The sequence below is a fragment of the Castanea sativa genome, chromosome 5 (genome assembly GCF_040712315.1).
Source record: "Castanea sativa cultivar Marrone di Chiusa Pesio chromosome 5, ASM4071231v1".
Classification (NCBI taxonomy): domain Eukaryota; kingdom Viridiplantae; phylum Streptophyta; class Magnoliopsida; order Fagales; family Fagaceae; genus Castanea; species Castanea sativa.
The window spans coordinates 80,515,567-80,587,655 of NC_134017.1; the positions used below are offsets into that span (position 1 = coordinate 80,515,567).

The following is a 72,089-nucleotide window of genomic DNA, read 5'->3' on the forward strand; positions in this document are numbered from 1 at the left end:
AGCCCAAAAAAATGTTCTTTCACAAAGCCTTCTGCATCAACATAGCTAAAAACCATAGCCATTTGCTCTTTCATGGACTCATCGCGAGCTTCATCAACCATTATGCAAAACTTTGCATCACTAATTTCTTCCCGAATTGCCTTCTTCACTTTGGCTGAGAAAACATGTAGAATTTCCTTTTGAATCTTGGGTGATGTGTAGGTTGCATTTTTGGGAGCTTTTTCTATTATTTCAGCAACCTCCTTATTCCAAAAAGTCACAATACCCAATGACTCAAAAAAGTTCCCACGATTTAATGAACTAAAACTTTCATCTCGACCTCTAAAAGCTATAGCTTGAAAGGCAAGATATCGAACAATAAAAATTGAGGCCTTCAATTGCAACCGATTATTTGCAATTTGTTCAATAGTGAAATGATTAACTACCCTTTGTAAATGCTGCGATTGGTTAGTCAAATCCTTACACATTTGCTCAGCAACTTTATAAGCTGAATTAGGATCTTTTCCTATATGACATTGAAAATAACAATCTTTGCCCCTAAATTTTTTCCAATTTCTAAATCCACCAACAATGAATGTATTTTGTCCCATAACCCCATTTAGACTATGAAAGACAAAACAAGGTAGACAATAAGCTGCATCTCTCATAGGAGAATATTCAAGCCATGATTTATTATGTTCAAACCAAGAAGCTTGAAAGCTACGATTATGCTTTCCACTTTTTTTGTTTTTCTTTAGAGGAGGTTGGTGCGGACCTTTTGTAATGTAAGCCTGTCGAATTTCATCACGTTGATTAATATGATATTCTCATATTTGTTTCCATGTTCCGGGATCATAATCCAAAGAATCAAGATCAACTCTTTGAAATTGTGTTTGAGAGAATGGAACATTGACATTTTTCAGAATTGGAGAATGCACATTTTCTAGAATTGGAACATCCACATTTTCTAGAATTGGAATAGCAACATTAGTTGTTGGCAATCCCACATCGACTTTAGAAGAACTTGAATCATTTCTTTTGAAAAAATCATGCATTGTAGTTGATGTTTTCATGATCTATAAATAAAATATATTAAATATGTGTGACAATTTTCTTAAATTTGTGTGACAATTTTCTTAAATTTGTGTGACAATTTTCTATATTATATGATTCATTTTTTTTTTTTGTCTTTAGTCTGCCTTTATTTATCTTTATCTTTGTGTTTTCTCCATTTTTCTGACATTGACCCACTAACCCAATCCCACTAAAGCACTACCGATACTCTTTATTTATTCTACATAGCACTACTAACAAAAATTTTCCTTAACTTTATTTTTTTTTGTTGGTCACTTGTCCCTATTATGCCCAACTACCAGTCAACAAAGCACAAAGTTTGTGCTTTGTTGACCGGTAGTTGTGCCACAAACAAACAAACAAACAGTCAATGAGCCACACAAAGAAATATTATCTCTCTTATCTGTATATAATACAAGAGACAAAGAGAGAGTCACAAACACAATCTACACAGAGTAACAGTCACAAAGCCAAAAATTCCCAAGAAAAAAAAAAACACAGGCCGCAGCAGTGCACAGATTCAATCCTTGAGACTTGAAGGAAACTAGGAAAGGATCATATATTTAAGTACCTGTGATTGTGAAGGCTTAAGCCTTAAGCAATCGGTGGCGGCGACAGCTAAGGAGGGCTCACGACTCACGTGATGATGGCGCGCCAGCGTCGGCGTGGGTGGGTACTCAGTGGCTCACTCAACCTCGTCACTTCGTGCCTCTCTATCTCTCTGTCTCATCGCGGCATCGTGCCTCTCTATCTCTTTATCTCGTCGCACCTCACTATCTCTCTCTCTTTTCTGTTTCCTTTCTTTTCTTTTCTTTTTCCTTTGGCTTTCAATTTCTCCATTAGGCGTTAGGTTTTCTGTTGAGTTTTTTTTTTTTTTTTTTTTCTTTTTGGGATTTACATGGGTCATGGCATGGGCAGATGGGCTCTTGCCTCTGGGCTGGACAGCCGGGCTTGGAAGTTGGAACTCTTGAATTTTGGGAGGGGGCTGGCCTGAGCGGGAGGGGGGCTGAGCAAAAAACTAAGGGGGGGCCAATTTTTTTTTTTTTTTTTTTTGAAAAATTTAAGCTGTTTAAAAAAAAATTTTGGCCCGTGGGGGGGGGGGGGGTGCCTAGGCCCCCACCTGGGTCCATCCCTGGGTATGGAGAGGAACAAATGGAGATTAATTTGTGGGTTTGCAAGGACTTAAACTAGAGAATAATTTTTGATCTTCAACAGGCTGAAACTCGCCTAATATAGAAAAATCTACACTAATTAAGTATTAGAGAGTGCCGTAGTGACAAAGGTTTATTACTCTAATTTCTTTTGGTTGGGTCAGCCGGATATATATTTGTTCAGTACTAGGATGTCCACCATCTAAGTAAGGCTATTGGGACAATATTAAAGGAACTGAAGTCAAGACTGTGACTTATAACCAATGCTTGAGTGAGCACTCGTCCTCTAGCCTTGATTCCTCTAGCACTCGTCCTAGAGAGTGCCCTAGGACTTTTTCTTAACCTCGGACTTAGGACACCAACAAAACAGCTCACACATATTCATAAATGTAGCCAAATTTGTACATAATCTCTATTATTATTATGCACGGGTGGTCCTAGGACCACCCTCACTTGTCAAAAAAAAAAATTATATATGAAAAAAAAAATTATATAAAAAATTATTTTAAATTAATATGTCCTGAGATCATCCTGACTTGAAAATATTGTATATATATACTTCAAAAATATATATTATTTACTAAATTAACCTATTTTGACCACCTTAATAACAATGTTGAAAACTTTTACTTGATACTCATAAAAATTTGAGTTCAATAAATATAAGAGTAATGCTATATCTACAACATTTTCACAATAAATTTTATATGGTAAACTATTACTAATTCTAATTCGAGTTCAATATTGACATGTTTTACCCACCAATAACAGGCTAACAACTTGTTGCATAAAATTTGTTATGAAATTGTTGTGGTCATTTATTATTCTCATATCAGCATTTTCAATTTGCCATATTTTTTTTTTCTTATTCTCTTTGTTAATATAAAAAATTGTAATATTTCATGTGTTTGCATTTTTTTTTTTTTTGGTGACATTGATATATTCAAATTGTCTTTTTACTAAATTTTGTATAATTTAAATTTCTTAGTGAGTAAGCTAAAACAAATTCTTAGACCAGCAGCTATAATTATGAACAAAAGTCGGCTAGAGATAAAAGAAAAGCCTGAAGAAATAAAAGGGGCACCATTTGGCCATTTGAGTAAAGTTACTATTAGGGGCCTAGCCAACTACATCATTTAATGAGGTCTTTTATCAAAGTGTGGGCTAGACACAATACATCATTTGTGTGAAAATCCATATAATTCAATTTCTTTACGCACCAATTGTCAACTGTAGGTGCCTTTTGCATTGATGGGCTAAGGCCCATTTTCCTATGGGTCGGAGAATTGGACTTGCCCCACTATTCTAGTAGAACCTTGCTAAAGGGCTAGTTTTTGCACAAACCCAACATCCAAAATAAAGACAACAAGCACTAACAAATACATGTGTATTAGTCCACAAATATCAGTACACATTTATAAATTTAAGAGCAAATATCTTATAGCAGGAAGGTTAGTTAGGGAAGCCATTAGCATAACCAATGCAGCAGAATGCAAAATGATATAGTAGAATATAAAATGATGAGTTTTTTCCGCAAGAAGTGAACTAAAGAGAACTTAAACCTCAACTTGGACAATCTTGTTATTGGGCTAAGCCTTATATCCTTATTTATCAAAGGTTAAAAGATTTACAAGTACAACCCTTGATAAGTAAGGTTATTTAAGGGTCTATTGTCCCACAAAATAAGATTAAAAAAAAATAAAAAAATAAAAACAACCACAATCATACACAAAAAGCACATACTACAACTAAATATATCAAAAATCCAATATATGCAGTCAAATACATCAAAAGTTCAATGTAACCAAATACAAATATAGAAGATAAATCCATTTAGCAAAAGAACTAAATTAAGGGTTTTCTAAGCCACAATTCACCATCCTTATTATAAACACATGATATTGCTCCAAGTGCTTCGGTTCGAACAGTCACATCAGCCTCTGAAGTAAAATTACAAAGGAGAGGTTCTAAACCATTTGCTTCCATTACTAGTTGTTGACTACGGGGATTGGTCTGGATAAATGGTTGTTACAACTTCTACAGCCTTTGCACGAATATTTGAGTGGGAGTTTTCCAGGTAACCAAGGAGAGGAACCAAACCACCAATTGAATGAAGATCCGTAGCATATCCATTAACAGCCAAAACATGAGGCGTACTCTTTACACAACAAGTATATACAAATAACTAGTTACACAAAAGACCAACCCTTCAAATTCTCTTTAACTCAACTAAATCAGTAGGAAGACTGTAAGACAAAGGAACGAGGGGACTTAAAAAAAAAATCTGGCTGATTTTTCAAGTGTATTCCCTGGGTTTTTTTTTTTTTTTAATTATTATTAGAAAAATAGCTAATTAACCTAGAACAGAAGAAAACCCAAAAAAAAACCTTTCTTACAGGGCATCAGTGACATACTTAGAGCCTGAGCAGCAGCTAATCTCTTACGATAATCCTTGTTCAACAGCCTCTTCACAAAGTCAATTGCATCAGGAGACAAAGATGGCCGAGGGGCTTCATCAAAGCTTGGAACTGCCTTGAGGACAGCTCGGAAGATGCCAGATTCTATGTAAGCAATAACACCAATCGGTCCCATATGATCTATGTAAAACTTCAGGAGCCACATAATGGGAACTTCCTACGATATCATTCAACCTCCCAACTATAGAAACTTCTCATTATTAGACCATAACTCTGCTTTTTTAAAGTAATCAGAGAGACAAATCTCAGGTAGTAGTCCTGACCTGGCTTTACATAGTCAGAGAGTCCAAAATCAATGGGCTTGAGCGGGGAATTTTTAAGTATACATTTCATTGGTAAAGCTAGCATCTCCATCATCATCATTCGAAGCATCATCGTCATCACCATCATCATCCTCAGACTCGGAAGCCACAAGAGGTGGTGGAGGAGAAACCTCAGGAGCAAAACCACCCATGGTCGCCTGTCGCCAAGTAATGCGACCAACACGAACATTCACCTGATACAACTCCGTAGAGAGCGTATCTAGGCGAGCATCCATGCACTAAAGCTGTGTCATGATGTCTCCTAGTGACACATCGCTCGTGGAAGAGGAGGGAGAGGATGAGGCTCGAGCAAATTGAGATGGAGCCGAATGGGAGGAAGGAGCTGCTGAAACTGTCTGTTGCGACCTAAACTGCGCCTCACTATGTTTTACGGTAGTGGCGTCTATGGCACACATGACATGAAAGGGGTCGAACACGGGAAAAGGGATGGAAAAATGGCATAAAATCCTCGTGACAGCGGAAGGAAAAATGAGCTTATCATGGGTAGCCGAATCCCTATACACATCTATGATAGAAATGATAAAATGTGAGGGAAAATCTATGGAAAGATCCTCAAGAAAAGACAACAGAAAAGGAGCCCGAGGCTTTGTGATAGAGTTGTAGTGAGAGAGAGGATATAACACAAAAGTCATCACCATGTTCAAGAAACGAGGACCTTTAGTAAAAGGTCAACATGATGTAAACTAACACTCACCCCAAACAGTTGGGCGCTCACAGCAGGTAGAGATCATATCGTCTTTGGACACAGTCTGTAGAAGCTCGCAACCAGGGTAGTTAGGATGCGCAACCCTCGGAATATGAAGCACATCAGATACTAACTCTGGTGTGACTACTATACGCATACCTCGAACGCGAGTGTGAAAGAGAGGTACTGAAGTATCAGTTCCATGCATGTTGGAGTAGAACTCCTAGATTAGCATGGAAGGACATGTGACCGGGACGTCACACAGTGGCTCCCATTCCCATTTGTGAATGACATTAAGAAGGTCAGCGTCGGCGAAGTCCGCCAAAATAACTTGGCGTTCCGAATGAACACCTCGTTTAGAAAAGTTCTCCGAGAAGTCATTTTGGGCATCCTCATCATGGAACCAAGGAGGGAGTAGGATTAGAAGACGAAAAGGCCCTAGAATGGAGAGGGTTCTAGGATGGAATAGACTTACGTTTTGGTGCCATAGACACTACTAACGTAAATAGAAAGAGAGGGGGAAAGAAAGAAACACTCAGAGAAGTCCCAAACCAATTCAAATATAATAGGAATATTGAAAAGAGAGAACATATGCATGGGAAATGCATGAAGATATGACATGCAATATGAAGAGCATCATGGGCTCAACCTAGTCCAAACCTACCATCACACAAACAGTTTGTACACATCTAAATGCATGAGAATACTATTAAAATGTGAATGCGATGCAATGCATGGAGTTTTTATGATCAAATCTACAAAACCCATCCCAAAAATTGCAACAATAACTAATCAATTTTGGAAAAACCCCAAAAATTTTCAAGAATCCCAAAAACTAGGTTTCAAAACATCATGTAAATGAAGAAGATTAGAAGCTTACCAAGTGAAGGAAAGCTTGAAAAAAAATGAAGAAACCTTGGGTAGAGATTTGGAGTGAGAGAGAGAGAGGTTTGGATGGTGAAGAGACAGAGCTATCGAGAGAGAGATCGAGAGAAAAAAGAAGCTAGATCACACAGAGCCTTTAAATAGAGGTTTAGTAAATCTCGACGTATACAAATATCGAGAGGAGTCGAGTCAGGTGTCAGGAAAAACAACTTCAAAAGATAGAGCTATCGAGAAGGTGTCGAGGAACAAATCAAAGACATAAAAAATAGATGCTCAATCGATCCACCAGGTGTCGAGAAATTGTCGAGATTGCGATAAAAAAAAAAGGCTAAGAAGCTCGACAAATAGCCAAGTATCGAGGAGGTGTCGAGGAGGTGTTGAGCCAGCTTTTAAAAGCAGTTTTTCGTGAAGGGAAAAACACAGACATAAATGCAATCACGCATGCAACTCAACCAATGATCCAATCAACATATTAGACTCTCAAAAACATCTCTCAACAACGAATTCAAGCACATGGATCCCAAAACACACACACACACAACAAGTCTAACCAATTTTATGTTTCAAAAATAAGTTAAGACAGTTTAGTGAGCATACATCAACACATGTAAACTTTGTGATGGCCAAATCACATTGTACCTGCACATGTATCAAAAGCAACAAAGAATATTGCGTGTTGTGTGTGAAATCATCGTAAGAATGCATAAGTGTCTCTAAGTTATGACGATTTGAGATATGAGAAAATCACTTTAACTCACACAGAATCATAACTATTTGCTGGGGACTATTACCTTTGAGGTACATCCTATAACCCACATATCTCTTAGAAAACATGCTTGCAATCATATTTAAAGAATTTTTGTTCTTTTTGCTTTTATTTTCTTTGCATATTTTCTTTTTATTAAGCAAATCATGCATGGGTATACAAAGGAGAGAAAAGAAATACCCAATTATGTTAAGCTTTTGACATTGCACTTTTGCTATGCTAAAGCATATATTTATCATTGACATTGCACTTTTGCTATGTCGAAGCATACAGATGTCATATCATGATTGGTAGGTTACAGTGGTGAGATGATTATTTATGCCTTTCTCTTAGGATTTTCTAGTCCTACCCGTCAAAAAGAGTGATACGAGTGTTAAGTACAAAAGATCACTTAACCTTACTCATCACAAACAAAGAGTCACAAAGTTCATTTGCTTAGTTTGTGCATAAGAATGCTCATCTAAGCTACAAGAGATACAAAGTTTAGAAAACTCTGTTTCAATGGCCATTTTAAGATTCACAAGAACCAATGTACACAAACACACACTATTTGTATTTTTCAATTTTTTTTATTTTTATCTGAAAAACAAAGTAAAACAAAAACTGAAAGTAAGCAAACAAACATGTTAAACAAAGCAAAACAATGCATAAGACTAGACTGACTCAAAAACGGTAAGGCAAAACACATAAGTGATGCAAAAACAAAATCAAGAAGGGGAGAGAGTGAAAAAGTGAAAAAATCACTTGGAACCCTTTTCCTTCCACACCTTGGAAGAACCTTTCCTTTTTGCAAACCCTTGAACCGGTGATGAGGGGGAAGAATTGAAACCGTTCAAGTTCGAAAGGAACATGAGAGCTTTGAGAAGATCTCCAAGAGGAGCAAGAGAGGTTTGAAGCTGATTCTAGTTCCCAGATGCTATCATGCTATTGCTCTGTTGAGTGGCTAACCACTTATAGCAATTTGGTCGAGTATGACCGGTAATACCACAATGATGACAGAGATGCTGCTTCTTCTGTTTAGGCTTTTGAGAGTTAGCCTTCTTAGTCCTAGGGTTTTTAGTTTCCTTCCTCTCAAGATTAGGGGGTGCTCCTAAGATGGATTTACCCTTGTCTAGGTTCTCATTTGCTAATTCAGTTTTAACATCATTGTTCTTAATTTTAATGTTATTAGCAGGAGGAACAAAAATAGTAGTACTAGCAGAAGCAATATTAGAAGAAGATAATTCATACCCTAAACCGGTTTGATCAGAAGCAGATTTCTGAATGCTGAGCATCTCATCCAGCTTCGTACTTGATGTCCTCTCCAATTGAGCTCTAACTTGAAACAGCTCCGCTTCAAGCTTCTTGGTCTTCTCAACCAAGAAATTGTTCTCAAATCTCAGTGCCCCAATAGTCTGATTAGTTTCATTAAACTTAGTGGAAAGCTCCTCACAGTCAAGTTCCACATCACTGAGGTTCTTGGTGGCTAGCCTATAGAGTTTCTCATGCTTCTCAGAAAGCTTGTACAGTTTCTCATAGGCTGTATGTATATCATCTTGATCATCCATCTTTTCAAACTTGGATTCCACCAATTCCTCTTCTTCATCCACATCTTCAAAAATCCCTTCAATAGGATTAACAGTGGTAGTGAAGGCATTTAAAATTCCGTCATCCTCATTGTCGGAATCATCCTCAGGCTCAATGTCGCTCAAAGTAGCAGCAAGTTCCTTGCTCTTCCCAATGCTCTTGAGATATGTGGGACACTCCTGTTTCATATGACCGAAGCCTTGACACTGGAAGCACTTAGGTCCTACGGGAATAGTGTACTAACCATCATCCCTAGCATCCTTCTTCCCTTTATCTTGGCTCTTGAATTGAGAAGAACTGGATTGCCTACGGTCCTTGTCGAAGCCTTTTACATTGGCATTTTTCATGAATTTCTTGAATTGCATGGTGATGTAGGACTTCATCTTAGAATCTTCATCAAACTTAGTGGAAAGCTCCTCACGGTCAAGTTCCACATCACTGAGGTTCTTGGTGGCTAGCCTATAGATTTTCTCATGCTTCTCAAAAAGCTTGTACAGTTTCTCATAGGCTGTATGGATATCATCTTGATCATCCATCTTTTCAAACTTGGATTCCACCAATTCCTCTTCTTCATCCACATCTTCAACAATTCCTTCAGTAGGATTGACAGTGGTAGTGAAGGTATTCAAAATTTTGTCATCCTCATTGTTAGAATCATCCTCAGGCTTAGTGTCGCTCAAAGTAGCAGCAAGTGCCTTGCTCTTCCCAATGCTCTTGAGATATGTGGGACACTCCTGTTTCATGTGACCGAAGCCTTGACACCCGAAGCACTTAGGTCCTACGGGAATAGTGTACTGACCGCCATCCCTAGCATCCTTCTTCCCTTTATCTTGGCTCTTGAACTGAGAAGAACTAGATTGCCTACGGTCCTTGTTAAAGCCTTTTACATTGGCATTTTTCATGAATTTCTTGAATTACATGGTGATGTAGGACTTCATCTTAGAATCTTCATCGTCTAAAAACTTATCTATCTCACTGCTCTTGGCCTTTAGTGCCATGCTCTTGCCTTTACCCGACTTGCCAATTCTTGTCAACCCTAGCTCGTAGGTTTGCAAATTACCAACCAATTTTGTTAGAGGAATCTTGTTAATATCCTTTGATTCCTCTATTGTCGTGATCTTGGCATGGAATCTCTCGGGTAGAGATCTAAGCACTTTCCTCACAATCTTGGGTTCAAATGGTTTCCCCAAGATTGAAGGCTCAGTTCAAATGTCCTTGAGCTTGGCATAAAGCTCATCGAATGACTCATCCTCCTCCATCTTAATTTCTTCGAAGCTTGTAGTGAGCCTCTGCAGCTTCAAATCTTTGATAGCCTTTGTTCCCTCATAGGTTGTCTGAAGGATGGTCCATGCTTCCTTAGTAGTTTCAATGAAGGATATCTTCTTGAACTCCTCATTAGTGACCACAATGAATAATGCATTCAATGCTCTGCTATTGAAGTTTGCTTCCTACCAATCGACCGGCGCTTCTTTAGGCTTGGTCCAGCCTATCTCCATAGCTTGCCATACCTTCTCATCTAGAGACTGCAAGAACGCTCTCATGCGTACTTTCCAGTATGCAGAGTTAGTAGCATCAAATAATGGAGGTATAATAAGAGACTGACCTCTATCCATGACAAACAGGGGTCAATGGATCACACACAAAGATTAACCCTAATTTGAGTGTGCTTGCTCTGATACCACTTGAAATGCCAAAAACGTATTGACTCCTTGTGATGGATTAATTTATTAATTAGCCAAGTTATTAATTAATCAAATTAACATGCAAATTTCGTGGTAGCACAAACAAATCACCAATTAACTAAGTATGCAACGGAAATTAAATGACACGGTGATTTGTTTACGAATGGGAAAAACATACACGGCAAAAACCCTACCAGGTGATTTTAAGGTCACCACTACCAAAATTCTACTATTATCACAACAAGCGGTTACAAGTAAAGGAATCTCAAGTACCTTACCAACCTACAATTGAACCGTTACCCCAATACCCAATTGGACTTGTTCTGTAGTGACAATTTCTCCTTTCAATGCACAGCTCCCAAGTACGTGACTAACCAATTGCGCGGATCCCAGTATTCGACTTCAATCACCAACTAGAGAAGATTATTGGCTGCAAAGTTTTTCAATTCATCCACATGATGAAGATCAAGAAGATGCTTGGTTACAAAACCCTACGGTGCACATTACACAACAACTTCTTCGCAAGAGAGATGAACTAGGGCAAGAACTTTTTCTCTAGTCACAATTTGCTTGAACAAGGATTTCTCAATGCTTGTGCAACTTGTGTTTTCTTTGACGGCCCTTAAAATAATCCTTTTATATGTCTAGGCTTAGGAGAAAAGAAAGCTCAAAGACACATCCACGGATTGGAATCAAAACAGAACTTAAAATCTATTTTTTTAAAAACGTCGAAAGATGGAGATGTCGAGATGCTATCTAGTAGTTGTCGAGCCACGGGGCTGCAACAGCTCTTTAAACTTTGACACATGCTAGCTGTCGAGCTTTAATGAACTTGCACTTTTCAGCTTGTTTCTTGGACAGACTTGATGACTTCAACATTTAATCTTGAAACACAGTTTCTTGAAGTAAAGTACATTTTGTCAAAGGATTAGCCAATTACATAAAAGAATGACATATGTTCTAAATAAGGGAAATATGTCCTTACAGATTTTTTTAATAGAAAGAATGAAACCAATACTAGCTTATCGTCAACCGTGCTTCCTACCAACTCTGCCAACCTCAGGACGGGGATATTTATTTAGCCACACCTGAACCTGCAACTGTTGCCTCTACTCCACCTACTTCTTGTGCCGACTTCGCCAGCCTCGCAAGGTACCTATTTCCTCCTGCTTCATGCGCTAGGATGGACCTATACCTCCCAGATTGTTTACTTCTCTTCTACAGATTTCCCATACTAATCTATTAGTCGGCCTGTATACCAACAAGAGCAACAACTTTTATTCAAAGAGCCACATGTACCACGTGCGTCGCAAGAGCCCCAACAACTGATTTATGATTGATATGCTGCATGTTCCCATTTTTGCCCATAACTCCTCAAACGAAACAACTTAACCAAGCTACAAATTGAGTGCCTAGTACAGGTTATTATTCTAAGGACCAACAAGCCAATGTACATACAAGGAAAAGACCAGACCAATGAACCGAAAGACCGCCTTTACATGCATGCTGTTGACCAGATGAGAGATCTAAAAAACAAAAGTGGAAAGCCTTTTTCTTGCTTCGCTTACATACTCATTCTATGAGTGGACTAGTCCATTAGGGAATACTCCTTAATGTCATATACTAAATGCTCGAGGCTCCCCTAATCGGAAGCTGCAGCAGTAGGGGAGTTTCAAGAAGATCGATGAGCACCCATTGATCGAGTTGGGGAGTTTACCTCTGCCTTTTCTTTCTGATTGATCAAGTAAAAACAATTCAGTTGATTACGAGACTTTCTGATAGAGGATAGTTTCTAGTAGAACTGGAAGGCTTAGTTAAAAGGAAAGAAAAAGCACTTTCAAGAGATCCTAGTCCAAAAGCCATTTCTCGATAGTTTAGTGAGCACCTAGTACCTTAATCAGAGAGCTTGAACATGCTTTTTGCTTAAAGAAAGATTGTCATAGAGACGGCTGATACAAATAGGGGACAACTCTTTTTAAAAGAAGAAGTTCGTCTCACACCTCCTAGTGTGCTGCTTCCTACCACTACTTTTTTAGTCTCCCACACCTCTATTGGTTGAATTTATATTAAAGAGAGAAATTCAAGTTTCTCTAGTGGTATTAGAGTTTCTCTCTTCCTAAATTGGAAATACACGTTTTCATTTATGGTTATTTCCCTCGAGTACCCACCCCTCTGTGTAACCCCCTCGTTTAGGCTCATTGATAGCGTGTATAATCAAACCAGGTTGAACTTAACATGAAAGCTCTTGCGCGGTATCCGTTTTCTTGTTTATTGACCGGATAAGTCTATTTACATGAAGGAATTACATTGAATAAAATAAAGGAATAAAAACCTACGGGTGCCCTCCTATGTTGGGACTCCTGCCAAGTGTTCACTGCTCCTACACCTGCTCATGGTTGACTTTATGGCATATTTACTATCTTCGTATATTTGCTATTTCATATGTGATATTCTTCTTCTCTAGAATAGTGGAATTCAACTTGAATCTCTATTCCTTCAAATCCAGCATGACATGTGTCAAGAAGCATAGTACCTCGAGCCATCAATCAAATAAAAGCTATACACTCTTGTTTTGGCTAATTCAATGTAACCATATAAACGAAATCCCATATAGACCTAATAGATGGCCTTCATTCTGGGCAGAAAATGATCTATTGAATAAAGGGAACTCCACCTTTGGAAATGATACAACATATTGTAATAAAGGAATTGGTGGATCTCTCCCATCAAACGGATCAACGGCATAAAGCATTGGATACACAGGCAGGAGAGCCGGTTTGACCAGGCAAACTAGATGAGCAAGATTGATTTAAAGTGAAAGCACTGTGCCAACTTGTGTACAAGATTTATATATGGATTTTAAACAATAGTGAAATCCTCTTCAAAAGTCTTTTTGTACAGGGTGGCTATTCAAGGTCTATTGGCTTTCTTGCTTATGTAGTACTTTGACTGCTAAGCCTCGCTTATGCACGGAAAAAGATCGTCGATAGGAAAGCTCTATTACGCACCAACGACCACCCCTTCTCTTTCCTTTTCTCGTCTCCTACCTTAGTCCTTTGCTAGCTTGAATGAATTCCATCTCTTTTTTTTCTTTGTTTGCAAGACTTACTCATAGGATGACCCACAGGTAGACCTATACTTGAATGGATAGACTAATACTACAGCTACCGATGTTGTGCCTTCACACCCGAGATGCTCACTTATAGGGTCAGTGCTTCTGCCGCTGCCAAAAGAAATGCTACCAAGACTAATACTATGAATACTCACCTGAGATGCGGTTTTTTCCGTCACGGAGATTGTTAGGACATATGTGATTTATGTTAGGAACATATGTCAACATTTTATGTATTGGCTAATCCTTTGACAAAATGCACTTTACTTGTAATTTGGTAGATCTAGAATATGTTTAAAGCTTCAAGAAATAAGGTTTCAAGTTCAAGTGTTAAAGCCATGCAAATCTATCCAAGAATCAAGTGAAGAAGTGTTATTCATTAAAGCTCGACAGCTAGTATCTATCAAGATTTGAAAGAGTTGTTTCAGCCCGAGGCTCGATAGCTAGGGTATCTATCGAGATTTATGAAGTTTAGTTTTTCAGAACTGATTTTCATCCAATCCGTGAATGTATGTTTGAGTTTTCTTTTCTCTCAACCCTAAATATATATATAAGGATTATTTCAAGGGCCGTCATAGGTAGCACAGTTGCATAAGAGTGAAGAAAAGTGTGACCGAAAACCTAGTTTGCCCTAGTTCTTCTTTCTTTTGAAGAGGTTGCTGTGTTTGTATACCGTAGGGTTTTGTGACCAAGCAACTTCATTATCTTCATCGTGTGATGAACTGAAGAATTTTGCAACCAACATCCTTCTCAAGTTGGTGACCAAGTAGTGTTGGTTGGTATAAGGTACTGAGATTCCTTTACTTGTAACCACTTGTTTTGATAATAGTGGATTCTCGGGAGTGGTGATCTTAAAATCACCCGGTGGGATTTTTGTCTCGAAGGTTTCTCCATTCGTAAACAAATCACTGTGTCATTTAATTTCCACTGCATATTTAGTTATTTGGTGATTTTTTGTGCTACTACGTTCATTGCATGTAGTTGAACCTAATTAATTCACTTGGCTGATTAATTGGTTAATTCATCACAAGAAGTCAATAAAATTCTTAGCCTATCAAGTGGTATTAGAGTAGGCACACTCTGATTAGGGTTTAATCTTTGCTGTGAGATCCATTGACCCCTGTTTGTCATGGATTGAGGACAGTCATTCATTGTACCTCCTTCACTTGATGGTACTATGCATACTGGAAAGTACGTATGAGAGTTTTCTTGCAATCTCTAGATGAGAAAGTGTGGCAAGCTATGGAGATAGGCTGGACGAAGCCGAAGGAAGCGCCGGCCGACTAGGATGATGCAAAGATCAAGGCAGCAAACTTTAACAATAGGACATTGAATGCTTTATTCAGTGCAGTCATAAACAAGGAGTTCAAGAAGATATCCTCCACTAAAACTGAAGAGGAGGCATGGACCATTCTCCAGAAAACCTATGAAGGAACCAAGGCTGTTAAAGATTTGAAGAGGCTGTTAAAGATTTGAAGCTTTAGAGGCTCACTACTAGCTTCAAAGAAATCAAGATGGAGGAGGATGAGTCATTTGATGAGTTCTATGCCAGGCTCAAGGACATAGTAAACTCAGTTTTCAATCTTGGGAAAACCATTCTCAAACCCAAGATTGTGATAAAGGTGCTCAGATCTCTGTTCAAGAAATTTCATGCCAAGATCACTACTATTGAGAAATCAAAGGATATTGACAAGATTCCTTTGACAAAGCTCGTTGGTAATCTGTAGACCTATAAGTTAGGTTTGACAAGGATTAACAAGTAAGGTAAGGGTAAGAGTGTGGCATTGAAGGCCAAGAACAGTGATACGAATGAGTCTTCAAATGATGAAGATTCTAAGATGAAGTCCTATATCACCTGAAAATTCAAGAAGTTCATGAAAAATGCCAATGCAAAAGGCTTCGATAAGGACCGTAGGCAATCAAGTTCTTCTCAGTCAAAGAGCCAAGACAAAGGGAAGAAGGATGCTAGGGATGGCGGTCAACACTCTGCTCCCTCAGAACCCAAGTCTTTCGGGTGTCAAGGCTTCGGTCACATGAAATAAGAGTACCCTACTTACCTCAAGTCCATAGGGAAAAATAAGGCACTTGCTACAACTTTAAGCAACACTGAACCTAAGAATGATTCTGAAAATGAGGATGATAGAATCCTAAATGACTTCATCGCCACTATCAATCCTACTGAGGGGATTTTGGAAGATGTGGATGAAGAAGAAAACTTGGTGGAATTAAATTTTGAGAAGATGGATGAGCAAGATGATATCCACACAGCCTATGCAAAGTTATACGAGGTCTCGAAAAAGCATGAGAAGCTGTATAGGTTGGCCACCAAGAAGCTCAGTGATGTGGAGCTTGAACGAGAATAACTCTCTACAAAATTTGATGAAGCCAATCAGACCATTAAAGCACTAAGGTTTGAAAACAATTTCTTGGCTAAGAATACCAAGAAGCTTAAGGCGGAACTATTCCAAGTTAAAGCTCAGTTAAAGAGGACCTCAAGTACAAGACTTGATGAGATGCTCAGTATGTAGAAATCGACCTCCGATCAAACTGGTTAGGGTATGATTTCTCTTCTTCTAATATTTCTTCTTCTAGTACTACTGTTTTTGTTTCTCCTGCTAATAATATTGAATTTGAGAATAATGATATTAAAACTATGATAGCTAGTGAGAACATAGACAAAGGTAAATCTATCTTAGGAGCACCCCCTAAGTTTGTTAGGAAAGAAACCAAAAACCCTAAGGCTAAGAAGAGTAATGTTCAAAAGTCTAAAGAGAAGAAGCAGCATCTCTGTTATCACTGTGGCACAGCTGGACACACTTGACCAAATTTCTATAAGTGGCAAGCCACTCAACAGAGCAACAACATGGTCTCAATAGGAAACCTGAGTCAATTTCTATCCTCTCTTGCTCCTCTTGGAGATCTCCTCAAGGCCCTCATGTTCCTTTCGAACTTAAATGGTTGCAATTCTTCCCCCTCTCCGCCGATTCAAGGGTTTGCGAAAAGGAAAGGTTCTTTCAAAGTGTGAAAGGAAGAGGGCTCTAAATGATTTAATCACTTTTTCTCTCTCTCCCTCTTTTTGTTGTGTTTGCATTACTTGTGTGTTTTTCTTTCTTATTTTAAGATAATCTAGTTTTTATGCATTGCTTTATTTGATATGTTTTTGTTTGGTTGTTTTCTGTTTTGTTTTGTTTTGTTTTGTTTTTCATTCATAAAAATAAAATAAAAAAAAATTGAAAAGCCAAAAAATATATATATAAACAGTATGTGTTTGTGTACATTGGTACTTGTGTATCTTGAATGGCCAATGAAACAAAGTTTTCTAAATTTTGTATATCTTGTAGCTTAAATGAGCATATCTATACACAACTAAGCAAGTGAGCTTTGTGGCTCTTTGTTTGTGATGAGTAAGATTAAGTTATCTCTTGTACTTAACACTTGTATAACTCTTTTTGATGGGAAGAACTAGAAAATCCTAAGAAAAAGGCATAAATAAACATCTCACCACTGTTGCCCGCCAATCATGAAATGACATCGATATGCTTTGACATAGCAAAAGTGCAATATCAAAAAGCTTAACATAATTGGGTATTTCTTTTTTCTCTTTTATATGCCAATGCATGATATGTTTAATAAAAGAAAAATAAACAAAGAAAAATGAAAGCAAAAAGATCAAAATGCTTTAAAACATGATTGCAAGTGTGTATTCTAGGAGACGTGGGAGTTATAGGATGTACCTCGAAGGTAATAGTCCCCATCAAGCAGCTATGATCGTGTGTGAGTTAAAGTTGTTTACTCATATCTCAGATCGTCATAACATAGAGACACTCATGCAATTTTACGATGTTTTTCACACACAACACGCAATATTCTTTGCTACTTTTGATACATGTGTAGGTACAATGTGATTTGGCCATCACGAGGTTTACTTGTGTTGATGTATGCTTACTAAACTATCTTAACTTATTTTTGAAATATAAAATTGGTTAGACGTGTTTAGTGTGTTTGTGTGTGTGTGTGTGTGTTTTTGGATCTATGTGATTACATTTTTCTTGATCGAGAGATGATTCTGAGAGCTTAAAATGTTGTTTGGATCCTTGGTTGAGTTGCATGCTTGATTGCATTCATGTCTGTGTTTCTCTCTTCTTGAGAAACTATTTTTAAAGCAATCTCGACAGCTTCTCGACACCTCTCGACAACTAAACTATTTATCGAGCTCTTCAGCTTTTCTTTATCGCAATCTTGATAGCTCCTCAATAGCTCCTTAATCCATTGAGAAAGTCTCTGTCTTCTCGATAGATGCTCGATAGCTCCTTGATCCATCGAGCTCATTCTTGTTGTAGACACCTCTAGATAGCTACTCGATAGCTGTATCTCTCCAAGCTTTTAAAGCTCGACACCTCTTGATCTGTCGAGATTTAAGTGATTCTATAAATAGATTCCTCGCGATACCAGACTCACTTTTCTCGATCTCTCTCAATTTTTTTTGTCCCTTCACCTCCCAAACACCTCTCTCTCACTCTAAACTTCATTCCCAAGAGTTTTCTAGCCTTAGATTGATCTTTCTTTTTTTGGTAAGATCTTTTTTCTCTCGTTCTCTCATGCATGTCATGTTTTTTGACCTAGCTTTTGGGATTTTGAGAAATTTTTGGGGTTTTTCAAAATTGATGAAGTTTTGTGAAATTTTTGGGATGTGCTTTGTGTAAATGATTTTAAATCATCATGCATTGCATAACATTTTCATTATAACAATGTTTCATGCATCTTAGATGTGTGTTTACCTTGTTGCAATGATTGTGTGCTAGTAGGTTTGGATTGGGCTGAGCGCATAATGTATTTAAATTTGCATGCCACATGTTCATGCATACGTACTTTCAAGTTTCTATATTTGTTATATTGTATCTTGTTGGTGCTTTTCTGATTCTCTCTCTCTCTCTCTCTCTCTCTCTCTCCATCTTATGATCAATTGCGTCATGGCACCTAAACATAAATCTACTCCGTCCTGGAATCCTCTTCATTTCGGGGCATCTACCTCTTCTAATCCTACCCCCTCTCATATTCGGTTCCATGATGATAAAGCCCGCAAGGACCTTTCAGAGAACTTTTCTAGAGAAGGCATTCATTCGGACTTCTCTAACACTAACCTACCCATTATCATTCACAGTAGGGGTTGGGAGTCATTGTGTGACATCCCAATCACTTGTCCATCGGTGTTAATACAGGAGTTCTACTCCAACATGCATGGATTTAATTATTCAGTACCTCATTTTTCTACTCGCGTTTGAGGTATGCGCATCGTAGTCACTTTGGATATTGTATCCGACATGCTCTATGTCCCTAGGGTAGCTCATCCTAACTACCCTGGTTGTGATCGTCTTAAGACTGTCTCTAAGACGAGCTTATATAAGGTTCATTAACATGGTTATGACCGTTGTTTTGCATCCTCTCTCTCATTATAACTCCATTACAGAGCCTCGTGCTCAATTTTTGTTATCCCTCATTAAGGATCTTTCCGTAGACTTCCCTTCTCATTTCATTTTTTCACTCATAAATGTGTATAGTGATATAGCGACCCGTGATACGCTCATCTTTCCTTCTGCTATCATAAGGATTCTACGCCATTTTTTTTCCCTTTCCCATTTCCGACCAATTCCATGTTATGTGTACTATAGACGCCGCTACCATTAAACGGAGCGAGGTGCAACTACGTTCGAGGCGGTCCAAAACGGCAGTTCCTCCAGCTTTTAGAGCTTCATCCACATCCGCTCCTTCTTCTTCTACGTTTGGTGTGACTCTTAAGGACATCATGGCACAACTTGTACGCATGGATGCTCGCCTCGACACTCTCAGTGATGAGTTGTGTCAGGTGAAGACCCGTGTTGGTCATATTGCACGATGATAGGCTGTCATGGGTGGCTTTGTTGCTTCTTCTCCTCTGACTCTAGAGCATTCTGAGGATGAGGACGATCATGAAGATGCTAATGCTGAGGATGATGGTGCTAGCTTTTCTAGTACTGATGAGATGTCTACTTGATATACTTACCCTTTGTCACTTGTGACAAAAAGGGGGAGTAGTTTTGGATATGAGAGTAGTCATACTCATAGGGGGAGGGTTTGTATAGGATCCTTTTGATAGGGGGAGTGTTTATATTTTGAGGGATATAGTGAGGATTTTTATGTATCTTTTTCTTTTCTTTCTATTTTAGATACATTGTTCATGTAGCTTAGATCTTGTGATCATATTGTGATAGCAAACCTTGTACTTGTTGATATATATATATTTTGAGGTTGTTATTGCGGTTTTTTCACCTATCCTTACCTGTGTTGTTTCTTTTTTCTCTTTATACACATGTTTCTTACTTATTGTATGCAATCTTTTATTTATGTCTCACACTAAGATGCCTTGAAGAGTTTTGTTTAAGTGTTTCAAACACATAGGTTGTCAAAGTCTTCTTGCCATAAACTCTCTTCCTGCAAAGTTTTTCAAGAGTTTGTGTTAGGATAGATTTTACTGTACTTAACACGTGAATATGAGTTGAGTGATTTATGACTTCTTTCATATGTTCATTTGTTTGTTGTAGTTTTGTCACGAATTTCCAAAGGGGGTGATTGTTAGAACATATGTAATTCATGTTAGGAACATATATCAACATTTTATGTATTCGCTAATCCTTTGACAAAACGCACTCTACTTGTAATTAGGTAGATCTATGATGTGTTTAATACTTCAAGAAACAAGGTTTCAAGTTCAAGTGTTAAAGCCATGCAAATCTGTCCAAGAATCAAGTGAAGAAGTGCTGTTCATTAAAGCTCAACAATTAGTTCGACAGCTTGTATCTATCGAGATTTAAAAGAGCTGTTTCAGCCCGAGGACTAGCTAAGAAGAGAACTAGCTAATGAAGCCTAGCTCATTTAGGTCCTGCCATTCCTACCTATCTATTATCTATCATTGGTCAACTCAACAATTAGCTAGACCTAACTTTCTCTTTCAAATGAATTGATTCGCCAATTTTTTAGCACACTGAGTCGGAAGCCAATGCTATATCTCTTGCTATGGCTCTTAGCTCATTATTGGTGGGGTATCTAGTCAACACACTAAGAATGAAGTAGTACGATTGGTAGGCGTTGGAAAGAGAGCTTCAATACAATTATCGCTGCTTAGCGAAGTGAGGTACAAAGCACCTTTCCGCTATTTTCTTTACATATGCTGGTTCAAAATCCACTTCTTTAGCTATCTTCTTTGTACTTTTTTCGAATATTTCTCTTGGTATGAGGTTTGAAACCTCGCTTTTCCCCTTGTGCTTGAGCTTGCATGCTACTGGCTCATCCATTGCTGATGATTTTCCAAAAGTAGGTTCGAATGACTTAATTGCAATTGGTTTGGCAAATGTTGTAATAGATGTCATGAGATCCCCTCCTTCCCTCACTTCTCTTGAGGCTAGAATCGGGAGTTGGCACCGAGGAGGGGGGCAGTCGGAAGTAGCGACGGGTTAATTGAAGGTCACGAGTCTTGAGTCTTTATCACCAGTCTTTCTTCCCCGGGTTAAGTCTAAGTCTTTTTCTTCCTTTGGTCTTGCGAGTTAAGGGTCTTTGTACAAGAAGGTTCCAATTCAAATGCTCTAAATGGGATTTTGAGATCCTATATTGTCCAACAAGTGTGTCTTGCCTGCTTCTTCCTTTGGTGCCTAGTCTATAGTTCCAATCTTATTTTCTAGCACTTATTTGTTGCTTGGTCTAGACACATTCATCGATTCCAATCCAATCTTTTCTTTTTTTAGGTATGCTACTCCGCGAGCAAAGCAAATGAACATAAATCCAACCTAAAACCTAATACAATAGGCTTTCTTGCTTATTTCAGTTTGGTCCTTTCGAAAGAGGGGTTAATCCTTGGGGGAGGGGGGTGCCCAATCTTATTTATTTATAAAAATGGGCTACTCTGAGGGTCTAACCTTGGCAATTCTTTAGGGTCCTCCTCAGTACCGGAGTCGCGCCCTCTCTCAGTAATATGATGCTCCTTGTAAGGACAAAATCGGGCCCGTCTACCACATTTCCCAAACTCAAGTGGGAAGTGGCTCTGGATCTCCCCAGCCAATCAGGCGGTGCCTGAACCCCTTCGTACCCATGTAGAAGGGGAATTGCGAGTTCTGTTTAATATTGGGACGAAGCGCACCTTTCCTAACAACACTTTTTACCAATACATCGAACCATTAGCACTGCATAAGACTTCAGTTGGATTTTGTAAAGCTCTACTCGGGAAAGTAGAGTCACTTCAACTGGAGCAATACAATAATAGCAAGCATCTTCCCTTTCATTCTCAAGTAAATGGGAGAGGGATCGATTGTATTCCCTAATGTAGGAGAATGTTGCCGAGAAATAGAGAGGGAAGACCAGGTGATAAAGCAAGTTGGGTTAGGGTATAGAGCCGAAAGTGTAATGGGGGGTGACAAAGGACGTGCTCGTATGGTTTAAAGAAGGGTATGATCAACTCGTTGATTTTAGGAACTTTCACTCCTCTATATTCAAAATATGCCTTTCTAGAAGCATTACGATATGCAGCTCAAATGGCTCTTATGAAGTCTTTATTGGTCTTATTATTGTGCGCCTTGTAAGCACGTTTGGATTCGTAAAGGCAATCACTCGGATGTTTCCCTAACCCAGCCCGGGAACGGATTAGAGGGAACCACAACATGGGGAATGTTTACGTCTCGTTGCAAGGCTTATTTTGAGTTGTGGGTCATAGGGCTGCCTTCGGGTGAGCAGCTTTATCTAATCAAGGGTAGGGCACAAGGGTCCTAGTACTATCTAGGTCCAAAGAACCCCAAAGGTGATTGCAATGAGCAAAAGTCTCACTCACTAGCCTAAACGACGAGCAAACACTCGAACATGAGAGCAAGGGATCACCCAACGAATGCACGAGCTCCAAGAAGGGATGAGAGAGGAAGGCAAGAACCATACTTTTAGAAAAGTTGCAGTCCAAATCTTATCTAAACTACAAGAATAACTTACTAAGCTATGCCATAAGACTCATTCTCCAAACGGGACAGGCCAAGCCTTTAGGTTGTTTAAGTAGGTTGGGTGACAGATCAACTATAAGACTACTCCTGGATATAAACCAGGACAACAAATGTCGAGCATACGACGATGTCATCGGTAGAGGATACGGCTATAGGCGATGGAGCATTCTGCTTCTTATCTAGAGAGAAGCACAGAAATTGTTCCTATTGGGTCTTGCGTGGCAACTAGTATAGATGAATAAGGGCGGGCCACTTGAATGGGACCTATTCTCTTAATAGGCAGCAAAGCTGAACAGTAAAGGGGTTGAGCTAACTAATGAGTGCCTTTTTAGCCTTTAGAAAAAGGCTCTCATGTGAAGCTAACAGGGTTGGCTACATACAAGTATAGCCAAATCAAGATGAGACAGAATGTGAGGTTCTTTATTTTTTATTTATTTTAAAGTAGATAGGTGTTGAAATTTTAAAGGGGAACCTAAGGAACACGAGAATCTAAGTTTTTCCCTTTAGTCAATTAACATGATAAAACCTTCAACTCCTCATAAATTTTTTATGAATATTCGGTAAATGGATTTTATAAAGACCCATAGACTTCATAAATAATATAATTATGGTGTCAATTATGGTAAATATTCATTCACTCATATTTTTTGGGAATTTAAAGTACTTTTTTTTGTTAATTTTTAATTTTAATGTACTATCATTTAGTAAGCTTTTTCAATTGATGTTGTTGATGATGTGGCGCTTATGATGAGTAAGGGGTAAATACAAACAACAACAATTCAAGCCACAAAATTAATCTTATGGGTAAGTTTTACAACAAATATTGCATTTAGTAGCGAATAGTGCATTCTCTAAACTGTAACTTATAGTAACATCTCAAACTACAAAAAAGAAAAGAATATATATATATATATATATATATATATATATATATATATATATATATAATCACATATATCACAAAGTTGAATTACAATTTTAGAATTCAAATCAAATCAAATTCACAATTGCAGTCTAATTTTATTCTATTTGTCCAATTAATTTTTAAATTTTTTGTGCTAAGTGACTTCCATTCATAATGCTTAGTGTGGAAACTGAGATGAATATTTCATCATCACAATTATTGAATGCTTATGTGTATAAGTGCGGGTTACATGCTAGTAAAATATGATATTGTAGGCCTTACTCCCATTTTATTTAGGTGGCCATTAAAAACTTCTATGTAGACACTAATAGTGGCTAAAGAAAGATAAAGTACTGGTGGGTAAGACAAACAACTATATGATGCATAATGGTAAAATAATTAAGAACTCGCTACGACACTCTTAGTTATAAAGTTTTGGATGGCAATGGAACATGCTTGCGGTATTCTCCAAGAGCCCACATTGGGAAAACATTTCTATATAATGCATAATGCAACATGCAGTTCTTCAAGTAGACTCCTGTGGTTTCCTGCCACAAAAAAGTAATTAATGATTAATTAGAATTATTGGAAGTAAAATTTAAGCAAAGTATAATACGTCATATTTTTTTACATTCTTTTCTGCCTTTTTTTAAAAATAAGAATAGGAAGTGATAGCTTTATTAGTTGTGTTGCAACTTGCAAACTACTATAAAGTTTATTAGTCAAGGGAAAAAACTATGTTCCATAATGGAAGAATGATATCTATGCTATTGTCAGTTTTCATATTTCTAGTTAGCATCATTTTCCTTCTATTTTTTATTGAAGTTATGTTAAACAAATATACCTGTTGAGGAAAATCTCCATTTTCCAATTGGTTATTGATTATCAACTTCGCTGCGCGATGAAGAGGTGTCGGGTCTCTTTCAGCCTATTACAAGTAAAATTTTATTTTTAGAATTATTCAAGAAAAGCATAAGATAACACGATATATATATTTATATATATGTAATGATAATTTTTTAAACCATAAACTAACCTGTTTAGCATGAATAAGACCCATCATTGCCCATGAAGTTTGTACCAAATTTGATCGATTTCCTTCAACAGGTATATATATCTATAACCAAGCATAGAGAATTTGTTATTTTAATTTTGATCAAAGAATCTCATTTAAACAAGAATAGATATAAATTTCTTTAAATTGACTCATTGATCTACAAAAACTTAATTGAACCAAATTGATGTAATTAAAGATATTAAATATGAAAAGATAAAGAATTTAGAGACTTAAAGCAAAATCCATGGTTAAAAACTACCTTTTCTGGGCATGAAAGATGGCTCTCCGACCAGCCACCGTCATCTTTTTGTGTTTTAAGTAAAAAATTTACAGCTCTACGTATAGCAGAACAATTGTCGTAAGTCTTGCCCACTGCTACTAGTGCTCCAAGGGCAAACCATGTACCATACATAAAACAAATTCCCCAATTTCCATACCTACCACAAAGAGTCATCATGTAATTAATTTGTGATTAATTTCCATACATACGTGGCAAACGAAGCAAACTGTTGGCTTGATAGATGCTGATGTGACTAAGAAAATAACAATAAAAAAAATGTATTTGATTTTTTTAAAATGCAATATCAGCATTTAAATAAATAAAAAATAACAAAAAAAATTAATTCTCAATTTTAATTCAAACCGAAAAAATTAAAAAAAAAATTAAAAACAAGAACTAAAAAAACTTTTTCTACTTTAAAGATTGAGAATGACACTACTTCCAAAGACCCTACCACATAATAGATACAAAGAACTATCATTATATTCATATCCCCCACTGCAAATAGCCTAGTAGTAATTTTTTTTTTCTTTTGCTGAGGTTGTCAATTTTCTTTTAAAGATCTAACACTTAGTGAAAGCATGTCTCAGTATGGCTAGTGAAACCAAACAAATTTGCACCGTGGAACTTTAGATTTTATTTTCGAATGGCATTCCTAGGGCCCAAAATGATAATCGGCCTTAAATGTAGGGACCAAAAGTGCGTTTACACGTAATAATATCTAGTAAATTAGTACATGAACGTACCAAGAACCATCAGGCATTTGTATGTCTAAAATGTATTGGACTGCTTTTTCAATGGAATTCTCAATCTCCTTTTTCCTATGCTCGGGGTGCAACTTCTTAAACAAAAGTAAAGCTTGGATTGATGATGCAGTGCACTCAACATACTCGTGCTCAACAACAATACCCTCGAAGAATTCTGTGGGATTAAGCCACTAGAAGGGGAAAAAAGGTAATAAATCTTCCATTGATATATGATAATTAAGAGTGAATATATTCACATAAATTTTCAAACGAACATTTCAACGACAGTTCAAAATGTTAAGGTACTAACTTCTAACCACTCTTGAGCTCCTGCGGGCTCCCAAGCTGATAAACCTCCATTCTTACTCTGCATTATTGACACGAGAGTAATGATTAAATATGTAAAGAAACAAGCCACCAAAAAAAAAAAAAAAGAGCAAAACAAAGAAACATTAACAAAGATGCTTCAGAGTTAGTTCAAAAGATGATGAGGGTGTGTGTGTGTGTGTCTATATATATATATATATATATATATATATATATATGGTTGGGTCAAATTATACCTAGTGTAATTTTAAATAATATTATACCACTCAGTATTTTTTAATTAGATAGTAATTTTAACAAATCTACCGTTAGATTATTTTATCTTTGTATATTCTACATACTTGCAAAATTTTAAAGTGATAAAAGATTAAAAGTTATTTAATCAATCAATTATTTAAATTTAAGTTTTTATAGTTTAAAATAATCTATAAAGGATGAGTTTATAGAAAGAATGATAAATAATATCCAATTGACATGAAAATTAATATGAGTGTTAAGAACATATAGAATACGTAACTCAGTGGTGAGATTTTTAAAATTTGAATTCTATAACAAGTTATTAGGTGGTGTAACATTACTTAGAGTTATACTAGGTGTAACTTGAACTCAACTCATATACATATATAGTAAATATTGGAAATGGTAAACAATTTTTGTTTTTTAAGAAGAACATTCTTAGATCAAGTCTCTCTAGATTTGAACAAGTAATTTTCAGCATTTTTAGATCCACCTATAATAATGGTAGCTTTTATTTACGCCTACGCATGCAAAATAAGCAAATAGAAATATACGACGCTATGTTAGACTAATGGTTAGATGATTAGTTAACCAATTCATGATTGTTTGAACTTTTAGGAAGAGTGATAGTTTATAATGATATCATAGCAATTAGACTATAACTCTCATTAATTTAACAAGTTAAAGGTCTTGGTTGATACTTATTAAATCTTGGTCCATTTATGAGGGAAATGCGTTAGCACTAATGGTAAAATCAATTAAATTCGTCTCTTCCCAAGGGCATATGTTTTTGCTACAAGTGGTATTTATCATTATTGGAAAAGTTAATCCTCACCTGTAAATAAAGTAAGATATTAACAGCATCAAACAGCTGTTCAGGTTCCATTTTCTCACCGACAATTTCAGGTGGCATCATTGAAAAAAGTAAGCAGCACTGTGAAGTAAAGGAGAATTTGGTCACACAATGATTATAGACAAGTAGCAACAATAGAGTCTGAAGAAGAATTAAACAGAGTTATTTACCTTCAAACATTCTGCAGTGCAATCAGAAACTTGTAACCCTTGATCTTGATCAGAGAAAGTCCATGATCCTTTAGAAATGTGACGATGCATTTTTCTAAAGTCTCCAGCAGGATTGTTCCTAACCTTTACATTGTTTAAGGGGAACACAATAACTCCAAATGATATATTGAAAATGACTTTCCTAAGCAAAAACGTAGACTTTTATGATTTAAGAATTGAAAATCAAACCTGGGATCTTTTTATGAACTCGTGCCCTTTCGCCAATACCGGACCAGTTTCATCAATGAGATCACTAGCTAAAAGAGCTTGAATACTAAAACCCGCATCCCACGATTGACTACCAAAACTCTACACACAAATTGCATATATCAAAGTCAGCAATTCATGCAAATGGGTAGGTAAAAAGTTCTGCAATTGTTTTGCATAAAATGTGTACTAACATGTGCCTTGATTCCATCTTCAGCAACCCATATGTATTCTTTCACCCTAGCAAGATGCTTCTTATAAGCATCCCCATCTGGATCTTCAACCCAACAAGCAAGCATACACATCGACTGTTCAATGCAAACGGTATTAGGAGGAATATTATATAGCCCAAATTAACCATGTCTATAGCTTTTCTAGAGCACTATAGAATCACATTACCTTTTCCACAACCCCAATGGTAATGTATCTAGTGATTTCATCTTCATAGTGAATGAGCTTCATTGCTGCTTTAAGAGCTTTTTCTCTAACCAATTTATTTAAAGGCCAACGAGTGAGAATAGGCTCAGTTAATATGTATAGGCTATCCCAAAGTAGATCTTGTATCAAAGGATGCGGATAGTAGATATCCTCCTGTAGTAATTGATTTCCAAAATCAATGCATCAGCACACACACACACACACACACACACACAAAAAAAAAAAAAAAAAAAAAAAAAAACTTAATGAATGCATTGAAAGATATATTTAAAAGACTATATGGTAAATGTCATTTCACAATTATCAACCATGAAAATTGTTGGAATATTGATGAGTGAGTGACGTGATTATCTAAGTATTAAATTTCTAGATTGGATACTAATGACAAGATTGAGTGATAAATATAATATAACTGGGTCCAAACCTAATGGCTTAACTTTTGGGCCATGTTATGTCCTTATACATCATATTAACTCTTCAATTGAAGTCTTCTCATGGTGCTATCTCCTCATCAAATGTAAACTCACCTTTGCACATTGGTGACGTGCTTTGGCCCAATTAACTTCACTGTAAGGTTGAGTATAAAGTTCCTCCCTTAATTGAAGAATAAGAGGTGTGATTGGCCCAACAAACCTTCTCCCATATAAGTATGAAAAAGGCAAGTACACCAACCGACAATAGATCCACATTTTGGCTGCATTTTGGGCACCACAAAATTGATATGTTATTAATAGAATTTGGTGCATTAAAAAGAATGTTAAACCTTTGTAGTGACAAAGGCATCAAAGAAATGAACTAACTCTGTTAAACATTGACTTAATTGATTTTAGACAGGTTCCACATGCAATAATGATTTAAAATACTTAATGAAGAAGTAATCATATATTGTATAAACCTGGATACATGGGAACATATGGAGGAAGAAGCCAAAATTCCGGAGGCATTGGGTTGGCCCCAGCCCATTCAAACACACCAAGTATCTACAATTTACAGGACATCACATATTAGTGTTAAATATCAGTAAAAAGTCATCATGCATGGTGAGTACTTGAAACCAAATATGTTCATTTCTCAAATTGTGAAATAAATATGATTATATATTAATTAAAAATATAAAATATTTTGAGTATTTAACTCTAATTTTATGTGAATCTTCACAAATAAATAGTCATACCGAAAGCCAGGACTTTCCCCAAAAAGATATGTGTGTTGCACCACCACGATCAAGGACCCATTTTCTTGCTCTTGCACAAGCATTGTCCTGACCACCATCAGGTCCTTCCCCAAGTATTCGCATACAAATGTAGCTGAGGATTGTGCAAAACATGATGCTGTGCCCTCCTATGTAAAATCCCCATCCACCATCTTCATTCTAAAAACAAAAAACAGAAAGTGAAAATTTTCGCAAAATCTCTATTCTTATTGATTCAATAAACATTTTAAACTTTCAAGAATATATACCTGATGATTGTATATGTAACGAAGAATTTCTTTTTTATACTCAGTTGGGAATACAGTATTAAGATGTCCCGTAATGTAAAAACATAATACCTACATTTTTGGGATCAAATACAAGAAAAATAGCAGTTATATCAAGTTGAAAGCCAAAATAGTTCACTAGCAAGGATGTTATTTGGAACAATTTCATTGTTCACAGTCAACTCAAACTTAGAAGGTATTCTAGAGATGTATATTTACTTGGCAAATTATAATGATAATAAATTAATAACAATATTGAAAGCTTAGTAATGATAATGATGCAACTCACAAAAGGAGGAAGGAAAAACAACGGGCCAGCATTTTCAGCAGGCCAATGGCCATCACAAGACTGCAAGGCCGCATAGAAATGGACAGCCCTCCTCAATGTAATTGTGGCCTTTTCATATGTGATTTCCTCTCCGTCCTCAATCTTAATTGGGGAAATTGTATTTTTGAAGTTTTTCTCCCTCAAAAACTGCAATCATTTCAATAATTCCTAAGTCATTAGCAAACAAAATTTTAAAAATTAAACAAATCAACGAAATGCCCATGTACAAACTATACATTTATATGCCCACTCAATTCAAAGATAATATCGATTATATGGTTATTGATGAAAGAGTAATTCTAGTGATACTATATATTTTTACGAACTAATGTGTCTATTTTTTAAGTTTTAAAAAATAAAATAATTAAAAATGGTATTTTTTATATTGTTGAGAAGTGATATCAATCATGCATTTTCATTCATTATAATATCATCAGTTAGTAAATATTTTTTAAATAAAATTGGTAATAGCACTTGATGTAACACACGCGAAGCTTACAAAATCAAGTCAACTACATAAGTTACTAAGGATCTATTTGGATACTGCTTATTACTGAAAACTAAAAATATTGTAGTAAATTTTTTTTAAAATGTGTGAATAGTGCACATGACCCACTATTTAAAACACAAACGCGCTGAAAAACATTTTTAGCGCAATCCAAACTAACACTAACTAACTAACAACAAAAGTATGAATAATAATTTATTTAAAAAATATATATATATATATATATATATATATATATATATATTTTACTAATAACCTATATATGATTATAGATTGGATGGGTTTGATTTGACCCAATCAGATATTAGCAAGAAACTTATCATAATAAAAGCAAGCAGTTATATCAATATCCCTGCCCTGATTTTTGAACGATAATAAGTAAAGGTAAATAAAGAGATTATTATTGAAAGTATAATTCGATTTTTCTTGGGTGTGTGGGGGCGCTAAAAGAGATTTTCATTTTATGCTTTCTGTGTATTATATTTTGAATTTACACCATTTCTTTTTCTTTTTTTCTCTTTTTTTTTTTTTTTTTTGAGAATCATTATTACACCATTTCGGATACTCCAATCCTATAAAAGTTCTAGTGTTAAACTATTGGATTCTATTCAATACCAAAAAAAACTATTGGATGGCATTATTTATTTATTGCATAAATGGGATCCTTGAAAAGTAGAATGAGTCAACAATCAACACCCATAAAATATTGTTCCCTCAAAAAAAAGGAACGCCAATAAAATATTAAAGGTTAGGTAAGACTTTCTTCATTGGCTTTTGAAACAAAAATTCAGTTTCGCTTGTTCCAAATAAACAAAAAAATAAAAATAAAAAGACAACCAATTTCACAGTTTTTTTTTTTTACCGAGCAGCAGTTTATGTGAAAATAATGTTGCATTAATTATGATTTGTCATTTTAGATAATGTAAAAAAAAACACGAAACTATAGTATAGATCTTCTAAAATTTACCCCTGAGCGCAATTGGTTCCTCAAAATTTTAGTGAGCACTATTAGTCCTTTAAATTTTAAAAAATAAACTATATAAGTTCTTTTATTAACTGATGTTAGTGGTATTGTTTACGTGGCTAAAGAGATAGTGATCTGATATATATTTTCTAATGATATGGCTTTTATCTATGAAAAAATTACAAAAATTATTTTTCACTTCAGAAACCCATTAATATCAAAATACTTGATCAAGTAACAAATAATACCAAATCAAACATGATTAGAACTATTTTTTCCAATTAATTACATGACAATTTATAAAATTATCTATATCTAGCTGTATTATTTAAACAAGTCACATGACTCAATAAAAATGTTACATGACTAAAACTATTATGGATGAACTTTTGTAATTACTATATCATGGGTTGAAGCAAGATACTTAAAGAATTTGCTAAAATTCTTGTGACATGTAAGATTGTTATTGAATGAAATAAAGACAAGTCATATCATTGTTCAAAAGGTCATGTTAATAGATGTCCTTAGAGCAGGAATAAAGTCATTCTTTGTCTTCGGCTTTGGATTTTGGGAGGCAATGACCCCTCCTAAAATTTGAAAAAAAAAAAAAAGAGTATAAACATATAGGTACGTACTAATTTAGCAATTTGTTCGTTCAATAAAATTACATTTAGCCCCTTTAAAAATAACAAACTCCAAAAAAAAAAAAAAAAAGTCTAACAACAAAGTTCCAAAATTTAGCCCAATCTACCAATTAGGGAGAAATAAAAATGATTAATCACATGGATGTAGAAAAAGTGGAGAAAAAGTAAATAAAAAAAGAAAGGTCTGGAAGATAAGGAATGGGTGTATAATCAATTTTATATTACCACTGCGCATCCTTGGTGTGGTGGTCACTCGACAAATATAAATGCTTGTGGGGTGTGACAACAAGGGCTGGGGTTCAAGTCTCTAGGAGGGTATTTCACACACAGTATACTTAAATTAGGCTTGACTAAAAATTCTATCATGTATAAAAAAAAATTATATTACTTAAGATACGTTAATATATTGGGAATATAATGTGTGTGTATATATACACCCATTAATTGCATGAATGTAGAAAAAGAAAGGTCTGGAAGATTAGGAATGAGTGTATAATGTAATTTTATATTACTTGAGATACGTCAATATATTGGGATTATCTATATATATAGGACAAAATTTAAGTAGGAAACGTAAGAAATAATACCTAAATAAAGGGAGTAAACTACAACTAGTATGGTATTGAATTCCTTAATTTTTTTCATACTAATTGGAGTTTCATAATAATTTTCTTTTTATACTAAAGCCACCTTAGCTCGAAGTATTGACTTTGTCATTGCCTTAGGGCAATTATTAACAAACTATAATAGAAAAAGATGACAAAAAATTAGTTTTTTTTTCTACAAAACCTTTCCTAAATGGCTCACTAAAATATGTCAAAGATATCAATTAAAATTTCTCTCATTTAGTGATAGTTTGGATACAAACACGTTTGATTTTGCGGCTGTCTTTTTGTGTGGGTTCCATGCACTGTTCACGGGATCCAACTGGGTCTCCTGGCACTATTTATATATTTAAAAATTATTTTGTTATAACGTTTTCAGTTTTTAATTATCAATTTTTAGCAATAAACAGTATCTAAATAGACCCTTAAAAGTACCAAAGAAATTCTTATAAACACGTGAAATTAATGTTTTGACCGTGCATGACAGAAAAATCATTAGTTTAAGGTACCTGCATTCGCCAGAGAAGATCACCGCAAGCCGGAAATTGACGTCGATTTTTGTGGAAATTTTGTCGAGCCTCTTCAACCTCAGCTCGCTCTTCTGGTGTACCAGCCTCCGGGTCAAACTCCCATGTTTGTCTCCCCGCAAAGTTATTTGTACTAAAAAGATAAGGGTCATTTTTGCCCTCTCCTATCTTCAGCTTCCACATTCTCTTTCAACTTCAACGATATCAATATCTATTTTCTTTTTCGTTTGCATATAACAATGTGTCAGTGATAGTAAATCATGTATGTATATAGTTATGGCTTATGACCAATATTATATATGCAGCCCTATTTTAATATCAAAGTTGTGTTAGAGGGTTAATTTTACAAAATAATAGTAACTCTTATGCCAAAAATGATAATGAAAAGAACCATTTACATGACTTGAAACATGTGTTTGTTTTGTCTCCCCCAAAGGATACATGTTATAAAAATTTGAGAGTTAGAGATATCAAAATATAGTTGCAATCTTGAATGCTTTCTTAACAAAAGTTAGATTTATTTTTCTAAATTAATAGTTAAATATAACAAAAAGACCTTACCTAAAGTTGTTCCCTTAAGCTCCTCAATGCTTTGACATGAGGCTGAGTGTGAGATTTTTTGGTCATGCACTTCTTATTGATGAAATCGAAGAACCCTTTGTGACATATTTGCAGTACTCAAAACAGTTGTTCTGTGTCTAGCTAGAACTTCAGGACAATGCAGAACTGGCCTGGAAGACAAAAAAAAAAAGAAAAAAAAAAGAAAGAGTGCTGGGTCCTTTTGTTTTATGACCTGTGTAGCTTTGTGGTCTTGGACATGTTGAAACTCCTCCTTATATAGAAAAAATGTTGCACCGGGCTCTCTCTCTCTCTCTCTCTCTCTCTCTCTCTCTCTCTCTGCGTTTAAAAATCTAGATATTAATTAGATCTCTCTCTTTCACTTTCTAAGCAAGTAAAATTAAAATATTAAGAGTACGTTTGGTACACTGAATGGGAATTACGATAGAAATTGTAATTTTTATTACTAAGAATAAAATGTGTTGTAATATAATAACTAAACTTATTCATTAGTTTGGTTGTGAGTTATAGGATCAGTTTGGATAAGTTGTTTTAAAAAGTGCGTTTTTAAAAATGGGCATTTTTAAAATGTGTATTTTTAAAACACAATTTTTAAAATCAGTTATAAGTGTTTGGCAAAACTTATGAGAACATTGAGAAAGAAGTTTATTATTGTCAACTAAGCATTCGATCTATATTTGTCTAAAATTATTGTTTGAGCGTAAATTACCAAAATATGACACAACTCTAACACCAAAGTACACTCATAAAATAATTTTAGTCAGATTATAGTCACCCCACCTCTATAGTTGTTCACCAATACAGTCACCTCACCACTATAGCTGTTCACCACTCAATAATAAAATAACTTTCCCAAATCAAACCTACCATCTATTCTAAACTACAAAAACAAAATAGAGTTGAAAAGTTGAAACCCAAATCACAAATAACGTAGTGAAAAATTGACAAAAGAGGGAGAAAGAAAGAACTTGCAGCAGTGGTGTTCTCTATTTGTGGTGATTGAGCTTGCAGATGGTGCAATTGAAGCTTTACCAGTGCGTCTTCTTTCTACTTCTAATATATAATGCAACATGCAATTTGGGTACACTAGGTCTAGAAGCCTCTACCCAATGTGTCTTAGCTACCATTGGAGTTTTGCTGTGATGTTGTTCTGCAACTTGCATAGAGAAAAAACAACAAGTAGCAAGTACAAGTTTTCATTAAACAATAATTTCATCATCAAGCAAAATTTTGAGGATATTTTAGGTATTGACACCCTTTAAATTTGGATTGTGATGAGTTTTTAAAATTGAGGTTTCGAAAAAGTTCAACTGTATTTCATTTCCAAAACGCCAAATTTGGCATTTTTGAAAACGCAATCGCTAAAAAATTGTAATGCCAAACGATGGAAATTTTGCGTTTTGATTCAAAAACGTGCATTTGCGTGGTGCAAGCACTTATCCAAACGGGCTCATAACATTAGAATGAAAGTTAACATTTATTTTAGGAAATTTCTTACTCATACAATTATATTTCCTCAAAAATTGTTATTTTTAAATTTAAGAGATATGTGTTATTTTTTATGATTTTTTACTTTTATAATTGTTAGATGTATAAAGAAAGTTTGTTTACTTGGAAATATATTAAGTTTTAAAATTGTTGCACTTGCTAAGGAATAACTAATACAACCTTTTAAAGAGGAATAGTTATTCCTCATTTTGAAGAATAGCTATTCATAAGAAATGATTATTCACTATAATAAAAACATAACCAAACTAAAGAATAACTAAAATAAGTGAATAACTATTAGATTACAACACTTATTACCGTCTATCAAACATGCCCTAATTAGGTAGCGTGAACCAAAGAGCCCGAATTTGTATTTATTGCAAAGTCAAATGTGTGAAAATACAAATTTATAGCCCATTGGACTTTGATAAATAATAGAAATTCACTAAACAACTCTTAGCTTTGTTACAGCCAGTAGATAGTGAGCTGAGAAAAGGGATAATCGAATCCTCACCGTCTAATTCTTATCACTGTAGTCTTACTTTTTTTTCATACTTTCAGGTTTCGTATGAACTACTTTTTTTCTTACTTGCAGGTTTCGTATAAACTCACTGTAGTCTTACTTTTTTTTCATACTTTCAGGTTTCGTATAAACTCACTGTAGTCTTACTTTTTTTTCATACTTTCAGGTTTCGTATGAACTACTTTTTTTCTTACTTTCAGGTTTCGTATAAACTCTTGAATTATAGATATGAGTGAGTCCATCATTGTGCAATGGTGGTTGGGCATGGCTTTGAATTTGTCAAAGTCATGATGGATTAGATAATAATCAATCCCATTAAATCAAGAGTAATTCTTAGGTACTTCTGAAATTCGAAAAATTATGTTCATTCTTCTCACATCTATAGTAGAGTTCACTTAGCGATTGACCAAGCCAAGATTTCAGTCTACGAGGGCAAGATTCAAATTCAATATTAAAAACGAAATTAATCTAAAAAATATTAATTGATAATAATTACAAAATTGACATGGTAAGAATGTGATTAGAGCATCCACATTAGTGGAGCAATAAATTTAGTATTATGACTTCACAAAAATTACTTTATCTATCCTACTTTTTCACTTTACAAAACATCTAACATCAGTGATCTTATTTTAGCTTTTAACATAATGAAATGTTATAAACAACATAATAAAATAATACATCCACTACAATAAAATAATATATTCACTACAACAATGTGAACACATGAATAAAACAATATATTTAATATAAAGTAGTATGAACACACAATTAAAGTTTTTTTTTTTTACCTGTGAGCTACAATGCACAGCCACTTTTGGCTGTGCACTATAGCTATGGAGCCAAATTATTGGCTTTGGCTCTACCAATGTGACTATAAATTTGTATTTAGTAGTGCTAAAAATAGCAATATAACTTTTTAGCACCACCAATACTAATGTTCTTAGTGCTACTAAACAAAATAATAGAAAATTATATGAATTTTCTTTTTTGGTGATGACTTACATCATTTTATAAAACTAATGTGGTAAAATTTGTAATATTTGTAGCATTATACAACAAGAAAAGTGATAAAAAAAAATTTTTTTTCTTAAAAAGAGAAACAAAACACAAGTGAAAACTAAAACTGAAAGTACTGTAGCAAAATAATTTTTAAAATGTGTGAATAGTGCTGTGGGACCAAACTTTATATTGAAATTTGTGTTTTGATGACTTTTGTAGGTCCATATACAGTGCCAGCAAAATAATTTTTAAAATGTGTGAATAGTGCTGTGGGACCAAACTTTATATTGAAATTTGTGTTTTGATGACTTTTGTAGGTCCATATACAGTGCCATGGGACCCACATTTTTTAAGCAAAATGCACAAACGCACAAACGCAACGCTTCCCAAATGCTCACGAAATGGGTTAAAACATGGAACAAGATGTTAGGTACTTTAAAGCTATCTTTTTCACCTAAGTAGATTGGGTTAGATGAGAGATATGCTTTGGATTTGCCCACTTTGGATGAGAAGGAGGATGTGCATGCGGTAGCAAACTAGTGAAAACACTTCCGGGTTGGACTTTCTTGGACTTAAAGGGATGTGTGTGAGTGTCGGTAACTAACTAGTGATTAGTGAAACCATTTACTTAGTGTTACTGTAAAATTTACCATTCATAAATAGAACTATTCCGCCACATTTTTCAAGTGTTGTGTAGCACTAAAACAGCAACTTTCTTTTTAGGCACGTTCAGTAGCATTACTGTATTCCACCAAAACATTACTTGCAATATAAAAGAATAACAGTACAGGGTAGCAAAAACAGAGAGACAGAGAATAAAAGTAGAGTTGCAAAAACAGAGAGAGAGAGAGAGAGAGAGAGAGAGAGAGAGAGAGACTAGTGCTTTTTTTAACTAACCTCTTTGGGATGAATAAGACCCATCATTGCCCATGCAGTTTGTACCAAGTTTGATTGATTTCCTTCGAGAGGTATATATATCTATGACCATGCATAGAGAATTTGTTATATTAATTTTGATCAAAGAATCTATACAACATCTACAAATCTCATTTAAAACAAGAATAGATATAAATTTCTTTAAATTAAATCGTTGATCTACAAAAACTTCATTGAACAAAATTGATGTAACGAAAGATATTAAGTATGAAAAGACACAGAATTTAGAGGCCTAAAGCAAAATCCACGGTTAAACACTACCTTTTTAGGGACTGAAAGATGACTCTCCGACCAGCCACCATCATCTTTTTGTGTTCTGACTAAAAACTCAACAGCTTTACTTATAGCAAAACAAATGTTGTAAGCCTTACCACCGCAGCTAATGCTCCAAGGGCAAACCATGTACCATACATCAAACAAATTCCCCAATTTCCATACCTACGGCAAAGTCTCATCTTGTAATTGATTTGTGTTACATCTATATATAAAACTATGATAACAATAATAGTAAACAAATGTTTCAAATTCATCATGTAATTAATCTAACCATATTAACAATAACTATGATATCTAGTATACTAGTACATGAACATACCAAGAACCATCAGGCAGTTGTATGTCTAAAATGTATCCAACTGCTTTTTGAATGGAATTCTCAATCTCTTCTTTCCTATGTTCAGGGTGCAACTTCTTAAACAAAAGTAAAGCTTGGATTGTTGATGCAGTGCACTCAACATACTCATGCTCAACAACAATACCCTCAAAGAATTCTGTGGTATTAAGCAACTAGAAGGGGAAAAAAGGTAATAAATTTTCCACTGATATATGATAATTAAGAGTGAATATATTTGCATAAATATTCAAATGAACATTTCAACGACACTTCAATATATTAAGGTACTAACTTCCAACCAATCTTGAGCTCCTGCGGGCTCCCAAGCTGATAAACCTCCATTCTTACTCTGCATTATTGACATGAAAATAATGATTAAATATGGAAAGAAACAAGCCAACCAAAAAAGGAAAGAAAATATTAATAAAGTTGTGTCGGAGTTAGTTCAAAAGATGATGAGGGGTTATATATATATAGCAATAGTAAATACTAAAGTTGTGAACAATTTTGGTTTTTTGAGAAGAATATTCTTAGAAAGACCATGTTGAGATGAGCATTTTTTTATTTTAAAATTTTTCTTTAAGTAGAGATAAGCTTATCCCACTTGACTTCTCAATAGCTACATCGGCTAGCCTACTCGACTTCTCACTGCCAATTAATGGCATTGTAGATTTAATCTAATTGGAAGCGAGAGAGGAGTCAACTTGATCAATCAGATGTGGGGAAAAGCTGGATTGGGATGGTAATGAACTGTGATGCGCCTGGGGAGGACAGCAGGTGAAGCTGCTCCCTAGGCGTGGCTTGAGGGCCTTTTTTTTTTTTTTTTTGCTAGAGATGGAGCGTAATAAAAGCATTGGCCCAAAATTCATTTGTTTCAATGCTAGGCAACGTGAATGGTTACCTTTCTTCTTCGCTTCTTTTCGCGCTTGCCCATCACTTTGTGGTGTGGTATTGCACTGAAAAGGTTTCTCTAGGTAAAGTGTTTCAATCTCCTCAGTGATGATATCCTTATCAGGGATCCGAAAGTCTTGAAGGTCTATCATTGTTGACATCCCATTTTGCAACCCGCATTTAACCTCACATGGAGGGTAAAAGGGTAATTTTGCCTTGGAAATATGCATCTTGATTCTAGTCATTAGATCCTTAATCTCATTTCACCAAAATGATCTTGATGTTGTAACGATCAAATTGACTGGTCATAAGCTCTAATCAGACCACCAGATTCAAAGTTATCATCAAATCAAGTTTTAATGACTGAGATGCACTATCACAAATTGAGTCCGACCATATGTGATTATGAACAATTAATTTCAATTGGTTATATGTATAATCAATTTGAGATCAATGATGCGTCATAATTGATTGGTTAGGACGACATTTTATGGTAGGGTTGCACACACCTAATTAACTAAATAATTAAACATTTATTATTCAATGAGTAATTTGTTTAATTATCTTTTAATTAGAGTAAATTTGAAATCAATTAAGTCTGAAATGGGAGTGATTGGAGCCATTTAATGTTAATTGGGAGCTGATTTGGGACCTATTGAAGTTAATTGTGCTGAAACCATTTTTTAACAAATGACATCTGCTCACCATTTTATCGATATCTCTCAGACTATTTTGAATCTGTGAATGAGGTTAATGTTCCCAGAAACTAGACATCTGGGGCTTCAATTTGAGCATAAGAACGAGGCAATTTCGATCAGAATTGAGTCAGATATGATTTTTTGAAGTTGGCTCTACAGGCTGTTACAGCAGCTACGGAAAAACTGAATTTTGGCTTGCTCCTTACTCCCACCAATTTTTACATTTAATGCTTCAAATTTTCCCCAAGGCTAAAATGAGGTCTAGGTTAATGATTCTTTGTCAACCCTCATTAATAGCTTTCCATTCATATTTCCTCCACCACTACTATATAAACATCCCCCCTTTTCTTCATTCCAAGACAAAAAAAAAAAAAAAAACCCCTCTCTTCTCCTCTCTTGAGTTTTAGGAAGTTGAGTAGTCTTGTCATATCTTGGTCTTCTTGAGACTCAAGATATTAAGTGAGACTCACTCTTCCTCTCCTAACTCTTCTTTTCCTCCACCCTTAGGACTTCCCTAAAGAGTCTCATCATCCACCATATGGATCTTGCATAAAGGTATAATCTCTTTCCCTAATGAGAATTTAGGATTAAAGCATGATAGTAATTATTTAAATTATCTTCAATATGTTTGAATGTTCTTAAATGTTCTTATGTGTTCTTCACATATTCTTGGTTGTTCATCATATGTTCATGCATAAACACTAGTTTTGATCTTAAATCCACATAAAAATATGAAAAACATGTTTATTTCATAATTCTTTTAAATTCTTGAATCTAGGATATCACCATCCACACACATTCAATATACTTTATTTTTCAATCCAAGCGAAATGCTTAATAAATTAAATTAGGATTTATCACATGCACATACTTTAAATTCAACATGCAAATTGATTGATAACATATTGGATGATATGATATGAATGTTGACCACCATAGTCTAAAAGACCGGTTTCACCAGGCAAGGTGAGTGCTTAACACCTTCCCACCTTGTAACATAGCATCCGAACGTAGATCAAGGGTTAGTGGATCAAATGTTTATCCATGTAATTTTCAATTTTTAGACTGTAACTAGGAAACAAAGCCATGTACTTTATCTTAGATTATATCTAGGACCAAAGCCATATAATTTTCCTATGATCAATGTAAATTCAATTGAAAATTAATAAAATGAGGAATTTTTCAATTTTGGTTTTCTTATTTTTTCAATAATTAAATAAGTGGTGACTCCATTGTAAAACCCTTAATCTAAAAGGGAAAATATAACTATTCGAACCTCCATTTTGAGAGGCAATAACACGACTCCACCCATTCACATGGGTTTGGCCCGAAACTATATAAAACAGGTTGGGGGCGCGGTCTCTCACAATCATGACATCATGAATCATCTCGAGTTTAAAATCTCTTTGGCAAAAACATTGACGTTAGATTGTGGACTTGAGTTTGTGAAGAAATTTTGCATTCACGACAGAGAGTTATCTCCTTTGTCATTGAAAATGATTTGGTCAACTCGATTTAGCATGGCTTTTATGCCTATGTTGAAATCAATTGGATCTTCTTCCCTTCTAGTCTCTTTGAGGCTTAAAGGGGCTAGCTATAAGCGGTATTCATCTTCAGCTAAGGAATACCTCAATATAACCGACACTGGTATAGGCACATTTTGGTGGCCTTCTCGCTTGGTGGAATCATACCACTACCGTTTTCTATCTGGTTAGGTTTTTTAGATGGGATAGTAGTTAATTGTTATCACCTAGGTATGGTGCAGTATTTTGGAGTCGTTTCATCCAGATGATAAGTATTTGTTGTCTATGCAGGATGATTTGGAGCGTAAGCTCATTGAAGAAGGGGACTTCTACGTGGAGAGAGTCAATAGTCAATTCCAGATCCGCCTCTGGCACTTTGAAGGCTGCTTCCAATGGGTCAAGGTCTTAGAGAAGATTTAAACAAAGGCTAGGCCCACTTGATTTCCTTGAAAGGCTAGGCAGACAGGAAGAAGAATGAGATCAGTCAGACCCGAGAAGAGAAATAACATAGATCGGTGCCTATCACTTACTTAGGGAAAGGAACGAAATGCTTTTAAGGGTGAGTTTGGTTCAGCTTTTTTAAACTAGGCTTTTTGAAAAAGTGGGGTTTTAAAAAAGTGCGGTATGAAACTGGGCTTTTTGTAAAAGCTAAGTGTTTGGCAAAAACTGTTAAAAAGTGCTTTTTAAAAAAGCTGAATGTTTGGCTAGCACTTATAAAAGTGGTGATTTGAGTGATAAATTACCAAAAATGACAAAGTATATATAAAAAAGTTTATTTCATACTTAAATCAATATTGTGAAATTATTTTTTTCTCATAAATATTAGCTAATAATAACCTACCACTTAATATTTATTGTGAAAATATTGTAATAATTGATACTGATTTTTATTTGAATGTACTATTACAATTATTTTTTTCTCACCAATATTAGCTAATAATAACCAACCACTTAAGATTTATTTTGAAAGTATTGTGAAAAATATTGTGATAAAAATTGATACTGATTTTAATTTGAATGTACTATTAAAATTATTTTTTTCTTTCTAAATTTTTTTTTTTCTCACCAATAGTAGCTAATAATAACTTACCACTTAAAATTTATTGTGAAAGTATTGTGAAAATATTATGATAACATTTCCTTCTTCTTCTTTTTTTCCTTTTTTCCCCTCTTTTTTTATCCTCCACACATGTACCGCATTTCTCTCTCTCTCTCTCTCTCTCCTTTTTTCCCCTCTTTTTTTTTCCTCCACACACTTACCCTTACTCTTTTATTTTTTTTCCTTCTTTCCTCTTTTTTCCCTACCACTTCCTCCAAACTCCAAGACGCTCCACAGAGCTCTCCTTCTTCCTTTTTTTTTTCTTTTTTTTTTTTTTTCATTCTTCCTTTTCTCTTAGCACTTTGTTTGTAACACCCATGCACTTCTTCACCCTGATCTTCTTGATTCTTTCCTTTTTCTCTAAATTCAACCACTCACAAACGGGATGATTCAGATTGGGAAGATTGGATCAAAGCAGAGCAAACGTAGAGCAAATGGGATCAGATCAGATTCAGAAGTGCTTGCAAGAACTAATCCGTTCTCTTGGAGAGACTCTTCAACTTCTTCTCCAAACCTCCATAATCCATCCACTGCAAGATCGGTACAAACTCCATTTGAAAATTTTTTCTATATTCTAATGTTTTTTTGTTTTGCATTTTGAGGAATCCTAATTTGCAAGGGATTGATTTTTTTTTTTTTCCTTGGCTGATTTGGGAATTTGTTATAGATTTTTTTTTGTGTTTAGATTTGGAAATTTGTTATTGAGGGGGTAGAGGGCAGAGCAGAGAGATTAGAGGAATGAAGAATGGTGTGAAGCTTATCTTTTGATTTATCAAAGGGTAATTTGGTAACTTTACCCAAAGTCCAACAGTAGGATTTCTCAACGCCCACGGGCTTTTGGAAAAGGCTCCTCACAGCTCCATTAAGAGAATGCACATTCTCTTCATATGAGCTAAACGCAACATTTTCTGAAAAGTTTCTTTTTAGCTTTCCCCAAACGCATATATTACATTTATGGTTTCGAAACGTGCTTTTTAGGTTGGGAAAGTTGAAACAAACAGGCACTAATCTTGCCTGGGGACGGAGGGAGAAGGTTGACTGGGGCATTGTTCGAGAGAAATGGAAGTATTGATAGAGAATGGGAGAGGAATTAGAGGCATGCTTAGCCACGGATGAAGCCACTGATGGGCTGGTTTGGATGGATAGGCTGAGGGTGGTGGAGAACAGCTTGATTGAGATGGTCTCACTTCCTTTCTTTTTCACTTGATGGGTGGCTGATAGGCCAAAACGTATTGACCCCTTGTGATGGATTAATTGATTAATTAACCAAGTTTAATTAATTAACCAATTTAATTTGCAAACACGTGGTATCACAAAAAAAACACCAATAAACTAACGTGCAGCAGAAAATAAATTTGACACGGTGATTTGTTTACGAATGGGGAAAACCTTCAAGACAAAAACCCCACCAGGCGATTTTAAGGTCACCACTCCCGAGAATCTGCTACTATCACAACAAGCGGTTACAAGTAGAGGAATCCTAGTACCTTATACCAACCTACAATTGAACCCTTACCCTAATACCCAATTGGACTTGTTCTGTAGTGACAATCTCTTCTTTTCGATGCATGGCTCCCAGTACTTGACTAACCAATTGCGTGGATCCCAGTACGTGACTTCAATCACCAAATTGAGAAAGATGTTGGCTACAAAGTTCTTAAATTCATCCTCGCAAAGACACAGCACCTTCTTCACAAAGAGATGAACTAGGGTAAACTTTTTCTCTGGTCACAAATTGCTTGAACAGACTTTGCTCAATGCTTGTGCAACTTGTGTCTACTTTGACGGCCCTTAAAATAATCCTTTTATATGTCTAGGGTTATGAAAAAAGAAGTCCCAAAGACATATCCACGGATTGGAATCAAAACAAATCTAAAAATCTGTTTTCCTTAAACCTTGATAGATAGAGGTGTCGAGGTGCTGTCGAGCAACTGTCGAGCCACAGGGCTGGAACAGCTTCTTAAACCTCGATAGATGCATCTGTCAAGCCAGCTATCGAGCTTTAATGATGAGCACTTCTCAACTTGTTTCTTGGACAGACTTGCATGGTTTTAACACTTGATCTTGAAACCTTGTTTATTGAAGTATTAAAAATATCTTAGATCTACCCAATTACAAGTAAAGTGCATTTTATGTAATTAGCCAATTACATAAAAAGAAAGACATATGTTCTTAACAAGTGAACCACATTTGTTCTTAACAAGTGAACCACATTTGTTCTAACAGTGGCAAACAAAGGAACTTGGCAGAACACTAGTTTTAATTTATGGCTTTCATCTGGAAATAGTTATTATGGTGCCCTGAAAGCTACAGATCGAGAGAACTAGATTTTGATGCCCCTATTCCTAATACAGGGCAAGGGAGTGATTTGTGTTTGGCATTTCTCCACTGTTAGCCCGCAGCGGATTCTAAAAGAGAAAGAATTGGATTGGTGGGTATGTACCGATGAGAGGCAGGGGGGAGCAGAAGAAAAAGAATGCGAATCGAGTACTTACCTTGTCATATGGATTTTCAAGTAGATGGACACCTCCTCTCTAACCTCTCCATGCAAGTCATTGATAGAGCCTACCAACAATCCCAAGCCCTACTCATGATCCAAGGCCCCAGATGATACGTATTTCGATCTGCTAAAGATCACGAGGTCCACCATCTCCTGAGTGGCTTGCTCACCCCTTTCCCTCATTCCTCGGATCATCACATGCTCCTGTCGATCAATAGTGGCCCGCCAGGGATGGAATTGCAAATGGAAAGGTCTAGTGATATGAGAGACTCCTGCCTTTAAGAACATGCATTTATTTCAATGGAGTGAGAGAGGGAATGAGAGAAAGGGATGCATGAAAGGGAAAGGGAGAGGAATCGCTTGTCTTACTTCCTTCAGTTGGCCGTGAATGAATCAAAGCCACCACTTGGCCCAGGGCCAACTTCGATCCGGAGAAATAATGATTGAAATAGATGGCTCAGTGGCTTAGCTAGGCTTCAGAAAAAATGAAGTGAGAAGAAAGGAAGTTGGATTGCCTAGACTTACGCTTTCTCCAACCACCAATAAGGCCCTTTCTGATCCCATGTCCCGACATCTTAACTTAATGGCCCAGCTTGGGGTTGATTTGTTCATCGGGTGCATACATCGTGGGTAAAGGGATGAGTGCTTCGTATTGCCGCTGCTAAATCGACCCTCCAATGTGGATATTTGGAAAGGGGAAGCGAGAGGTTAAGATCTCGATAAGTTCAATTTGTTCTACTGCCAATGGATCCGAGAAGGAGTGAGGGAATGATCTCTTCAATCAATCTCACACCTTCAATCTCCAACTATCAATACCATTCGATGGCATCTAGGGGAAAAGCTTATTTCATCAATTATTCAATCAAGGGTGGCCTTTACTCAACAGATTCCTCTATCAACTTCATTCCATTCCTTCTTCTATCTTTCCCAAGCCAAGGGAGAGGTAAGGGAGAGGGAGCCATTTGTTAATGAAAGGAAAGCAAGAAGGGAGAACCGATAAGTAGGGAAGAGAACCTGGGGGGAAGTTCCTAATCGAAGATTGGGGGAGAGTTTACATCCTCTGTATCCGATTAGTAGCCGATTCACCGATAAGAGGATTAGTTGCTTGGTACCTTACCCTCCTCTTTACCTTTCGAGGGGTATTCAGAGAGGTAGGGCCCTTATCCCATTCTAAGTGGCTTGAAAAGCAGAATTGTGCTCCAAGGAGTCTAGCTTTCCTCCTTGATTCCGCCTTTAGAGGGTTAAGTTAAAGAAACCAAGATTACCTTGATTGCGTTATAGAAGAGAAGGTATTCTCTAACTCGGAACTCGAGCGTGAAACAACTTACAAAAATAGCTATTGCGATGACATATACTCAATGAGTCACATAGTTGCTTCGTTCCTACCTCCTCCCTTAAGGTGCTCGCTACCTATCTAAAGTTGGGTCTCTCACCAAGGAGAGTACATTTGCTTCACTTTTGGAAACATCCCTGCAATAACTCCTCAAAACCCTGTGCTTGGTCTGAAGGAGGCAGGGGATAACAACTCTTTTCTACAACTTAGGGGCAAGAAAGCTTAATTAAAAAAATGGATGATTTTTTTTTAAAGCATAAATAAAGAAGTGGGCGGAGACCTCTTTCGCCATCACGGAAAGTCCTTTCTCCTTTTTGAAAGATGGAAGGTGATTAATGAATGAAAATACGACGTTTACAATGCTTAACACTTAGGCACTTTCCTCTTGCTGTAATCCTCCTACGACATGTTGCGCTAGCCCTTCCATCTTTACCTTAACCTTAAGAGAGTTAATCCTAAATCATTTATCCTTTGAATTACTCCTTTATTGATAAAAACAAAGTACGTACCCATGAGCCTTATCTATCCTCCAGAACTCTTTCTATCTGTGTCTAGTGCGATTTCATTCTTCCTTATTTTTTTGATGGATCACAATGGTAGGCACTTGAAGTGTAAATGCCTATAAAACCACCCTAGCACTAATTCCAGTGCTGAGGATCCGAATGACCAAGAAAATAAATGATAAGAAGCTTTATGAGGAAATAAGGTGAGCTCTAATAAAATAGATAATGGAGCCCGCGAAGGAATTACCTCCTAAAGCCCCTTGACACTGAACCTGGGCAATCCGAGAAGTATCCCAAAATGATGGGATGGATTGGAAGTAGCTGCTGGACTTACATCACGAAGTCTTTACTTAGGGGCAAAACAGCCCCGTTCTTCAAGAAACTTCAAGAAATCACCCACTTTCTTGAAGAATGGACTTTTTCTTCTTAATTTTTTTTTTCCAATATGTCACTCCGTGAGCAAGGAGCAAGAGAACCAAGTGGGCTGTGGTGATGTCAGAATTTGCACCTATTTGTATCTATTTAGTGATTAGTATGCTAGTTTCTTTAATCCTACTCGGTTTTCCTTTTCCATTTGCTTCTAATAGTTCGACCTACCTAGAAAAATGTTCAACCTACAAATGCGGTTTCAATCCTTCAGGTGCTACCAGAAGTCATTTGGATATACGATTTTATCTTGGCTCAATTTTATTTATTATTTCTGATTCGGAAGTAATCTTTTCCTTTCCTTGGGCATTACCTCTCAATAAGATTGATCCATTTGGATTTTGGTCCATGATGGCCTTTTTATTGATTTTGACGATTAGATCTCTCTATGAATGGAAAACGAGTGCTTTGGATTGGGAGTAATCACTAGTGATAAGGCGAAAATTTGGGGGGAAGGACAAAGGAAAGAGCAATGCCTACATTATATCATTTAATTCGTCATGGTAGACAAGAAAAATGGCACACGAACTATACTCGAGCTTCGGATCAGTGTGCAGGGAGTATGCTCACGTGTTTCAATGAGAACATTAAAAAAACCTAATTCAGCTCCATGTAAGATAGCCAAAGTACAATTAGCAATCAACATAATATATTTGCTCAAATTGCAGGCGAAGGTCATAATTTGCAAGAACATTCTATGGTCTTAATAAAAGGAAGTAGAGTGAAAGATTTTCCAGGTGTGAAATTCCATTTTATTTGAGGAGTCAAGGATTTGCAGGAAATTCTAGATTGAAAAAAAGGCAGATAAAAATATGGTGTGGAAAAACCCAAATCGATATGAATGGAAGATGCCTATGGAACTTTTTTTTCTTGGTCAGTTGAGGGAACAACCACAATGTTACGCCCCAAAATAGAACTATATGGAGCTCTTTTGAATGACCTATACCTATAATGGAGTCTACTACACTCTTTCTTCACTAGTGTAGTAGACATAATTTGCCCGTGGAGGTGATTAATCAAAAAATAAAAAGGTATTGCTTATAATAGTTGCTCATTCATAAATTCACTTGACCACTTGTAAGTCTTGCTACATACACTACACGACACGAGTCTAGGGTGAAGTTGAAGCAGACACGGTAAAGTGAAGTCGACTTCATAAGTGATTCAACATACCAAATGGAAATAATAAAGGAGAAAAGGGTCTCGCCCAAATGGCTCCCACAAGGTAACGACTTCAAACTCAAACAAAGAACGTTCTTCTCCAAGGCATGAGTAAAAGAAAGTGTTGTATGTATCTAATGTAAGACCTGTTGATAAACTAAGGCTACATCATGAAGGAAGGCCAGAAGAACTACAGAACCACACCCACCAGAGCTAAAGGAGACAGAAGAAACTTGCAAGAGAAAATCGAAAGACAGGTCATCCATATGGTGAAACATGAGAAAGACGGATTGCAACAACTCGACTTAATGAGACATCTCTTACTTACAAAATTGTGCCAACATGTGCCTAAATTGTAAGTATATTTTATTTACCAGTTCTGGGAAGAGAGATTTTTTGAATAGAAAGAATGAAACCAATACTATCTTATCGTCAACCGTTACCAACTTTGCCAACTCCAGACGGGGATATTTATTTAGCCGCACCTAAACCCACAACTGCTGCCTCTACTCTACCTACTTCTTGTGCCAACTTCGCCAGCCTCGGAGGTACCTATTTCCTCTTGCTTCATGCATCGGGCCGGACCTGTACCTCCCAGATTGTCTACTCCTCTTTTACAAATTTCCTATACTAATCTATTAGCCAGTTGGTATACCAACAAGAGCAACAGCTTTTATTCAAAGAGCCATATGCACCACATGCGTCGCAAGAGCCCCAATAGCTGATTTGTGATTGACATGCTGCATGTTCCCATGTTTGCCTATAACTCCTCATGAACCTAACGAAACAACTTAACCAAGCTACAAATAGAGCGCCTAGCGCAAGTTATTATTCCAAGCACCAACAAGCCGATGTACATACAAGCGAAAGACCAGACCAATGAATGGAAAGACCGCTTTTCCTGTGTGTGCATGCCATTGACCAGATGAGAGATCTGAAAAACAAAAGTTGAAAGCCTTTTTCTTGCTTAGCTTACATGCTCATTCTATGAGTGGATTAGTCCATTGGGGAATACTCCTTAATGTCATATACTGAATGCTTGAGGCTCCCCCAATCAAAAGCTGCAGCAGTAAGGGAGTTTCAAGAAGATCAATAAGCACCCATTGATCGAGTTAAGGAGTTTACCTCTGCCTTCTTCTTTCCGATTGAAAAAGTAAAAATAATTCAGTTGATTACAAGACTTTCTAATAGAGGATAGTTTCTAGTAAAACGGGAAGGCTTAGTTAAAAGGAAAGCAAAAGCACTTTCAAGAGATCCTACGCCGAAAGTCATTTCTCGATAGTTTAGTGAGCCCCTAGTACCTTAATCAGAGAGCTTGAACAAGCTTTCTGCTTAAAGAATGATTTCCATAGAGATGACTAAAACAGATAGAAGACAACTCTTTTTAAAGGAAGAAGTTCGTCCCACACCTCCTAGTGTGCTGCTTCCTGCCACTACTTTTTGAGTCTCCCACTCCTCTATTGGTTGAATTTATATTTAAGAGAGAAATTCTAGATTCTCTAGTGGTATTAGAGTTTCTCTCTTCCTAAATTCGAAATACATGCTTTCATTTTGGGTTTTCTCCCTCAAGTACCCAAACCATTGCGTAACCCCCTAGTGTAGGCATATTGGTAGCGTGTATAATCGAACCAGGCCAAACCTAACGTGAAAGCTCTTGCGCGGTATCCATTTTTTTGTTTGTTGACTAGATAAGTCTCTTTACATGAAGGAATTACATTGAATAAAGTAGAGGAATAAAAACCTCCGGGTGCCTTCCTATGTTGGAACTCCTGCCAAGCGTCCACTGCTCTTGCACCTACTCATGGTTGACTTTCTTGCATATTTACTATCTTCACATATTTGTTATTTCATATGTGATATTCTTCTTCTCTAGAATAGTGGAATTCAACTTGAATTTATATTCCTTCAAATCCAGCATGACATGTATCAAGAAGCGTAGTACCCCAAGCCATCAATCAAATAAAGGCTATACACTCCTGTTTTGGCTAATTCAATGTAACCATATGAATGAAATCCCATATAGACCAGACAGATGACCTTTATTCCGGTAGGAAGTGATCTATTGAATAAAGGGAACTCTACCTCTAGAGAGAAGACAACATATTGAAAGGAATTGGTGGATCTCTCCCATCAGACGAATCAACGGCACTAGGCATGGGATACACAGGCAAGAGAGCTGATTTGACTAGGCTAACTAGATGAGCGAGATTGATTTAAAGTGAAAGTGTTGTGCCAACTTGTGTACAAGATTTATATATGGATTTTAAACAATAGTGAAACCCTCTTCAAAAGTTCTTTCGTATAGGCTGGCTATTCAAGGTCTATTGGCTTTCTTGGCTTATGCGGTACTTTGACAGCTAAGCCTTGCTTATGCACCGAAAAAGATCGTCGATAGGAAAGCTTTGTTACCACCAACGACGACCCCTTCTCTTTCCCTTTCTCGTCTCCTACCTTAGTCTTTTGCTGGATTGAATGAATTCCATTTCTTTTTTTCTTTGTTTGCCAGAGTTACTCAGAGTACAACCCACCGGTAGACCTAGACTTGAATGGATAGAATCATACTATAGCTACCAATGCCATGCCTTTACACCCGAAATGCTCACTTATATAGTCAATGCTTCTACTGCTACCATAAGAAATGCTACTGAGACTAATATTGTGAATACTACCGAGACCGCGACTCTTGCCGATATCGAGCTGCTTACTAATGATCCTTTGCTTACCTCTCTAGAGTCAACGATGCCGCTTTTTCCATCATGGAGACTACTAGCGCTTGGGATGGACCGGTTTATTTGCTTAATGCTCTCATTTGTTCTCTTACGCGCCTGATAAAGCGAAGGATAGGGATCACCGCTCACATCTTACTGTTGATATCATTTCGTAGCCCATTTTTTTAAGAGAAAAGAGTTGTTTGCCAAGCTTGAATAAGAGAAAATGGATGGCTAGCGATGTATAATATGTCAGTAGTAGTGAACATGACAGCAAGTCCGAGTAGGCAAACATTCTTCTTGCTTGTTCTTTTACAGGTATGTTAAGTCTTTGGTGTAGTTCAGTTGAGTGAGTTTGTTTGATCTTTGCTAATTGGCTTACATTATTATTGTTGTATACTGGTATAGAGTATATTTGTATATTTCATTTGAATACTAATTTTAGTAAGATCTTATATCATCTGTTCCAAGAGCAATGGGATCCCCTTCTATCACCAGTTCGAGGGGAGCCCGAGTGACATTAAGAATAGCTTATAAGTAGAGAACTGGCTAATGAAGCCTAGCTCGTTTAGGTCCTGCCATTGCTACCTATTAATCATCTATCATTGGTCAACTCAGGAATCAGCTAGACCCAACTTTCTCTTTCAAATGAATTGATTCGCCAGTATATGAGCTCATTGAGATGGAAGCCAATGCTATATCTCTTGCTATGGCTCTTAGCTCATTATTGGTGGGGTATCTAGTCAGCACAGTAAGAATGAAGTAGTACGATCGGCGAGCATTGGAAAGAGAGCTTCAGTACAATTATCGCTGCTTAGCGAAGTGAGGTACAAAGCACCTTTTCGCTCTTTCCTTCGAGTATGGTAGTTCGAAATCCACTTCTTTTGCTGTCTTCTTTATACTTGTTTGGAATATTTCTCATGAGATCCTCTCCTTCCCCCACTTCTCCTGAGGCTAGAATTGGGAGTCGGTGTTGAGAAAGCGGGCAGTAGGAAGTAGCAACAAGTTAATCGAAGGTAGTGAGTCTCGATTCTTTGTCGCCAGTCTTCCTTCCCTGGGTTAAGTCTAAGTTTTTTTCTTCCTCTGGTCTTGCGAGTTAAGGATATTTGTACAAGAAGGTTCCAATTCAAATGCTCTAAATGGGCTTTTGAGACCCTATAGTTTCCAACAAGAGTATCTTGCTAACTTCTTCCTTCGGTGCCTAGTCTATAGGTCCAATCTTATCTGCTAGCGCTTATTTGTTGCTTGGTCCGGACACATTCATCAATTCCAATCCAATCTTTTCTTTTTTTTGGTATGGTGCTCTGTGAGCAAAGCAAATGAACATAAATCCAACCTAATATCATGAATATCTTTCGACCGTTATATCCTCATCAAGGAGAAATTTGGAAAGGCAAGGACCTTCCTTTTCTATTCCTTGCCACTATAGTTTTGTTTTTTGTTTTTTTTTTTTAATCTTCTTTGTTTGAAAATAGGCTTTCTTGCCTATTTTCGTTTGGTCCTTTCGAAAGAGGGGTTAATCCTTTTTGGGGGGTGGGTGGGGGCTATCTTATTTATTTATAAAAATGGCCTAATCCTGGGGTTTGACCTTGGCGATTCCTTTTTCTATTAGGGTCCTTAGTAACGGAGTTGCGCCCTCTCTTTGTAATATGATGCTCCTTGCTAGGGCGGAATCGGGCCTATCTATCTCATTTCCCAAACTCAAGTGGGAAGTGGCTTTCAATCTCCCCAGCCAATTAGGCGGCACCTGAACCCCTTCATACTCATGTAGAAGGGGAATTGTGGGTTTTGTTTAATATTGGGAAGAAGCACACCCTTCCCGGCACCTTTTACCAATACATCAAACCGTTAGTGCTGGATAGGACTTCAATTGGATTTTGTAAAGCTCTGCTCGGGAGAGTGGAGTCACTTCAACAAAAGCAATACAATAATGGCAAGTATCTTCCCTTTTCATTCACAAGTAAAGGGGAGAGGGATTGATTGTACTCCCCAATGTGGGAGAATGTTGCCGAGAAATAGAAAGGGAAGACCAGGCGCTAGAGCAAGTTGGGTTGGGGTATGAGTCATAAGCGCGGTAGGGGGTGACAAAGGACATGTCGGTTTAAAGAAGTCTATGATCAACTCATTGATTTTGGGAACTTTCACTCCTCTATATTCAAAATATGCCTTTCTAAGAGCATTACGATTTGCAGCTCAAACGGTCTCTTATGAAGTCTATATTGATCTTATTATTATTGTGTGCCTCATGAGCGCGTTTGGATCCGTGAAGGAAATCGCTTGGATGTTCTCCTAACCCAACTCGAGAACGAGCCGGAGGAAACCGCAGCATGGGGAATGTTCACGTCTCGTTGCAAGGCTCATTTTGAGTTGTGGGTCATAGGGCTGGCTTCAAGCAGGCAGATTTATCTGATTAAGGGTCAGGGCACAAGGGTCCTAGTACTATCTAGGTCCGAAGAACACCAAAGGTGACTGCAATGAGCAGAAATCTCACTCACCAGCCTAAACGACGAGTAAACACTCGAACGTGAGAGCAAGGGATCACCTAACGAATGCACGAGCTCTAAGAAAGGATGAGAGAGGAAGGCAAGAACCATGCTTTCAAAAAAGTGGCAGTCCGAATCTTATCTGAACTACAAGAATAACTAACTAAGCCATGCCATAAGACTCATTCTCCAAACGAGATGGGGCCAAGCTTTTAGGTTGTTTAAGTGGGTTGGGTGACAGATCAGCTATAAGACTACTTCGGGATATAAACCAGGACAACAAATGTCAAGCATACGACAATGCTGCCCATTTTCATATCGTGGAAGTCCCCAGCAAAGGAAAGGGTTATAGGTGATGGCACGTTCTACTTCTTATCTAGAGAGGAGCACATAAATTGTTCCTATTGGGTCATGTGTGGTAGTTAGTATAGATGACTAAGGGCGGGCCACTTAAACAGGACCTATACTCTTAATAGGCAGCAAAGCTAAATGGTAAAAGGGCCAAGCTGACTAATGAGTGCCTTTTTAGCCTTTAGAAAAAGGCTCTCATGTGAAGCCAACAAGGCTGGCTAGATACAAGTATAGCCAAATCAAGATGAGACAAAATGTGAGGTTCTTTTTTTTCAAGTAGATAGGTGTTGAAATTTTAAAGGAGAACCTAAGGAACACGAGAATCTAAGTTTTACCCTTTAGTCAATTAACTTGATAAAACCACCAACTCCTCATAAACTTTTTATGAATACTCAGTTAATGGATTTTATTAAGACCCATAGACTTCATTAATCATATATTTAAGGTGTCAATTATGGTAAATATTTATTCACTCATATTTTTTGGGAATTCAAAGTTCTTTTTTTTGGTTACTTTTAAATTTTAACATACTATCATTTAGTAAGCTTTTTCAATTGGTGTTGTTGATGATGTGATGCTTATGATGAGTAAGTGGTAAATACAAACAACAACAATTCAAGCCACAAAATTAATCTTATGGGTAAGTTTTACAGCTAATATTGCATTTAGTAGCAAATAGTGCATTCACTAAACTGTAACTTATAGTAACATCTCAAAATACAAAAAAGAAAAAAAAAATATATATATATATATATATATTCTACAAAATAAGAAAAATAGACCAATGTTTCTTTGAATCTTATTTTTCAATAGTTTTTAGTGTGTTTGGTTTAAGATTTTGTTAATTTGTTAAAAGGGGAAAATATATATATATATATATATATATATATAATCACATATATCATAAAGTTGAATTACAATTTTAGAATCCAAATCAAATCAAAATTCACAATTGCAACCTAATTTTATTCTATCTGTCCAATTAATTTTTAAAATTTTTGTGCCGAGTGACTTCCATTCATAATGCTCAGTGTGGAAACCGAGATGAATATTTCATCATCACAATGATTGAATGCTTCTATGTGTAAGTGCAGGTTACATGCTAGTACAACATAATATCGTAGGCCTTACTCCCATTTCATTTAGGTGGTCATTATAAACTTCTGTGTAGACACTAATAGCTGCTTAAGAAAGATAAAGTACTGGTGGGTAAGACAAAAAACTATATGGTACAAAATGGTAAAATAATTAAGAACTTGCTGCGGCACTCTTAGTTATATAGTTTTGGATGGCAATGGAACATGCCTGCGGTATTCTCCAAGAGCCCACATTGGGAAAATATTTCTATATAATGCATAGTGCAACATGCAATTCTTCAAGTAGACTCCTGTGGTTTCCTGCCACAACAAAGTAAATAATGATTAATTAGAAATTATTGGAAGTAAAATTTAAGCAAAGTATAGTACATCATATTATTTTACATTCTTTTCAGCCTTTTCAAAAAAAAAAAAAAAGGAAGTGATGGCTTTATTAGTTGTGTTGCAACTTGCAAACTACTATAAAGTTTATTAGTCAAGGGAAAAAACTATGTTCCATAATGGAAGAATGATATCTATGCTCTTGTCAGTTTTCATATTTCTAGTTAGTGTCATTTTCCTTCTATTTGTTATTTGAAGTTATGTTAAAAAAAGATACATGTTGAGGTAAATCTCCATTATCCAATTGGTTATTGATTATCAACTTCGCTGCGCGATGAAGAGGTTTCGGGTCTCTTTCAGCCTATTACAAGTAAACTTTTATTCTTAGAATTATTCAAGAAAAGCATATGATAACATGATATATATATATATATGTAATGATAATTTTTTAAACCATAGACTAACCTATTTGGCATGAATAAGACCCATCATTGCCAATGAAGTTTGTACCAAATTTGATCGATTTCCTTCAACAGGTATATATATCTATAACCAAGCATAGAGAATTTGTTATTTTAATTTTGATCAAAGAATCTCATTTAAACAAGAATAGATATAAATTTCTTTAAATTGACTCATTGATCTACAAAAACTTAATTGAACCAAATTGATGTAATTAAAGATATTAAATATGAAAAGATAAAGAATTTCGAGACTTAAAGCAAAATCCATGGTTAAAAACTACCTTTTTTGGGCATGAAAGATGGCTCTCCGACCAGCCACCGTCATCTTTTTGTGTTCTAAGTAAAAAATTTACAACTCTACGTTTAGCAGAACAATTGACATAAGTCTTGCCCACTGCTACTAATGCTCCAAGGGCAAACCATGTACCATACATAAAACAAATTCCCCAATTTCTATACCTACCACAAAGAGTCATCATGTAATTAATTTGTGATTAATTTCCATACATACGTTACAAACAAAGCAAATTGTTGGCTTGATAGATGTTGATGTGACTAAGAAAATAACAATAAAAAAAAAGTATTTGATTTTTTAAAAATGCAACATTGGCATTTAAAAAAACAAAAAAATAATTGTCAATTTTAATTTAAACCGAAATATTTTAAAACGAAAAAAACAAGAACAAGACATTTCCCCCAAAAGAGTTTGAGAGGGAACCCCAAAATAGGCTTTCCCATTCTCCCCACCACTAAACCATACCCCTTTTTACCTCTGACCCATGACCCACCACCCCTGTATTGGCTGGGTACAGGTTGGTAGTGTCTAGGCCTTGCGCATGCTCCTCTTCCGTGTACATCAAAAGCTTGTCTACTGTTCATGCGTTTGCCATGGTCTAGAGGTTCATCTATACATTCAACCGCTCATCCTTGACCCCTTATGGCGTGAACTATCTTCTGATTTTCCATTCTTTATTGGCTTGCTCCTTCCAAGAGCTGGGCCATGCTTGATTGCGGGTTCGCCCCTCTTGAGCCCATTCTTTGCTCCTTCCGTAATCTTGTTGTTATTCCTGCCATACAACCCTGTCATTCCTACAGTGGTGTTATTTGACCCGTGCCTGCTGGGCCTCTTTTGGGCCTGCTGCACGTTCTTCTCCCAATTGGTTTCAATGATCCAGTATGATTATTGGATTCATACTCATGCTACTTTGGGCTTCCTAGACCCATTACATTACTTGTAGACTCCTTTGGCCCATTTCTTCCTTGTTGGACATCCTTAGCCCATTCTCCCTCCTTGGGCGTCCTCGGCCCATTTCCAACTCTACATTCCTATGGGCTTTTACTAACTCTTTTTAGGCTTCCTTAGCCCAACTACTATATCTTATATCCTTAGGGTTCATGCATAAACCCCTTACTTTCTTACTTCATTACTTCGGGCGTGCTGTAACCATTCTCACTTTTTTACATCACATAATGCTCATGGGTTTACTGCTTCTTCCTTTGGGGTCCTGTTGGCCCATTTGCTTTTCCAAGGCCCATTTATTTACTTTGTGGGCCTAAGACTCATCATTCCTTCCATTCGGACTTAATGAGCTTCTTTCTCTCAATCCATTAACTCTCTTCTTGCCTATGTAATTGGGCTTATTCCTACTGCTGGGCTTTCCCAAAATAAGCATAAGCATTTAGCCTCCTGAGCATATGAAGCGCTCCTGCGGTTCGTATGCGAACATAAGACTCTTTTCTCCTTGTTGTCTTCCCTTCTTCTTTTCCTTCGCGAGCTTTTTCAAACAGTGGGCCCCTTATTATTATATTTCTTTCTTTCGTCTTGCCATGAACAGTGTTGTCTCTTTGCATTTCCAAGTTTAGCAGTTATTCTGAAATACAGACTCCGCTTCATTAATTCCATCCCTTATCCGATGGTTGACCCATAGTATCCTTTCATGTCATTGTTAATGACATTGGTGTTTAAGGGAGATTCCCTTCACATTCCAAACATGAACACTTTCTCCTTTTCCCTTTCTTCACCGTGTTTTCTCTTCAAAACACTATTACCCATTCACTCCGATCAACCTGTCCATCATGACGCCGATGAAAAGCCAAAGTTCTTCTCGCTGTAAGGGAAAAAAGGTTGCTTCCGATGATTCTGCCATGCAAGATGTAGGCAGAGAGGCTACCTATTCCGAATCAGACCGTTCCAATGAGGAGAAGGCACAGTGCGATCCCGATAGTGAGTGCGCTCCTCTCATAGACCCTTCGTATAATACCTATGCCCATTTTTCGAAGTCCTTGGGGAATACAGGCCACCGCCGTCGGGCCGTGTGTGGCTTGCTCTTTGCCATCACAACACGGACACTTCTTGGGCTTCGTTGGCCTCTTTGGTCCCCAATCTCATTATTCGTCAAGGCATTGCGCTTCCCGTGCCTATTCTTTTTGAATTTGCATCAAACACCGCTTCAGGGTGGAAGGAATGGGTGGATAGAGAGTTGTTCGATAAGGGTTTCATGGAGGCATTGCAGCAGGCTAGTGTAAAATCCATTGTTTAGTTATGATGCTTGTCTTGCTACAGGGACCTCTTCAACCTTTGTCATTTGGTCCAACGGTGGTGCACTATGACCCACACCTTTTTCCTCTCCTGCGGTGAGATCACCGTGACTTTAGAGGATGTGGCAAACCAGTTTCTTCTACCCATTCTTGGTGATGTTGACCCCAATACTTTGGAGCTGTCTACAGAGAAGCAAGCAGTAGAGGAAGGGGATGAGTGGCAATGCGAAGTTGTCACACTGAGTCGAATCCTTCTCTAATGCTTCTGTTGCTTCCCACCGTGCATCCCTTGTCACATTTTGGCTCTGTAAGTTCATCTTTGGCTTTTATCCTCACTATACTGTGAGGCCTTTCTATTTTTGATTAGCCATTAAGATATCTACCGGGGTGAGTCTGCCATTAGCACCCATGTTTCTAGGTCATTTGTATGTTCAATTGGATATCCTATGGAGTGATGAGGAGCAGGCAGGTTCTTTCCATATAGTTACTTTCTCAGTTCATAGTACTATTCTGCAGCATCTATTGTATGAGCACTGTGCTAGGCATTTGGCAAAGTGTAGGCCTGTTCGCTTTGCCAAGGAGAGGTATCAGTCATGCCCGAGAGTTATTACTGATTTCTGTGGTCGAATCAAGTCTGATTTTCCATTGGCCTTTCGTTGGGTTGGTTTGAAGCCAATTGGGCATCCTGCCCTTAAGTTTTTTGATAAGGAGGTTAGGTTTTCTTGGAGAGCATATAAGAGTTTGGGCACAGGCTTCACGTGTGCTGATTCTATGATGGGTTCCTTTGTTGACACTGTTAGGACCACCACCCCGTTGACTAGCTTTGAGGAGAGGGTATCACTTACTTAGCGGCCACTAATGTTAGGTGGTTGCCTTATTTCGCTGATGAGGGTGTTAGATTTGTGCACTATTCTGCTGATAGAGTGAGGAGGCAGTTTGGGCTACACTAGGATATTCCTAATGACTTTTCTACCCTCATGGAGTACCCTACTCTATTCGGCCATTTCTGCAACATACTGCCTTTGAGTTTTGGATTAGACGTTTCAGTGCAGTCACCATTCCAGGTTCACAGAGGGAGGGTATTTGTACTACTACCATGCATAGGTATTGGTAGGCGGTGATGACCTCATTTGAGCAAGAGTGGTTGGGCAGCTGTGGGTTCTCTCTTATTCCCCCTGATGGCTTTAATGCAGTTATCTCCCCAAACCCCCAGTTGCTTCTTCCCACCAAATCTGTGGTGGCGTATGCTAGGAAGCAAAATCAATAGGCCATTTTTGAGTGGGTAGTAGGAAAAATGGTGGTTTTGGTATGCTAGTGATTATCCCACGGGTTGGGAGAAGAGAGTGAAAGTGACAAACATCCCCGTGCCCATGAAGAAAAGTTCTACACCTCGGTCCACCTGCCAGGAAGGGTGATAACTCCCCTGAGACCTGTTCTGACATAGTGCTTTTTGAGGGTGACCTTCCTCCCATAGGCAACATAGCTATAGAGAGTTTTCTGCCTCCTTCTGCTCGTACTCCTTCCAGCAGGCGCCTTACTGCTGAAAAGTCGAGGCCTACTGCCCCACAGCATTCTGTTGATGCTCTTCCCTCTAGCAGGACCCGAGGTAGCAAGATGAAGACATCCCCTCCTCCTGCATCCACCACTATTGAGAGGAAAATATGTCATCTCTAATTTCACTTCATCTTTTTTTATTTTTCGTATAGGGCTTTTCTGCGGCTAACCCCATATACTTGTTGACTCATTCACTTCTTCTTGTCTTTTATTTTCTTTTGCAGTCTAAGCATAAGGAGCATATGTCTACCACTTGTCCTATATTGCTTGATGAGCCCGAGGTGGAGGTATGTCTTTCTCTTTCCCATTGCCACGTGTCATTGTTATGTGTCATGTTTCTCTCTCCTCTTCTCTTCACATATATATGTACATTTGCATTGCCATTTATCATGCATTCCTCTCTCTCTCTCTCTCTTGTGTCTCATGTGCTTCAGGCCGAGCCCAAGCCCATCTCTATCTATCACCGCACAACTGAGGAAATTTCTGCTGCCATGGGTGCACCTATGAAAGGCTTCTTTAATGGGGCCGATGTGGTGGCTGAGGCCATGGCTTCTGCTAATCCTGCTATTGCAAAGGGGGTTCCTGCTAAGCCTCCTACTCCCCAAGAGGGTCTTGCTTCTCCAATTGCCTCTCCTGCTACTCCTCTCATCATCTCTACGAGCAATCCTTTCGCGGCTTTATCTCAGGTCATGAAAGACAGCTCATCTTTGGTGGTTACCCCTTCTTCCATTCCTAGCTCTATCACGCATGGGCCTAATGCAAACTTGTCTTCTGAGGGATAGGAGGAGGTTCTTGAGGATGGGCAACTCTTCTTCATTCATGGTGTGTGTTGTTTGTGAATATGTACTCAAAGAACTAGAAGAACTAGACAAATCAAATAAATTTACAAAGAGAGCTTTAGAATCCGTATCAGGTCTCTTTGCAAACCTACCATATTCGTCCCTAAATCTATTTTGCATATCACAGATAAAAAAAGAAAGGAACAAGTTTATTGGGTTTGAAGAACTCAACACCAATCAATTTATTCCTCTTCTGATCCTTGCTTTGCACCTTTTCCCTAGCAATGGCGCCAAAAACTGATGTCGTCCAATTTTGTAACGGAAATTGTATTGTAGTAAAGGTTGTTGTTCTACCAAAAAAAGGAAAACAAGAGCATATCAAAAGACCAATAATATATAGAAAAATATGCTTAAAACTTAGGAAAAATATAGTTTGGTAAAATTGAATAATTAAGATCACTAGGGCGTTAGAGTTTGACCATCAATATTGTTAAGCATCCACTATCAATCCAATTTAATACACAATCGGGTAAGTAAATACATAAACTATCCGATTGCAAGATTTAAAAATAAGCTTTTTTAATAAAACTCTCTTTGGTTTATTATATTAATCAATTTTTCCAACAAATTAGTCCACAAAATAATAACTTTGCTAGAAAAACTCAAAAATATCGCATACCCTAGAGGCAATATTGTGTCAAAAGTAATATATAGCAATATTAGTATTACCATGTTTTACTAAAGAGATTATAAAAACTTATTCTAACAATAAGAAGATCCAAAAATAGACTTATGAAAGAATTAGAAATCAAATATCAATATAATAAAACAATTATAAAAATAGAACAATTGATTTCAATAATCAAAACGTGAAAAACATGTTTGGATTGAATAGCGACAACTTACAACATTGGGGATTCACCCCTAACCCTAGCTTAGGTTCTTAAGCTTCCGTAGAAAATAAAAAAACTCTCAAAATTAATGAAAAATAAAGTTTCCCAGCAGCCAAAAAAGTGGTTGCCTTTGTATCACTTTAATATTTATAACATTCAAAACCCTAAAACGCATGTTTCCCAAAAGGGAAAATATAAAATGTCATTCCCCTTTTTCAACAATGGGTCAACTTCTAGGTTGGTTTTGGCCTTTAATACGATAGATTTTGAACTATTAGTAAACTAAAAAGTTTTAGATCTTTAAGTCCTCTTTCCATGGCTGCACAAGAATCAAGTCAAACAATATCAGAGTAAAACGATATGGCCAAAATACCAAAACTAGTCAGAATATTTCCATGTCAAGATTTTTCCATCTTTGGCTCAAATGAATTTCTCTCTTTCCTTTTATGTTTCCACACATCTTTGACTCACTAAATTCTTCAAAATCTACTTCTCAATTGATTTTCACCCTTGGATTCTCTTGGCTTCATGTTTGCATGCTTAACTCATTAGTTTAAATCTCCTACAAGAGAAAAAATATACGTAATGAGTATATTTGAGAGAACACTTGCAAACTCTCATATTTACGTGTAAGTGTGGGAATAAACAAAAAATAGATGTGATAATGTCTACCAAAACTAAGATAGTATTGTACTTTATGCTATTATCACACCTTCAACCTAAATATTGCTAATCTCTAGCAATAACAAAAATCATGAAGAGTCCACTCTAACCCTTCCAAGCATAAAATAAAGGATAAGAAAACAATAAAATAAATTAAAAGTAAAAATATGATACCACTTTCGTCGGAAAATTTAGTTGCATTTAGCATATGCAACAAGCCTTTAAACCCTAGGCGATCCCTTGTGGACGAGTTGTGTCTCGTGAGGGTTTATAGCATGCTACCCACAAATGTAGTTTCTCAAAAGATACATGTGATGAGGCTAAATTATCAAACACTTGAACAAGTCATTCACTAAAGATCATAAGATGCTATTCAAGTCCAAAATCAATAAAACATCAAAAATGGATGTGTGCTGAGCCAAAGACCATCTTAACAACTAACCTAGAACACATATAAATGAGAGAACACACCAAAATTTATTTGCTCCAAACCTCACCAGAATAATTATTTGTCCAAAGAATTCACTCCGAGCTTTGGATGAAGTTTTTTTTTTTTTTTTAAAATTAAGAAAGATGAACAATGAAATAACACAAAAATCTCATGAAAGATGTCATCTATTGGGAACTCCACCATTCTTACCACAAACCCACCTAGGATCAATTAATCATTCAATCTTGGTTGTAATGGGGCCAAAGGGGAATGGGTGAAACAAAGAAAGGAAGGGATGCACAACTAATTTCAAAAACAAGCTAGAGGTCTTTGTAACAGTGGTTCACAAGAATCACCTTCTAACAATTGCATTCCCTTTTCATTCTTCTTTTTCTTTTTTTCTTTTGTTAATTTTTTTTCTTTTCAATCTCGTCTTCACTTTTCTCTTCTTCTTCTTCTTCTTCTTTTTTTTTTCCCTTCTTCCTTCAATAAACAACGTTGTACAAGGACCCAATAATGAGCATACATCAACACATGTAAACCTTGTGATGGTCAAATCACATTGTACCTGCACATGTATCAAGAGTAGCAAATAATATTGCGTGTTGTGTGTGAAAATGATCGCAAGATTGCATGAGTGTCTCAAAGTTATGACGATTTGAGATATGAGAAAATCACTTTAACTCACACACAATCATAATTGTTTGATGGGGACTATCACCTTTGAGGTACATCCTATAACTCTCACATCTCCTAGAAAACACGCTTTCAATCATATATTTAAAGCATTTTGTTCTTTTTACTTTTATTTTCTTTGCATATTTTTCTTTTTATTAAGAAAATCATGCATGAGTATATAAAAGAGAGAAAAGAAATACTCAATTATGTTAAGCTTATTGACATTGCACTTTTACTATGCCGAAGCATGCAGATGTCATATCATGACTGGTGTGTTACAGTGGTGAGATGATTATTTATGCCTTTCTCTTAGGATTTTCTAGTCCTTCCCGTCAAAAAGAGTGATACGAGGGTTAAGTACAAGAGATCACTTAACCTTACTCATCACAAACAAAGAGCCATAAAGTTCACTTGCTTAGTTTGTGCATAAGAATGCTCATCTAAGTTACAAGAGATACAAAGTTTAGAAAACTCTATTTCAATGGCCATTTTAAGGTTCACAAGAACCAATGTACATATACACACTATTTTTGTATTTTTCTGATTTTTCCTTTTTATTTTGAAAACTAAACAAAAACAGACAAACAAACAACATGAAAGCATGAAAGAAAGATGCAAATGCATGAAGGCATGATAGAAAAATGCAGATGCATGAAAGTATGATTTCAAAAACAGATAAGAAATCAAGCAAAGAGAGTCCTACTTTAGATAGAAAGAATTAAAGTAGAGGACAAACAGAAAAGACACTTAAGTCTTGGGCTCCTTTCTCACCCACACAACACGAGTCTTTGGCCGTGAAGATGAAAAGGCACGTGTCCTAGTATGTCTACTAAAGGACATAGAAGAATTAAAATTCTCCTGAAATTGAGTTAAAAAGCTCAAGACTTTTAATAACTCTCCAAACAAAGGTATAAGTCCTTGAAAGGAAACCTGTGACCGTTTGGACACTTACTTTTGAGGATACAACTTAAAGCAATTAGGACGAATGTGTCCAGAAACACCACAATGGTGACAAACATGAGCAGTCTTAGAGCAACTCAGCTTCTCAGAAGGAGGTCTAACTTTAAAGGTTGACAGAGACCTCAACTTAGGACAATTTGGCCTAATATGACCAACAATATGACAATGATGACAAGTGGGGACAAATTCAGAATTTTTATTCAACCTAGGAGCAGTTTTAGACATAGGTTTAGAAACTTCAGCATTAACATCAGATTGTTTACCTTTGTCTATCCTAGCAATATTAACCTTCAACTCTTGATCATTCATTTTAAATGGAGGAATATAAAAATCTTTTTCTTTTGAGTTAGGCTCAACAACAAGTTTGGCACTAATTAAATTTTCAACTTCAGTTTTAAATTCAACTAGTTGCTCTTCCAAACTCTTAATTTTGTCCACCTGAGATGAAATTTGAGTTTTAAATTTCTCATTCAAATTATTTGTTTCACCCAATTTTGCAATCAAATCATCTCTTTCAAGTTTGACCTTTTCAAAATTAGCTTATAATTTTGTAGAACACTCAAGAGATTTCATACAAATATTATAAAGTTTGCAATAGGCATCTTGAAAATCATCGTCATCATTCAACATAAGATCATGCAAATCAAAGCAATCAAGAGCTTCCATGACAACGGGGGTCAAAGATCACACTCAGGAAATTAATCCAATCAGAGTGTACCTGCTCTAATACCACTTGTTGGGAAATTTAGACCCCGGTTGATAGAATTAACAAGTTTTAAACCCAAGTTGATAATTAGATTTATTATGCATAAAACTTGTTAAAACAAACAAACATCAATATCATGTCAAATATAGGTGCAGGGGAAAAGTTATAAGACAAGATATGATGACCTAGGAAAACCAATCAAACCAACCAGTTTCATAGTAAAAAACCTAGGGGGAAACCTTCCCGAAAAGCAATTCACTATAGTAAAGAGAAATTTCAGATCTAGTACAAAACATTTGTCCCTAGACTCTACATACCCCATAGATGAACTCACAGTAGAAACCTTCTACTGCTTCAGAACCTCTGAACTCTTCAATATATGAAAGCCACCCCTTAATGCACAAACCCCAGTACGTGATTAACCAATTGCGCGGATCCCAGTTCGCGACTTCAATCACTAACTAGAGAAGAAGAATGTTGGCTGCAAAGTTCTTCACTTCATCAACAATAAATATCAAGAAGCACTTGGTTACAAAATCCTAAGGCGCAAAGACGCAGTAGCTTCTTTCAAAGAGAATAAGGTTTCGGTCACCTTTTGCATATGTTCTTCTTATATTCTCTTATGTGACAGCCTCTAAAATAAGCCTTATATATGTCTAAGGTTGTGAGAAAAGAAACCCTACACAAATACAAAAACCTAACCCAAAAATTAGATCTGAAAATTCTGATTTCCATAACCTCGATAGATACCTCGATAGATAGCAGGTGTCGAGATGCTGTCGAGCAGCTATCTGCAGGTGTCCACAAGTGTCCAGCTATCTGTCCAACTTTAGTAAACACTTTTTCTTCACTTGTTTCTTGGTCCAATCTTTATGGCTTTAATACTAGACTTAAATAACATGTTCTTTGAAGTATTAAACACATCCTAAATCTATCCAAATACAAGTAAAGTGCATTTTGTCAAATGATTAGCCAACTACATAAAATATGTCCTTAACAAAAGTCTACAAAATAGTAAAAGAAAAATTTGAGAAAGAAACTGGTCCAGTTCAACTTACCAAAAATGGCCGTTGAGACAAAAAAAAAAAAAAAGGGTGAAGACATTGCCCGCCCTACAAACAATGAGAGGAAAGGATTCAGAGAATCGCTAGCAAGAATTTGAGACTTGAGACCCAAGTACATAGTTACTTCCTAGTTTGGAGGGTGCTATGAGTGATAAATACAAATTTCTTTTTGTTCAACTGAAAAGAAAAATTAGAAGGCAGAAAAAGTAGTTCGTAGAAATTTAAAACTTTTCTTTTATAATATAAAAACTAATTTTATCCGTAACACATAAGAAGTAATTTTCTTCAATTATTATAAAAAAAATTAAGTAATCAATTAAATTAATAAAGATTACATCTTTAAAAAGTGAACTCATAACACTTTTTTTTTTTATCCATCCATTTTATATATAACAAAAAAATGTGATTCTCTAAATTAATTAAATTGACACATTATAAAAATGACTCATCATAGATATTATTTAATTTTATCCTTTTTGCTCTCTCTCTCTCTCTCTCTCTCTCTCTCTCTCTCTCTCTCTCTCTCTCTACTTATTCAGTTTATATCTCTCTACTTATTCAGTTTATATTTGAAAAGTAACTTAACTAACTAATACTAAACTTTTGTCTCATTAAAAAGTGAATAACAGAATAAGATAATAGTTAAAAAATAAGGAAGAAGATATTGTTTGTGGAGGTGAAAATGACGTTGGATAGAGCATGGCTTGTCATTTTAAAGTTCATTTAATCACACATTTTTCTTCTCCCTTTTCTCTCCTCTCGCATATTACGAGCTAAACAGAGGATATCAATCAAATAGTCAAATCAACAAATTTTCCCGCCTTCCTTTTAAAGTCAATAATATACACAAAAACAAACAAGCTCTCAGATTGGACTAGATATGAATTATTGTCCTCCAGCTTAGAAAAAAGAAAAAAAAATTATTGTGCTCTAATAATGAAGGTTGTATTCCCATGATTTCTTCTGTATTGGCTTTGGGAACCAACTTGTGCATTGTACCTGTTGAAATGCAAAGTCATCTCACATATCTGTCATGTTTCAACATCCTGCACTAGACTCAATCCTTACCATTGGCTTTGTACCCTTGCTCATTAGATCCCATAGCTTAGTCCTTACATCCTCCAATATGGGATTAGAGCATTTCATTTCAAAACCCAACAGCCAAAAAAGAAAATTTTAATTAAAAAAATACATTTTGCATCACCAAAAGTCACTTTATCTTATTTATATTACCACTATAACAACACACTTACATCCCACTCTTTATTTTACAATATATATATTGTAAGTGCACAATTTGTACCCGGATCCAAACGAGTAATGGACTCAGGTCCAAAGAGTCTTATACAATGAAATTTGTAGAGTATGAGTTTGAAACCTAAGTTAGGGATATTGGAGAACTGATAAACAGACTAGAAGGCCGCAATCTACGCAAATAATAGATGAATATGACAAAAAACTCTCTTCGGACGTAAGCCGAGGACCACTTGTATGGCCTTTCTTTCTCTAAGCAAAAGATTACAATTTTTAGTTTCCAAAAGAGATCCCCTCTCTTCTTTCCTCTCTCGTCTTCTTATAACCTTCTTCTTCTTCCCTGTTTCATTCACGTGTAAGACAGATTTTCTTCATAAATACTTGTCCCATCTACCACCTTCTTAAAGTCTTCAAATAATAGCTGGAAGGCTAAATATTACTGTTCAGAGGTTATTTCTCCATTAATGCGGCCAGGGAGGTAGATACAGGGCCTTTAATGTGATGGTTGCAGCTTTTTCCTCAGATATTTCTCATTCGTTCCTCCTTCTAACGAGTGCTTGGAACATGCCTTTACCCGACAGATCTTCCAGAATTCTGTCTCTAAATCCTTTAGCACGTCCCATGGCCTTTACTGGGCCCGTCCGAGGAGATACTCCTCCTCGAACAACTCCTCTGCCCCTTGTAGCGCAGACTGGTCTGTGGGCCTCGAAGACTCTGATTGAACAAACTTATACCAACTAATCAGGCCTAAAGTCCAAACATGCATTTAAGCATTTTTACCCCCCCCCCCCAACACACACACACACACACACACACACACACACACACACACACACATATATATATATATATATATTATCTTAGAAACTTCCTATATTCTTGTTTCTCACACAAAAGCCAACCCACAACACCACCCATCCCCCACCACAACCTTGCACAGTTGCACCACCCCACCCACCACCACAAGTCATTACAAAATCTGGTCAACCCATTAATCCAACAGAATTCTTACAAGAAACAAAATATGTTTGTCTTCTAAAAGATAACTTCAAATTCACGCAGGGATGGACTCAGGTGGGGGCCGGGCCCCCCTAGGTCCAATTTTTTTTTATTAGTTATTATATATTTGATTTTTGTCATCGAGTCTCCCTTCCAAAATCTTAGGCCCCCTTTCTCCTCAATATGTTTAGCTAGCCCCACTCAAATAGTAATTATCCAACCCAAAAAATTAACAAAAACAATAAAAATATTCTCAACGGTGATTGTATTTTTGCAAAAAAAAAAAAACTATTTACCACCAAAGAACCAAAAAACCAAGTGTTATTGGAAAAGCTAAAGCTAAAATTTTTACAACTACAGTAAACTAGTATAAATATTAGTTGACTGTAGTAAGTTGTTAACAATAAAATACAATATTTTATTCAAAATCTCTTTCTTCAATTAAAAAACTCAAATTCTCTCTATTCCTTTATTTTTTTTAAATGAGATGTTTGTATTATTTTAAATGAAGTGATAAAAATAGAACATTTGATATTGGGTGTATTATAAAGTGAGGTGATAAAATAGATAAGATACCTTGTTGAGGTGCTAAAAGCTAAAATTTTTAGTATCACCACTGTGAATGCTCTATCTCCAATTTTAAATAATAAAAAAAATCCTAGCCAACCTAGTATTAAAAAAATTATATTTTGTTTTTGTTTATGTCTTTGTTGGTAAGTGATTGCATCTTAATGTATTTAGAAACAACAATTTTGAGTATTTATAATTTTTAATACTATATGGATGTTTATTTGGAATTTTATTTTTCTTTATACCCCGACCTCTGCTAGCTTAAAATCCTAGGTTTGTCCCTGAATTCACAAGGGTTCTTTGATTCCATAATGTAATAGGTTTAGAATCCATCAACGAAAAAAAAAACTCTGAATTTTATTATTGCGAATAATATTGACGGCCTTGCGGTCTACAATTTATTTAGATACTAAAATGAAATCCTAAGGTTGCTAGGAAAACATCCACCACTAAAGGGTTGTTACTTCGATGACCAACGCAGGTGAAGCCTTTAGATCCACTCAAGCCATCATGAGAATCACCGGGCCAACATGTCGATTTTTTCTTAACTTCGTTAAGTCCATCTTCTAGCTCTATTAGGAGGTGGTATAAGGTGTTTCAGATGCATGCATCCTCACACTCACATGAAGGTGGGCTACACATGTAGGATCCACTCTCATGTGAGTGTGAAGATGCATGTATTTGAAACACCTTGTATTTTCTCCTCTATTAGATAATTCTACAGCGACTAATCTAGTAGGAGATCTGATTTTAGGACAGTGTGACAGCTTTTGAGGAGACCTAATAAATAAGGCTACTTTAAATTTGAATGATATTGTAGCATGTTGCTAAAATTTTAACAATAGATAAGCACAGGGCCAGCTTTAGTATGAAAGCAAGTGAGGCAGTTGCCTAAGGCCCCCAAGTAGAAAAAGGCCCCCAAATAGAAAAATGCCCCCAAATTTTGGCCAATAAAGTAATTATTCATATTATAAACTTATTCATTAAGCCCAAAAGGCCAATAAATAAAATAATTTTTTTATCAAATAAAAAAAAAAAAAAAGAGAATAATGCTACGTCCATAACATTTTTCACAACAAATCCTAAGTAACAAGTTGTTACTAGATATTATTGGTGGAAAAAAAAGTAATTTTAGTGGTGGGTTTAAATTAAAACCAGTATCAACTTAATATTTAATATTTGTTGTGAAAATATTGTCAATATAGCACTTTTTCATTAAAAAAGAAAAAGAAAAAAAAAAGAGCAATACACAAAGAATTTCACAACAGTTGAGTTGGCAAATTTTTACTAGTTTTTATCTAGGTCTACCACTAATATCACATTTTTACTTCCCATTACCAATCTGTCACATCAATAACTGTGAAAAGTTATCAATCTTTTGTGTCAATGAATTTTCTAAAGAAAAAAGGATTCTACATGGTTAATTAATAATTTTGCATCTAAAACAAGATAATATGTTAGGACATATGTGAATGATGTTAGGAACATATGTCATGTAGAATTGGCTAATCCTTTGACAAAACATACTTTACTTGTAATTTGGTAGATTTAGGATGTGTTTAATATTTCAAGGAACAAGAGTTCAAGTCCAAGTATTGAAGCCATGCAAATTTGTCCAAGAAACAAGTGAAGAATGATGGATTTTAAAACTCGACGGATAGCATCTATTGAGATTTAAAAGGCAGCTTTAGCCTAATGCTCGACAGCTGCTCGATAGATACCTTATCTACTGAGATTTATCAAAATCAGTTTTTAAGATCTGAACTCCAATTCGTGTGTACATGTTTAAGTTTTCTTTTCTCACAACCCTAAACATATATAAGGGTTATTTTAAGGGTCGTCAAATATTGCACAATTGCGTAAATGTGAAGCAAAGTTTTGTTCATGCAAATTGTGCTCGGAAACAGAATTTTCCCTAATTCATCTTTCAATTGAAAAAGTAACTACATTTGTACGTCGTTGGGTTTTGTGATCAAGGAGCTTCATGATCTTCATCATGTTGATAAACTGAAAAACTTTGCAGCCAACATCTTTCTCAAGTTGGTGATTAAGTCACATATTAGGATCTGCGCATCTATTGGTTAGTCATGTACTGGGAGCCGTGCATTGAAAATGAGAGATTGCTACTACAGAACAAATCTTATTATGTATTGGGGTAAGGGTTCAACTATAGGTTGGTATAAGGTACCAGGGTTCCTTTACTTGTAACCGCTTATTGTGATAATAGTGGATTCTCGAGAGTGGTGACCTTAAAATCACCCGGTGGGATTTTTCCCTTAAAGGTTTTTCCCATTTGTAAACAAATCAATGTGTCAGCTTTATTTTTCATTGCATATTAACTTAGTTGGTGATTTGTTTGTGCTACCACGCGTTTTACATGTTAATTGGATTAATTAATTAACTTGGTTAATTAATAAATTAATTTATCATAAATGATTAATACATTCTTGACCTATTATAATAGAATTTAAGTAATATTAAAATTTTTTTATATGAAAAAAGTCATATTTAAATATATGAAAAGTCACAAGTCAATATTTAGCTAAGGCTCTTAAATACATCAAGCCGCCACTGGATAAGCATCATATGTGGAGTTAATTTTTCAACATTTGGTGAATAGTATAATCTATTATAGATAAAAATATTGTAATCCTATTCACTTCCACATTTTTAGTACCCCTTTCTATTTTGTTTTAAGGTAGGTCAAGTTTAGTTAATGAAGTAAACAACGTATTTGAAAAATTGTGGCCTGGTAGAACTGAATGTTAATCATACGTCCTTTTGTTCAATTTTTCGTACTGGTTGGTGGGTAGTGCTGAGACTAGTAATTGAGCTTAGTCCTTTTGCGCTCAAGTGCTGACATTTGTGTGTTTGTAAAGTGGGAAAACTGTAAAAAAAAAAAATAAAAAAAAAAAAATAATAAAGTCTTCTTGAAAAAAAGATTTGTGTAGTAATTTTTGGGGTGGGGGGGGGGGGGGGGGTAATCATTGTGTTGTAAATTTTAACGTCAATTTTAATGCCAGTGAAAGTGAAGTGATAGTTCACTGCCACAGCATATATGTGATATCAAATTAGAGCATTTACGTTCATTTTTTTCAATTCTATTATATTTTACCATTCAAAAAGTTACTTTATCAATTATACAATACCATTTTTCACTACACCCAGCATCAAAACTTCTATTTTTCTATTCTACTCATTAAAATAATATATTTTCACATTAAAATATACAAAATGTCTATCAGAGAAACCTTGTTCCAAAAAAAGAAAAACCTAGA

The 72,089-nt window shown here is 36.2% G+C and overlaps 4 protein-coding genes and 1 long non-coding RNA gene across 5 annotated transcripts in view; 2 read left to right on the top strand and 3 right to left on the bottom strand.

Annotated features, from left to right (window-relative positions):
- LOC142635914 (uncharacterized) overlaps positions 1-647 on the bottom strand; it is a 1,077-nt gene extending 430 nt beyond the window's left edge. Inside the window, exon 1 of the mRNA XM_075809964.1 lies at positions 1-647. This exon is cut by the window's left edge and continues 430 nt beyond it. Coding sequence (XP_075666079.1) covers positions 1-647 — 647 coding nt within the window.
- A 3,279-nt stretch (positions 648-3,926) lies between these two features.
- On the bottom strand, positions 3,927-4,998 carry LOC142637115 (uncharacterized). Its single transcript, XR_012844548.1, has 2 exons — positions 4,945-4,998; positions 3,927-4,862 (listed from the first exon to the last, which is right to left on the bottom strand). It is a non-coding gene; the product is annotated as an uncharacterized LOC142637115 (long non-coding RNA).
- Positions 4,999-24,040: 19,042 nt separating this feature from the next.
- On the bottom strand, positions 24,041-33,237 carry LOC142636297 (beta-amyrin synthase-like). Its single transcript, XM_075810469.1, has 17 exons — positions 33,007-33,237; positions 29,738-29,923; positions 29,431-29,520; positions 29,144-29,341; positions 28,865-28,949; positions 28,497-28,663; positions 27,931-28,122; positions 27,726-27,839; positions 27,514-27,633; positions 27,286-27,408; positions 27,098-27,196; positions 26,009-26,065; positions 25,699-25,889; positions 24,932-25,109; positions 24,652-24,732; positions 24,460-24,543; positions 24,041-24,163 (listed from the first exon to the last, which is right to left on the bottom strand). Exons 1-17 carry the CDS (start codon positions 33,205-33,207, stop codon positions 24,041-24,043), a joined length of 2,289 nt encoding a protein of 762 aa, XP_075666584.1. The 5' UTR covers positions 33,208-33,237.
- Positions 33,238-47,197: 13,960 nt separating this feature from the next.
- LOC142634143 (NADH-ubiquinone oxidoreductase chain 3) lies at positions 47,198-47,561 on the top strand. The gene has a single exon (XM_075808421.1). It carries the CDS (start codon positions 47,205-47,207, stop codon positions 47,559-47,561), a length of 357 nt encoding a protein of 118 aa, XP_075664536.1. The 5' UTR covers positions 47,198-47,204.
- Positions 47,562-47,610: 49 nt separating this feature from the next.
- On the top strand, positions 47,611-47,979 carry LOC142633818 (small ribosomal subunit protein uS12m). The gene is given in 3 exon segments (XM_075808069.1): positions 47,611-47,690; positions 47,692-47,765; positions 47,768-47,979. Coding segments are annotated over 3 exon segments (366 nt in total).
- The last annotated feature ends 24,110 nt before the right edge of the window (positions 47,980-72,089 follow it).

Coding starts and splice junctions, on each gene's coding strand:
- LOC142636297 (XM_075810469.1), bottom strand. CDS start 33,207: ATGTGGAAGCTGAAGATAGGAGAGGGCAAAAATGACCCTTATCTTTTT. Junction 27,197..27,285: donor GCACTGCAGAATGTTTGAAG/GTAAATAACTCT, acceptor TTTACTTCACAG/TGCTGCTTACTTTTTTCAAT. Junction 24,164..24,459: donor ATGGAGATTTTCCTCAACAG/GTATATTTGTTT, acceptor TTTTTGTGGCAG/GAAACCACAGGAGTCTACTT.
- LOC142634143 (XM_075808421.1), top strand. CDS start 47,205: ATGTCAGAATTTGCACCTATTTGTATCTATTTAGTGATTAGTATGCTA.